Consider the following 72,089-nt stretch of genomic DNA (forward strand, 5'->3'; position numbering starts at 1 on the left):
AACTTGAGAATATAGTATAGGTTCAGAAGTCTGAAAAGGAGGAGTAATAGATAGGAAGTGTGATTATGAATTAAATGGGCATACACTGCAAGGAAGATGATAAGACCCAATAAGAGAGCATGTGCTGCAGTAAGAGAGGAAGTAGAGGACACAGATGGAAAAGGAATATATGTGACTTTAGGTGGATTTTGAATGGGCACGATGATTTAAGAAGTGAAAGACAGGAAATGTTTTGGTGTATTGAGCGGCAGGCGGCTTTATGTGTCCATGCCAATGGAGTGAAAGGTCGACATAAATGAGAGTAAATCGTAAGACTCACGTCCGTGTACATGTGGTAAATTAATGAGGTAAATGGAGGAAAGAGTGATTTTGTTTATGACAGGTATGCCACAAAGCAGTAATTCTCAAGAAAAGGAAACAAGTATTCCGAGGGGAGTGAATGATTAAAGGATAAGCAGACTTAGAAGTATTATGCATGAATGGATTATCAGTTCAAGGGCGCACCCATATGATAGTTTGTATTGAGACCCTTTTCTAATATTTTGCAAGGCGAATGGCAACTTGTAAGTAGCCATAAAAGGTAACCCTGTTAAAAATCTGTGTAATACCGATTTTCAAATCATTTTCTTGAAAGAAAAACACCTGACTACACTTTATTTTTTTTCTTTTCCTGAGAGTTTCGTGTGGCGACAGCCCCCCTTATGCCCCCATGGATCTGCGCCCTTGGCTTAACCAAAAAGCCTGAAGTATGAATGAGGATATTTTCTTACAGGGTACATATATGGACCCTTTGGCTTTTGTTACATAAGTAGGAATAGCACTACCTACAGTGCAGAGGAAAAGAGGATCTGATGAAGAAAGAGGAAACATTTGCACTGTACCTGAGGCCGCTGATGGCCATAGTGAAACATACAGAAATCAGCTGTAATCAGTTACATAGGCAGTACAGACCACTGTCTGAAAGAGTGAATAAATTATGAAGAGAATATCCCAAAAGCCATGCCACTATAAGTAAAATCAGATAACATGATCATAATGTTATATAAACTGGTGGTGCAATGTTCAGAAGATGTTCACAGGAACAACATAGTTGCACTGGAATGATGTTGCTTAAAAGGGGATGGTGGATAGAATAGAAAAATAAGAAATGGAAGTTTAGGGCACCAAGCTTGACAGTAAAGAGCAGATTCAATCAGTTGATAGCAGTTTCGTACCACCTATCGTTATAAGAGATGATAATTAATATACACATAGAAAATTAAAGTAACTAACATGGGACATAAGAGTTTGGGATTGTATGTAAATAACAGGCAAGTGCGGCCACTGCTTGGTTTACTGGACAATAAACGAGTTACTAAAGCCTAACATGCTAATGTGAGAAATATGTGTGACAGAATAAACAGCAGTAACATTGAGTCAGGAAGTATTACTGTAAAATCTCACTATAAAGCAAAATATATGAAGAACAAACATTGTACTAGTAATGCAGTGACTAATAAAGGAAGTGAAGAGTGACAGTAAAAAATGCCTTTATTCAGTTCCAGTACATGACGTGTCGCAGCCTAGCAAGGCAGACACACCACACCCTGTTGTCCTTGGCCAGCACGGACGTATGGGCCTTAAGTTCCATATCTTCTGGCGGGACGTAGAAACGGCTGTGTCTGGGCCTTGACTCACTGCCCTCTAGCAGGAGTTAGAAGGCGCCTGGTGCTGAGGCAGTAAATCCCACTAGGAAAGCAGGGTTGGCAGCAGGCACGGGTGGCAGGTTGGTGCAACAGTGGCACCAAGTCTTGCGAGGAACTTACTGCTTATGCCAGCAGACATAGCCGATCTTGAACCCATGACTACAGCTGGCAGTGCCCCAGCAGCCCCCTGGCATTGTGGTGGTGCTGATGGACTCTGGCGATGATCAAAGGCCTCTGGTTCAAAAGTCAGACGTATTTATATCATTCCGAGATACATTTGTTTCACTAGGCCCAAGCCCTAGTGAAGTCACTCATAACTTGAGATTTACCATGGTATGGTGACATCAACTGGTCTGCTACCGTTATAACCATTGTGTAATGCAGTTTTCCATTGAGGTCCGATGGCCTTTTTTCACAATTCCCTTACGTATATACTATTCTGGCCCATATGTCGCAATTCTTGCAGTTACCAGCCAGGTGCTGTCAATGCAATGCTTCACAGTGGCTTTTTTGTTACTTCTTATTGCTTTAGGCAAAAGACTTATAGCTTTTCCTAAAAGAACTTTCATTCCTACTTACTACACAACTTTCATATTAATCGTGACTGTGACCATCTATTCTTCAACCATCGCTCATGGAATCATGCCCATGGGGACTCAGATCGTCCCTGGATCCGATCACTGAACAGCTCATCATCTTAGGAAATCTACGCCAAACCAAATCACAGTACTTTGGCGCTAGGAACAGCGATACTCAATGTCACAGTTATGTGATGTTTTGCATCATGACACTGTCTCACATGTTGCAACAACTGCTCTGCTGTAATTCGCCCCTCATTAGTGCCTATCATCACACTCAATTACAGTTCCAGGTTGGGCTCCCAGTTGTCATTAAGGAAGGTAAGGTCCTGTTTCGACTACATCTCCAGCGTTTTACCTGACCAATACAGCTGTGCCTGTGTTATATTCAACAGAATAATTCCCATCACGCAGGCTGAAAATGAAATATCGACCCCATCACATTACACTTAATCCCATAGATCAACAACCCACTACCTTGTGACTCTAAACTTCTTGCTGCTATGAGTTTTCCATGCTCATAGCAACTAGCTACTACTACTACTACTACTACACTGTCATGTACTGAATACATCCAGTGCTAAGCTACTCTCCGAAGACACGGTTTTCATTTGATCATCTCCTTCTCACATGAGTTTCCCTCTGCTCTACCTGTGAACAATTGGATGACACGCGAACTTCCACCAGTTGCATGTGCATGTCGCATGGGGTACCCATCCCACTGTGGCACTGCCGAATTTCCCCTTTGGTGTTGGGCCTTGTCTTCTGCAACTAGCAACACACCTTCTCTCACTTGCACAAACTTACCAACTGCTCCTCTCTTCACTGGATAGGTCTGCACCATGTAACATCTGAACAACGCCCCCTTGCTCGCTACTTGTATCTTCAGTGATACATAAAACTGAGCATCATCCATCGTCACACCCACTGCTGCACTATAATAGTGGAATCGCTAGTTCTGGCTACCTGGCTCTGCTACTAAATATAAAGCTAGTGGTAACTTCCCTTGTATTTTCTCAGTGCGCTAAAAAGCTGTGTACTTAATTGGCCGTGGATTGCATGTGTTGTTCAACGCATCACTCTGCGTGGAATGCCACTCTGTGGTTGCTGTATTTGCCTCTACTTAGCCTTTAAAGGCTTCCACTGTTTTATCGAATTTAGTGACGTCGCTTGTCTCTGATGTCTCAAATATAGTCCTTAGAATTCTATTTCCAGCATCTAACCATTGCCTTTCTAGCCTCCCTGAGTGCATATGGTGCGGCAACTGCTAGCACTATTCTGATTACCTGTGTCATTTGCTCATTTAAGGGTGCATATGCCCAGGCTAACTTCCTGTGCTCCTTGTAATCTTTGGAAGCACCCCATTACCGTCCACTATCTGCTGTATTTATGACAACACGTTCTGCAATTCCCAAACATTAAACACTAAACTCAATGTCCATCTGTGACTGGATAACACTACATCTTGGAGCCTCAAAAGTGTAGCTCATCCATCCAAGTGATGATCCTGTAGTGCCTCCATTCTGCCTCTGGCGAAGAGGTATAGGAATATCAAAGTAAGCATTCTTCTCCCCTGGCTCTTTGTCTGTGTGGTATCCTGAAGATTGGTACTAGTATCACCTCCTCTCCCATCGTAAGCCCACTATCTCCAACAGCATGTCTCCATATACTATACATAAATCCTAAACTAACAAAACATACAACCTTAACTAAAACAGCGTTAATAACATGTACTACAGACAAGACAACATGTATCTAAGACACAATGCATATCTATTATTTCCTTAGTGTCAATGCTTACTGAGCATGAGCTATCTGGGCCTGCGACTCCCATTGTCCATCCCCTCATCTCTTCTTCTCTGGCCCTTTCGCCATTTTTATTCCCACTTCCCATGGAACTGTTTCTCGCACACACTTGAATGACCATATACGCCCAACATACACACCTGTTGCCCTAGTTGGCAAATGTTGTTTTGCATCTGCTGGGGAAGTGGTCTTACTACGCTGCATGGGCCCAGTTCGCTCTTACAAATTTCTTTATTTTCCCGTTTGGAATAACATGGTCCATAACAACAGCCATTTTCCTATCTTGTAATGCAGCAATATTGCCATTTGCTTCACATTTTCTTGCTTCCCCAGCATATTAGTGGTCATTCACAGGACTTTCCTGGCAAATTCTCGGAGCGACTCAGCGTCTCTGCCTCTTTTCTGTCGAACATGTCGAATGGGGACAGCATCTTTTTCCTATACACCACCACAAATGGTGAAATCCCTATGCTAGTGTTTACTGTAGATTTATATGCACTCACTAGAACCGATAAATGTGTCTCCCAGTCTGAATAGTGAGCATTTAGACAACAGTCTTCCATTAGCTTGAGGATGAAGTGAACTTGTTCTTAATTTTTTTTTAATTCTTAGTAACTGACTTTTGACAACGTTAACTGGAATACTCTCTTTCAAATTCTGAAGGTGGCAGGGGTAAAATACAGGGAGCGACAGGCTATTTGCAATTTGTACAGAAACCAGATGGCCGTTATAAGCGTCGAGGGGCATGAAAGGGAAGCAGTGGTTGGGAAAGGAGTGAGACAGGGTTGTAGCCTCTCCCCGATGTTATTCAATCTGTATATTGAGCAAGCAGTAAAGGAAACAAAAGAAAAATTCGGAGTAGGTATTAAAATCCATGGGGAAGAAATAAAAACTTTGAGGTTCGCCGATGACATTGTAATTCTGTCAGAGACAGCAAAGGACTTGGAAGAGCAGTTGAACGGAATGGACAGTGTCTTGAAAGAGGGATATAAGATGAACATCAACAAAAGCAAAACGAGGATAATGGAATGTAGTAAAATTAAATCGGGTGATGCTGAGGGGATTAGATTAGGAAATGAGACACTTAAAGTAGTAAAGGAGTTTTGCTATTTAGGGAGTAAAATAACTGATGATGGTCGAAGTAGAGAGGATATAAAATGTAGACTGGCAATGGCAAGCAAATCGTTTCTGAAGAAGAGAAATTTGTTAACATCGAGTATAGATTTAAGTGTCAGGAAGTCGTTTCTGAAAGTATTTGTATGGAGTGTAGCCATGTATGGAAGTGAAACATGGACGATAACCAGTTTGGACAGGAAGAGAATAGAAGCTTTCGAAATGTAGTGCTACAGAAGAATGCTGAAGATAAGGTGGGTAGATCACGTAACTAATGAGGAGGTATTGAATAGGATTGGGGAGAAGAGAAGTTTGTGGCACAACTTGACTAGAAGAAAGGATCGGTTGGTAGGACATGTTTTGAGGCATCAAGGGATCACAAATTTAGCATTGGAGGGCAGCGTGGAGGGTAAAAATCGTAGAGGAAGAGCAAGAGATCAATACACTAAGCAGATTCAGAAGAATGTAGGTTGCAGTAGGTACTGGGAGATGAAGAAGCTTGCACAGGATAGAGTAGCATGGAGAGCTGCATCAAACCAGTCTCAGGACTGAAGACCACAACAACAACAACAACAACAGTAACTGACTTAACTCTTTAATCCGGTCTGACATTAAGTTTACACCTTGATCCATAATTATTGTCATCAGCGCCCTAGACTTCAATATCCACGCCTTCAACAATGTTACTGTGACTGCTTGTTGATCTGGTATCAGCACCATATCAATGTAACAGACAGAATTATTTATTATGGTCAACAAAACACATTTTCCTGCTTGTGTTTGGAGGAATCGTCTTGAAACTACCATCCCAATGAAACTAAACAGTTCCGTTCACTCTGGCAATATCTGGAACACTACCGGCTTTCGATTCAAATTCACAAAATGCACACACGTTATGCCCGCCTCCATGGTTCAGCGGAGGCGTTACCGCCTACCACGCTATAGGGTCCAGGTTCGATTCCTGGGAGGGGACTGGGTGTCGTGTGTCCTTCATCACCATTTTCTTCATCACTAACATGCAAGTCCCCGAACTGGCGTCATCTAAAAAGACTTGCAATACGGCGGCAGAACTCCGAAGGGGATATCCCGGCCAATAAATGCCATACGATCATTTCATATATCACACACGTTATACTGTTTCTAACATCTTCATCACTCTTCAATATATCACTGCACTCTCCATAACTTAACGACACGCGATCATACACTACTGGCCATTAAAATTGCTAGACCAGGAAGAAATGCAGATGATAAACGGGTATTCATTCGACAAATATATTATACTAGAACTGACATGTGATTACATTTTCACACAATTTGGGTACATAGATCCTGAGAAATCAGTACCCAGAACAACCACCTCTGGCCGTAATAAAGGCCTTGATACGCCTGGGCATTGAGTCAAACAGAGCTTGGATGGCGTGTACAGGTACAGCTGCCCATGCAGCTTCAACACGATACCCCAGTTCAACAAGAGTAGTGACTGGCGTATTGTGACGAGCCAGTTGCTCGGCCACCATTCACCAGACGTTTTCAATTGGTGAGAGATCTGGAGAATGTGCTGGCCAGGGCAGCAGTCGAACATTTTCTGAATCCATAAAGGATCGTACAGGACCTGCAACATGTGGTCGTGCATTATCCTGGTGAAATGTAGGGTTTCGCAGGGATCGATTGAAGGGTGGAGCCACAGGTCGTAACACATCTGAAGTGTAACGTCCACTGTTCAAAGTGCCATCAATGCGAACAAGAGGTGACCGAGACGTGTAACCTATGGCACCGCATACCATCACGCCATAGATACGCTAGTATGGCGATGACGAATACACGCTTCCAATGTGCGTTCACCGCGATGTCGCTAAACACGGAATCGACAATCATGATGCTGTACACAGAACCTGAATTCATCCGAAATAATGACGTTTTACCATTCGTGCACCCAGGTTCGTCGTTGAGTACACCATCGCAGGCGCTCCTGTCTGTGAAGCAGCGTCAAGGGTAACCGCAGCCGTGGTCTCCGAGCTGGTAGTCCATGCTGCTGCAAACGTCGTCGAACTGTTCGTGCAGATGGTTGTCGTCTTGCAAACGTCCCCATCTGTTGACTCAGGGATCGAGACGTGGCTGCACGATCCGTTACAACCATGCGGATAAGATGCCTGTAATCTCGACTGCTAGTGATACAAGGCCGTTGGGATCCAGCACGGCGTTCCGTATTACCCTTCTGAACCCACCGATTCCATATTCTGCTAACAGTCATTGGATGTCGACCAACGCGAGCACCAATGTCGTGATACGATAAACCGCAATCGCGATGGGCTACGATCCGACCTTTATCAAAGTCCGAAAGTTGATGGTAAGCATTTCTCCTCCTTACACGAGGCATGACAACAACGTTTCACCAGGCAACGCCGGTCAACTGCTGTTTGTGTGTGAGAAAACGGTTGGAAACTTTCCTCACGTCAGTACGTTGTAGGTGTCGCCACCGGCGCCAACCTTGTGTGATTGCTCTGAAAAGCTAATCATTAGCATATCATACCATCTTCTTCTTGACGGTTAAATTTCCCGTCTGTACCACGTCATCTTCGTGGTGTAGCAATTATAATGGCCAGTAGTGTATTTATACTCATGAGGTAATGAGTGCTATCGACAGGGGATATCAAATTGATTCCATATTTTTAGATTTCCAGAAGGTTTTCGACACCGTTATTCACAAGCGTCTTCTAACCAAACTGCGTGCCTATGGAATATCGTCCCATTTGCGCTACTTTAGTCGTGATTTCCTGTCTCAAAGGTCACAGTTCATAGTAATAGACCGAAAGGCATGAAGTAAAACAAAAGTAATATCCGGCGTTTCCCAAGGAAGTCTTAAAGGCCATCTATTTTTGCTTATTTGTATTAACGACGTAGGAGACAATCTGAGTTGTTCTTTTACATTATTTGCCCATGATGTCTTGTAAAGTCATCAGATAACCAAAACGAATTGCAATTTGATTTAGGTAACATACCTGTGTGGTGCGAAAAGTGGCAATCGACCCTAAATAAAGAAAAGTGTGAAGTTATTCATATGAGTACTAAAAGAAATCCGCTAAATTTCGATTACGCGATAAGTCACACAAATCTGAAGGCAATAAATTCAACTAAATACTTAGGGATCCCAATTACTAACAAACTAAATTGGAACGATCACACAGATAATGTTATGGGTAGAGCAAATCAAAGACTGCGATTCACTGCCAGAACACTTAGAAGGTGCAACAGATGTACTAAAGAGACTGTTTTCTCCACACTTGTCCATCCTATTCTGCAGTATTCCTATGCGGTGTGGGATCCGCATCGGGTGGGGCTGACGGATTACGTCGAAAAAGTTCAAAGAAGGCTGACTTTTTGTATTATCTCGAAATAGGAGAGATAGTGTCACAGACATGATGTGCGAATTGAAGTGGCAATCATTAAAACAAAGGGAATTATCGTTGCGACGGGATCTTCTCATGAAACTTCAATGACCAGTTTTCTCCTCCGATTGCGAAAACATTCTGTTCACACCCACCTACATTCGGAGAAATGACCATCACGATAAAATAAGAGAAATCAGGGTTCGGACAGAGAAATTTAAGTGCTCTTTATTGCCGTGCGCCGTTTGGGAGTTCAACGGTTGTGAGACGGCTTGAAGGTGGTTCATAGAACCCTCTGGCAGGCACTTAATTGTGACTAGCAGAGTAATCACGTACATGTTGATGTAATGGATTTTTTTTACAAAACAATAATATTAGAGAAGTACAACATAACCCTATCAGCAAGTTTGTAGCTCTGAAAAGTCATAAAAACTTTCATAGACCAAGAAAGGAAGACACACATCCATGCACCCCCACAATACATGCCCACTCCAAGACACATATCCCGCAAACCCCTCTTTGTCCAGTCATAAACTGTCTGCATAGCCCACTCTACACTTTAAGTAAGAAACAAAATAAATTTGTCATTAGCCTATATAAATACAATAAAAAATACACCATGAGAAACCCCCAAACCTTAGCCATACCATCAAGGAATTACAAATCCCAGAAACTGTGAAATTATTCTCATTCAGTATTAGAAATCTATACACAAATTGAGGAAACAATGGACATTATAAAAAAAAAAAACATTCTTCAATACAGAATGACTTCTGTCCTCCTAAAGCTTACACTCTCTCAAAATTACTTTGAACTAAGCAACAAATTTTGTACATAAGTGGATCAAGCAGCAGTGGGTTACTGTATAGCAGGAACGATTGCAGACATATTCATTAATATAAGAAAAAAACTTTATTTCCAACAGACAATTAACTGGGAAGATTATGTATTATTGTAGATACGTAGACGATAGTCACAATGATGAAAATCAAGAAAAACAATAAACATTTAACTGCTGACATCCAACATACATAAACACACTCACACACACACACACACACACACACACACACACACACACACACACACACACACATATATATATATATATATATATATATATATATATATATATATATATTCTTGACCTTACGTAAACTGAAAAACAGCCATACGTCCGAAATAAAAGCAACCACTAGAATAATATCATTAACAAATGTTTTTGTTATCTGAATGCGCAGAAATACGCATTTTCCGAAGCAATACTCAATAAAATTGTAAATTTGCCCCCATAGCAACATGCTACACTAAAAGAAATTACAATGCTGCAATACATAGCACAGCAAAAGAGTTTCCACCCAGGCGTAGCGCTCAGAATGTGTAACCACCATACAAAAACTAAAATGAAAACCGTAGATAAATATATAACACTGAAAACAGAATATATAACTAAAACAAAAATAACATATTTGCATAAAAATTCTTTTTGCCACATAACAAATAAAATGAACGAACTTTTACGTAGAAGAAAAGTAAAATTTTCGTTTTGCACAACCTGTACTCTGAAAATAACTGATCTGATAATGAAAAGGCAAAATCTCAGAATTTTAGAACCCAGGAGCCAACATTCCTTGTTAAAACGGTACAAAACTCTACACCAGACAGACGGGACCAAATATGAACATTAGATTCAAAGAACATACAAGAGAATAAAGAAGCAATCAAATTTTAACAAAATATCTAAAGAACATATTATGAACACTTTTCGGATTAGAAATATTCACATCTATTAGGACCTTCCTAATCGACTTACTAATTTAATAAAACTGACTTGAAACACAAGCCCTTCTTAGAAAATGTTATTGAAATTTTCGGCGATGTGAGAGAATAAATATACGAAGTCACAGATAACACACGCAGATGAAAACTTTAACCAAACAATATCTAGGCTACAAACCAGTGACTCCCAAAGATGAAAGATCGGTGAACATGCAGCTTCTAAGGATCCCAAATGTCAAATATCTCTCAAACCCTTACCGAAAAAAAATTTGTCTTATAGAAGCCATGTGGCTATAATAATATTTATTATCTGTCAGCTTGCAGTTTGCATCTGGGTGTCACATGATTGTCAACTCCACCTAGATGTAAGTAAAAATGAAATTTTTAGAAATGGTGCTTTTGATCATATGTACGATTTAAGTAAGTTTCACTATTCGCAACGCACAGGTGCACATGAAATGGGTATTGTAAGCCGAAACAGGGAACTTGTTATGTAGAAATCAACATAGAAGGACATGAAAATTACGTCGCAAATACGGGAATTGTCTTCTTATAAAATCTTGTACTTCATCTTACTTTTGCCACAAGACTTACTACTTTTGCTAAAAGACTGAGTAGCGGCACTACAGTGTTAGTAAGCGTGTAACACAATCATTAAAGCTGTGCTTTTCATTTTGATTAACAATCAGCATAACATGTAATTATATTTAGGAAGTGTATCTCGTACAAAGGAAAGGTTGAATAACCCCATGGGGATAAATAAGTAAAACTTCTATTATGAGTACTGTGCTGAAGAAGGATCTAGAGGAAACGTATGGAGAGTACATAACAGAATGACACTGCAGTCACTGGAACTGGAGCTCTGGTGGCCACAGCAGTTAACTTTGGGACAGCCTTTGGGACAGCTGGTGGCCTGAACACGGGGTGACTGCATGTCAGACTGGCCCAGTGAGTGGTGAAACAAAGCTTTTTGTCTGCACTATTGCCCACCCACCACTCCGAGGGCATCAGCTATGCCTGCACCATAACACGCATACAGAGCTGCCCCCTTGAGACATGAGTAAGGCATTGATAAACCAACTGAGTAAATCAGCAGACGTGCCACAACAAGAGTAGGCATGCACCAGGAGCAAAAGAACTCAACCCTATCAAGGACATATATGGTTAAGCCCTTGCCACGAGACAGTGAGAAGCCCACAAGGGAATGATGGAGACCATTCCACTTCAAAGGACGTTAAGTTGGCCAAGCTGCAACACTACTACCGACTTGCCATGACCTATGCATCCATACTTAGACTTTTCTCCTTGCGAGAACTATTCGTTTGTTTTAAATCATGCAGTGCAGCTTTCAAAAGCAACGCACTTTCAGTTTTTGGCATTCATAGATAGCAATGCCATATCTAGTAGCGGCACTCTGAATTTGTTTCATGCTGTTTGCTCTACCATGTGCCTTATGATACTTTCCTACATTTATGCATTGAAGATATCCACCCTAACTTGTCAAAGATTGGAGATGTGCTCCAAACACCAACGCACTGACACACGACTTACGTGAAGAAACATGTGCTGTGACTCTATCCTTAATGCGTCACTCATGTGCCAACAAACATCAACACTGGCGTCGTGGACTATGGGACGTAGGTCTATTCTGTCAATGTAAGAAGAGATGAACTAAGTCCAGTGTCTAGATGGGCTGTCGTCACAAAGCGAGGATGACTGCTCCCTCGTCCACATGGACAAAGTGCCTAAATTCGAGGAGCAGGGAACGATGAATGACGAGTTGCCCCACCCTATGTCTCTCAGGCCAAACACTGTGCCTACATACATTCAGGTGCTAGTGCTGAATGATCATTCTTATAAGTACAAGTGCGTATGAGAACTACTGTGTGATGAATGCTAGTGTTACTCATCATTTCGTCACCTGGTACAACCCTTTTGGGAAACCAGTAATCATCATCCACAAATACTGAAGAGAGGTCGTCCAAGGACTAGATGTACTTCACAACCAGACGACGCAATTCTTGAATTCGGTCACGAATCATCTGGGCAAACTACCCATGATAGTTCAAGGCAGTTTATCTCAAAGACTGTTTACTGTAGTGGTACATGATGAAAAACTATACCCATATCTTCACACATCAACTCACCACCAGTGGGCAGAAGACTGCATTCCATGTGTACAGTTTTTTGGATAGCTGTTGCACCAAGTGGAAGACAATGAACATTTTTTAATAACTTGATATGTCCTGACAAATCTAGCTTCACTCTTAATGGTATTTTCAGCCTCCATAAAAGCCATTATTAGTCGGAACCCAACCCAGGTATCACATGTGAACGTGACTTTGAGGCATACTTTGACATGAAACTGTGGGCTGGAATCGTGGGAGCAGTGCTTCTGGGCACTTAACATGTTGCCAGGCAAACTGAATGCGCCCCTGTATGGTACATGCCTTTGCACTAACGCATGACGCGTTACAAAACGTTTCACTTGGTGTTAGGGACAGTTGTGGTTTCAGCATGATGGTGCTTCGCCACACTTTGGAATCAATATGCATACCTATTTCATTGAAGCTCTTCCACGGAAATGGATTGGTGGTGGAAGCCCACTGTTCTGGTCTCCACCTTCTGCAGATCTTAATCCACTACATTCCTCTTTGTGGGGTAACTTAAAGGAACAAATTTATAGTACTCGACTCATGGATGCATATGATTTTATAGGTTGCACACATACAGGTGGGTTGGTTAGGGTCGAGTGAAGTATGGTGCAGCTAGTGGCGAAGTATTTGCCAATTTAAGGTGCTCGCTTTGAATATCTTCTCTAAAGTCAGTGTTTCTCGTACGTGTATGTACTTGTTCTGTGAAGATAAATCTGGATGTCAATCACATAGAATGAAATTACTGCGCATAATGGGAATAGTGTAGACTACCTATTGTGTTTTTTATATCTCACTCAATACAGACGATGTCACTGAATCCACTATTATTTTCTATTGGCTTTATTTGTGTCATGGACGAAAGACAGTGGTCGTTTACATCTGTAGAGGTTTATTATATCTTAATGTTTGAATAAAGGTAACAGTAACAGAAAGAAATACACAAGATAGCTGATTGTGGAGGTAAAAATTGGATACAATTTGATGCTTTACCTGAGTAAAATCTTTTGGTATGCACGCGACTCGAACATTGACAAGTCAGCATTTCTGTTCCCCACGGCATTCCCTCGTCTCACTGAACTAATGGAACAGGTCCAGCAGAGCGCAGAATTCATGCTACCAGTTGTTGCCCACTCTGCGCTCTGTTACAGCATTGCCAAAGACTTTTTTTTTTTAATTGCGTTTCTGTTACACCTATTGGCGGGAGTAGGTTTTGTTACACACACTTTTGGCATCAAATTGTATGAGGATATGCTTGCCAACTGCGAAGTGCAGCAATTCTTCTTAATCCTGTATACTACAACCCATTACATTTGACTCCTTTAGGAAATCCGAAGATAAGATCAGAATAGCCTTAGCATGCACAGAGGTATTTAAGCAGCTGCTTTCCCATGATCCATTCGCTACTTAATTTTGAAGACATCGTCATAAGTGGTATAATGAAAAGTACCCTCGGCCATGCACAGTGGTTTCTATATATATTGATGCAGATCTCTTGCCTGTGAAACTATCCAACAAGAACGTTACGCTAGAAGTATTAACAGATGCGCAGCATGAACATCTGCCACAGTCATTTGGCTCTACCTTGCCAATTTCCATTATTTATCGCTAGGATTTAATTAAGGAATTTCCCTAGAAATCGTTTGCATGTAGAAGATAACAACAGAGATAAGATAAGTTGCAGAATATTGTAGCACTTTATGTATAATGGCACATTACTAACCTTAAATACGTTCAGATTTGTTGTGGCGAGAACAGTGGTGGGACAATAGCACTCATTGACTGTTCATGTGTGCGTGTAGCTTTTTCACTGTTATCTGTCACATTTTGCAGAATTTTGATATCGTGTCAGTAATAGTATATGTAAGTCAGGAAAAGTATTACAGCAGCAAGTGTTTGGAGAGCAGTGTGGGAACCCCGTGCTCATTCATGGCCATCAAAATGGGTTTACACGGGACCCATGCAGAATCAGGTGTTCCTCATGCCCTGACCATAGAGTTACCTTTTAGTGTGCTTATCTAATTTTTTCCTACAAGATTATTCACTCAGTGCATGATGAGGATTGAATAGGTGGCACATATCTTTGCTTTTCTCAACATGGGATTTCTGGTTCCGTTGACTACTGGGTTGTGTTGACATTAGCTAAGACAGAAAATGTTATTTCCATTATCTGTTCCAGGTGTTCACATGTTTTTGGAAACAAAGCAGTCTGTGCAAATTATAAGACTGGGGCCTGTCCATATTGTTCTATACATTATGTGTTCAGGTGATACAGTGTGAGTCTATATGTTCACATGCTGTGAACAAAACAAATCATTAGGAAGAATGAAGAATGGCGGTATTTGAAGTAAGAGCATAAGGATGTTACATGATTGTTAGAAAGTATCCACATATATTAATGTTTTTATTATAGTAATCTGAAACTATCCCTTTGTGGAGGAGTATCATTGATATCTTTTAAGCAAACAGTGAAGGCTGCCTCCACAAGAAACAAAAAAATTAAGTGATGGGCTCATTTTCTGAAGAACTCATATCTGGAAGATACTGCTTGTGGTATTTATGTTGTGCTGAATGAGCGCCATATATTGGTTTATTGATCGATTATTTGATATAATCTGTTACATTATTTTACCCAAGAGCAGTATCACCATAGAGCTAATTTACAGGCATTTCCAGTCCTTTTACGATCCCCCTGAAACAATTTAAAGAACGCTGTTTTATTATACTAAAATTTATTTCACATTCATGCAGATAAATAATGCATTATAGACTTGAATAACTGCATCATTACCTTGAACAATAGAAAATGAAAAATATATTTGAAATATCGATGCTGTATACGAACTCATGGCTCCATCGCTTGGGGATTCCACCATACAAGAACATCACACAGCAAACGTTGTACTATGCCAAAGATCTGGTCCAGACTTGTCGACAAGGCATTACACGTTGCGCGAAGATATTAGGTGGCCTGTAAGCGGTACGTTTCTTTCGGCAAGCCATTATGCTCGACATGCCGCGAGCTCCCGTGTTGCCTCCTAAATCATTGTCACCGCCGTCGGACGGCGAAAGTCATTTACTGTCAACTGATAAAAATGGTCACCTGGTTCCACGCGATGCATCACGGCGCAAGGCGACGCCAGCGCCGCCTTCGTCGCGAGACGGACTGTGGCCGGTGACAAATGACAAGCGCCGTGCCGGAGACAGACGCTGCCCGGCCGCAACACTCGGCGCGCCGAGCCGCAGCAGCCGCACGCCGCGCCGCGGGGAACCCCCATAAATCTGCCGGCCATCACAGCGCCTTCTCCCGTCAAAGGCGCCGGTGGGAAACTCGCGTGGGACAGCGTGGAAGAGATGTTCACTAAGGATCTTGAGCTTGCGCTGCGTGCGCCACAGATGACAGCTCGCGACGTTCCTTCCTCTTTACAGGGTTATTGATGGATAAAGAAATACGTTGTAGAGAAAATCCGTTAAGATGTATTTTGTAAATCTGTCTCAAACGGAATGGTGAACTCAAAGCCAGAGTGATTTACTACGCATAGTACGTACGATTGGAGGTGGTATGTTCCTGCCTTCCTCGGACTTATATAGGGAATCTACAACTTTTCCTAATTTTTGTTTTTTGACTGACATTAAAGGCAATTAGAAATATTTTTAGTATAGATATAAAAAGAAAAACTTTTCTCTGACTGTTTTTCACTTAAAATAAAAAAGAGCTGAGAATCCCGGTAGGTATCAGTGATACCGTCATTGACAAACGTTACCTCATGAGAAATTTCTGATCAGTGGTGGGGAAAACAAAGATGATGTCCAAGACATCCTCCAAACATTCAACAAAATGCACAAGAATTTTAAATTCGTATAATAATACCATTAAAATCCTTCATTCAACCATTTGCAAACAAAATAGCATATACGTCTTTCAGTTTACACGAAACCAACCACTTCAGTTATAAACATATGAGTACAAGCTTGCTCCTGCCACCCCAACACGTACAAACTAGCAGCAAACCGTTCAATCATTCATAGAGCTCTAAAAATACCACTGGATGATGAGAACCTCCAGAATGAAATAAAAATCATAAGAAAAATGGATACCGCTGGATATAAACCAACAATAACAGAGAATTTAGTTTAAAAAAATGAAAAATGAAATAAACAAAATAACCATCAAGATACAGGAACATGTACAAACAGATATAAACCCACAATAACAAAGCATTTTGTTTAAAAAAATGAAAAATGAAATAAACAAAATAACCATCAAGATACAGGAACATATGCAAGCAACACGCGTCAGCTTCCTCCGTACTCATATCTACTGAAGGATTACCAATATGTACAAGCAATTCAAAATAAGAACGGCATTCCAAATAAACATGAAATTTTCGAAAGACTACATCTTAACCTAAAAGGTAATCAGTCTTAATTTTCATTCTCTGGAATATATAAAATCATATGTAGTAAACATCCAGCTCAGTACATACGTCGAATAGGCCATAACTAACACACCAAATTCAATGAAAACATCAACGCCTTCCGAAACAATATACTACACATATCTGCATTAGTCTCCCATAGCCGGCCGCGGTGGTCTAGTGGTTCTAGGCGCGCAGTCCGGAACCGCGGGGCTGCTACGGTCGCAGGTTCGAATCCTGCCTCGGGCATGGATGTGTGTGATGTCCTTAGGTTAGTTAGGTTTAAGTAGTTCTAAGTTCTAGGGGACTGATGACCACAGAAGTTAAGTCCCATAGTGCTCAGAGCCATTTGAACCATTTTTTAGTCTCCCATACAAAAGATGTTGTTGTTGTGGTCTTCAGTCCTGAGACTGGTTTGATGCAACTCTCCACGCTGCTCTATCCTGTGCAAACTGCTTCATCTCCCAGTATGTACTGCAGCCTACATCCTTCTGAATCTGCATAGTGTATTCTTTTCTTGGTCTCCCTCTACGATTTTTACCCTCCACGCTGCCCTCCAATACTGAATTGGTGATCCCTTGATGCCTCAGAGCGTGTCCTAACAACCGATCCCTTCTTCTAGTCAAGTTGTGCCACAAACTCCTCTTCTCCTTAATTCTATTCAATACCTCCTCATCAGTTATGTGATCAACCCATCTAATCTTCAGCATTGTTCTGTAGCGCCACATTTCGAAAGCTTCTATTCTCTTCTTGTCCAAACTAGTTGTCGTCCATGTTTCACTTCCGTACATGGCTACACTCCATACAAATACTTTCAGAAACGACTTCCTGATACTCGATGTTAACAAATTTCTCTTCTTCAAAAACGCTTTCCATCCCATTGCCAGTCTATATTTTATGTCATCTCTACTTCGACCATCATCAGTTATTTTGCTTCCCAAATAGCAAAACTGCTTTACTACTTTAAGTGTCTCATTTCCTAATCTAATTCCCTCAGCATCACCCGACTTAATTATACTACATTCCATTATCCTCGTTTTGCTTTTGTTGATGTTCACCTTATATCCTCCTTTCAAGTTACTGTCCATTCCATTCAACTGCTCTTCCTAGTCAGTCCTTTGCTGTCTCTGACAGAATTACAATGTCATCGGCGTACCTCAAAGTTTTTATTCTACATGAATTTTAATACCTACTCCGTATTTTTCTTTTGTTTCCTTTACTGCATGCTCAATATACAGATTGAATAACATCGGGGAGAGGCTACAACCCTGTCTCACTCCCTTCCCAACCACTGCTTCCCTTTCATGTCTCTCGACTCATAACTGCCATCTGATTTCTGTACAAGTTGCAAATAGCCTTTCGCTCCCTGTATTTTACCCCTGCCACCTTCAGAATTTGAAAGAAAGTATTCCAGTCAACAATGTCAAAAGCTTTCTCTATGTCTACAAATGCTAGAAACGTAGGTTCTAAGATAGCTTCTAAGATAAGCCGTAGGGTCAGTATTGCCTCACGTGTTTCAGTGTTTCTACGGAATCCAAACTGACCTTCCCTGAGGTCGGCTTCAACAACAACAAAAGATATAGGACATCCATTTGACGATGTAAAAAGCAGCCTTAAAATACTACACACAATGAACTAAAGACACAGAATATCTCTGTATGAAGAATCAAAAATCTATATCCGCAGAAAAAAAAAACCATGGGGAACATTTCCTCAAGGACAATAGTGAAACAGTCTCAACCAACTCTTTGAAAAGCTTTGACAAAGTACTTAAATTATTCTCATAATTTACAGTTTAAAAGCACAGCTATAAATGTAATCACTCCCATTCACTTGTCAAAAAGTTAAACCTACAATATATATGTGTGTGGTTTTATATATTTAAGAATTTTTCTCCAAAACGAAAGGAAATTGTTTACGTGTGTATTCAGTGGAAACAATCATATCTGTAACATGTACAACATCTTTAAGGTGACTAGTAAACATAATGTACATTAGTGAGGTCATGGAACAGGCAGCAGTATGTAGACTTCTTGCTATTCCACTTCCCCACCAGTAAGTACAATCTGCTGTCAGAAACTCGTGTTATTAACACCCAAAATGCCTTTTCTAAATGAACAAGGAAGCTATAAATACGTCGTAATCTTGAAGCTGACGACCGACGTCTTATATAGGCCAATATATCAGATTCACCGCATTTGTAACTCCATGATTCACTGCGCTGATACTTGCCCGTGGTGTCACTCTGACTTGGCCGTGCACAGTTTTGAACATTGGGGATGGCTATCTACTTTTGTGATCGTATCCCAACTAACATCTGCCGTTTTGACTGTGAGGAGACGTAACTGTTACGTCAAAAATACCAGCTTGTATCGTTTACGGGTGTACTAATCGATCCAATCACAACCTAAACTTTAAAGGAATCACATTTCATTCGTAAATGGAGCCGTTCGAGCAATATTTTCTTTCGCATACATGAATTATGAATGCCCTGTTAATCTTCTCTGTGTTTTTCATTGCCTTCCAAACCTAAACGCTCCGACATCCGAGCCACACTATTATCAACGGTCTCGTACCCGCACAACAGACGGCTATGTGACCACACTGATTGTTGGTGCAGCATTTCGTGCCCTAAGTTCCTCCCAACGATAATTATTCATTGTTCACATTTTCTCCCTCCTTAAAAAAAGATTACGACCAGAACGGCCGGAGACAGCGGTCATATAAGTGTGAGTTTTCTATGATTGTATGAATGTGTATTTGCTTTGCTTCCTTTTTGAAGAAGGCTTTGGCCGAAAATTTATGTGAACGCTCTTTTGGTTGTGTCTGTCTGCTGCTTGGCGTGTGAGTAGTCATCTCTTTGCTTCAGAGTATACTCACAATCTCATGACGTTCCTAGTAAATAACCCACTGTACTTAAACACATACAGATAAGTAAGCGCTGATGGAAAGTGCTGATTAGAAAAACGTAACGAACTGCAGCGGCAACTGTAGCATGGACTGAAACCGTTAGCTTTATAACAGTTCCAGTTGTCTACACATACAAGACGTTATATCAAATACACCACTGTAATGGTAAACCACAACGAAGGAATCTGATGAATCGCATCCATACACGTGTTTCCCAGACACAATACAGAATATTTATGAAAAAATTTCTCGTGAGCGATTTTTGAATAATTGGGTTTAAAGTGCCGGCATTATTTACGTGAATTAAGAATTTAAGGGCACGCGTATTGATATATTTAGCATAGTTAGATTATCATCAGGTTTCGAATTATCACATACAGTATGATCGATGTAGAGCTAAATACGTCTCTATTAATATTAACGTACGCTAATGGAGTTTAAAGGGCCTGAATTATTTCCATAAATTTTGAGTTTGTGGTCGATAGTACTGAAACAGTGAATGTAGTTCAATTAGAACCAGACTTTCTGTTACTGCATTGAGTCTGCTTCCTGTGCAGCTAAACAAACTTCTAAAAATGTTAAAATAGAGCGGCCACATTTTTATGTGTCTTGCTTGTTTTAATTTTGGGTTGGTTCCTTAAGGGCGTTGTTTGGTTATGTCACAACACTGTGTACTCTCAAGTAAAAATACAGCGCATTTTTGTCATATCATAGCGACTGTGGAATACGAATATATTTGGCTTCATTGTTCTCCGAGAGTTCAAACTAACTCGCTAAGATCTTCTCTTCGTTCCTATTGCGAGCAAACCGCTGCTATTCTTATAGAAACACAGTTTCTGCATGCTATATTGAAGGCTATCATTTCAAAATTTTAATACAGAAAATTTGGTCGGTAAAGGAAGGTGATACTGCTTGCAGATCGCTAAACTTTGCGTTACACTCCATACCGGAACGTTGTCACCCATGGTGTGGGTGTTAAGCAACAACGTTAATGATATTTCTTCCGATGACTGAGTGCATTAAGATTGCTAGTAATTGTGGTGTAATTTCAGAGCAGAGCCCTAATGTGCGCAATCTACAGCACTCTTTTCTCACTAAGTGGTACAACGGAAAATAAACTACAGTGAAAGATCAGAGCAAGGAAAAGGCAGCACTGCCATTAGTACTTTGCTCCCCTTTAGTTCACAGGCCTTAATAAACATGTCGCCCACAACTAAGGACTATGGCTGATTAGATACAAAAATAGTTATATGTACACTTTTTCATTCACATTAATTTGATTTGAACACCATTGCGCGTTTCCATCATCATGCTACCATCTTCAGGTGGACTAGGATACGATGACATTGTTGAATTTGATGAATGTGATGACTGTTTTGCAGACAACGCTTGCACAGGGAAGTTATATACTGTGGATTGATGGAGAAAAGTCAGCGGTGAACTGAAAGAATTTATACTCTCGTATACCTGTGTGGAAGCTGTACTCACCGCATATCAGCGTAAATATTATTGCTGTATGCTGTCACAGCAAATTCACGTGTTTGTCACTAGACGCTTCTCAATGGTACTACGTTTACGAGTTCTACAGTTCAAAGATATCAGCTACCACAAAGAACCTTGTTAAGTGGCAAGAGATGCTTCAGAGATATAGAGGTATATTAATATTGTAGCTTCTTAATTCTACGCAATAAATCAGTAGCACGAAGTTAATTGTCTTAATTTAACAATGAAAAAACCGCTGAAAAATCTGTAGAAAGGATCTGCGTCTACGGAAAGTTCATGTTATTGCATCATGTACGTAATCTACTTTCAAATGTTATTGCCTGCAAATTCAGAGTAGAAGTTGGGTATATAACTACTGCTTATACAAACATTCACAACGGAAGAAAAAGAAATTTAAAGAAGTAGAAAGAAATTGCTGCGGAATAATTAGGCTTATTTTGTAGTCGATTTCATAGTACAACATCAAGGAAACGAAACCTCCAATGGCAGGCACTATGTGAGCATATGACAGCAGCGGTTTAGATTATGCCACACACACGAAGGGGTTTCCAAGTTAGATGTAATGCTGTAACTGGAAGCTGAACGAGACTCTTTTAACTAACCGACGCCAAGAGAAAATCCCATTCCCTTCCACTAAGTAACGGAAAAAAAATTAGAAGGCCCACAAGTCAGCTTCGCTGTCGCCCAGATGTCACGGTCTAGAACGTTGACCCTGTCTCTACGGAGTGTGGATATGTCATCCTGGCCTGCTCGATCACCAGCTCTGTTTCCAATCGAGCACATAATGGGACATCAGTGGACGCCAACTCAAGGGTTATCCACAACCAATTGCAATAGATGTGGAACCCCATCCTATCAAATGACTACCAGTACCTGTACAACACAATTCATGCACGTTTTCATGATTCCAATATTCAGGATGTTACACCAGTTACTATTGTAGCAGAATTTCACATTTGCAACGGCTTATCCCGTGCTTATATTAAAGTGTATTCTTGCAGTGTTAATAACTTAAATATGTTCTCTAGACAAATATATTTGCGAAATTTAATTACTCTGTCTAAACTATCTTTAGTAAGTCTGCTGCATTTTCTCTGTTTTCTGCCAATAACTCGTAGTCTTTGATTTCTTTAACCACAACATTATCTATTTTATTGTTCCAACTTACGTTACTCGTAATTTTAATCCCTAAGTATTTGGCTGAATTAACAGCCTTTACATTTGTGTGATTTTTCGTGTAACCAAAATTTAGCGGGTTCCTTTTGGTACCCATGTGGATGGTGCTACCCTTCATTATTTAGAGTCAGTTGCCACTATTCGCACCATACAGATTTTTCAGTTTGTTTCGATCATCTGGTGACTTTATAAGACTTCAAATTGCCGCATCATCTGCAATCAATCTAAGAATGCTACTCAGATTGTCACCTAAATCGTTTATGTGGATCAGAAGCAGCAGACGGCCTATTTTTTTTTTACTTCCTTTGGGAACGCCAGATATTACTTTTGTTTTACTCGATGACTGTCCGTCAGTTAATATGAACTGTGATCTTCCTGACAAGGAATCACGAATCCAGTCGCACATCTGATACGATGGTCCATACGCATGTAATTTGGTTAGAAGTTGCTTGTGAGATACGGTGTTAAAAGCCTTCTCGACATCTAAAAAACAGAATGAATCCGACATTCCCTGTCAATATCACTCATTACTTTATGAGAATAAAGAGCTGAAATCGTGTTGTCTGTTTGTCATTAACTCATTTTTTCGAGATAGCTTATAATATTCGAACGCAGCATATGTTCCAAAAGCCTATTGCAAATCGCCGTTAGCGATATGGATCTTTACTTCAGAGGAATGTTGCTATTTCGTTTCTTGGGCATTGGTGTGACTTGTACAACTTTGCTGTCTTTAGGTACGGATCTTTCAAGTGCGATCGGTCATATAAGATTGTTAGCTATGGAGCTGTCGCATCAACATACTCTGAGAGGAACTTGACTGGTGTACAATCAGGACCTGAGAACTTGCCTTTATTCTTTTAAGCTGCTTTGCTACTTGTAAGTTACTCATATTGGCTGTAGTTATTGGTTCGAATTCTGGATTATTTACTTCGTCTTCTTTAGGAAGGGATTTCGGAAAATCGTGTTTGGCAACTCTGCTTTAGTGGCACTGTCACCAGTAACATTAAAATTGCTATCGCACAAGTAAGTCCACTAAATATAGAGAAAACAGAACCTAGGTGCGTTAGGGGAAAACGTTGTCTGGGCAACACCCATATACACTGATGCGCCAAAGAAACTGGTATAGGCATGTGTATTCAAATACAGAGATATGCAAACAGCTAGGATATGGCGCTGCGCTCTACAATGCCTGTATAAGACAACAAAAGTCTGGGGCATTCGTTAGACGAGTCACTGCTGCTACAATTGCAGGTTATCAAGATTGAAGTGAGTTTGAACGTGGTGTTATAGTCGGCGCACGAGTGATGGGACACAGCATTTCCGAGGTGGCGAAGAAGTGAGGATTTTCCCGTACGACCATTTCACGACTGTACCGTGAATATTAGGAATCCGGTAGAACACCAAATTCCCGTCATCGCTGTGGCCGAAAAAGGATCCTGCAAAAATGGAACCAACGACCACTGAAGAGAATCTTTCAATGTGGCAGAAGTGCAACCCTTCCGCAAATTTCTGCAGATTTCAATCCTGGGCGATCAACAAGTGTCAGCGTGCGAATCATTCAGCGAAACATCATCGATATGGGCTTTTCGAGACGAAGGTCCTCTCCTGTACTCTTAATGACCGCACGACACAAAGCTCTACGTCTAGTCTGGGACCGTCAACACCGACATTGGTCTGTTGATGACTGGAAACATGTTGCCTGGTCGGAAGAGTTTCGTTTCAAATAGTATCGAGCGGATGGACATGTACGGGTATGGAGACAACCTCATGAATCCGTTCGTAAGCCAGTGGAGGCTCTGTAATGGTGTACGGCGTGGGCGGTTGGAGTGATATGGGACCACTGATATGTCTAGATACGTCTCTGACCGGTGACACATGCGTAAGCAGTCTGTCTAATCACCTGCATCCATTGATGTCCATTGTGCATACCGACGAACTTGGACGTTCCAGCAGGACAATGCGACACCACATCCGTCCAGAATTGCTACACAGTGGCTCCAGGAACTCTCTTCTTCCGTTGGCCATCAAACGCCCCAGACGTCAACATTATTGAGCATATCCGGGATGCCTTTCAACGTCCTATTCAGAAGAGATCCTCACCACCTCGTACTCTTACAGATTTATGGACAACGCATAAGGATTCATGGCGTCAGTTCCCACCAGCACTACTTCAGACATTTGTCGAGTCCATGCCACGTCGTGTTGCGGAACTTATGCGTGCTCGCGGGGGACCTACATGTTATTAGGCAAGTGTTCCAGTTTCTTTGGCTCTTCACTGTATATCAAAAGATAAGATCGGTATTGATACTTTTGTATCACACTATATCTGAAACACATCCCAAGTAATTCCAAGTCATGTTATCAGGTACTAGAAAAAATCTACCAATGATTTCGTATGAATATACCATTGGGTGTCTGAGTAAAACCATCAGAAATGGGTACATGAGCAGACTGCATCGATATTCGACCTCCTATTGAACAACTCTGAACGACACCACGCCTCGTTCAACTGTATTACTCGACTCATAGCAGAAGATAGAGATGTACGTATGGCAATTAATATGAAAAGCAACAAAAATTCAGCTCTATCTCAGGTACATCTCCAACACCAAGAAGAATCACCCAGAATTGCATTTCTTATAATGATGTGATCATAATTCTTGGAGTGAAATGTGTGCTCAACTGTCTCAATTCTTCGTCGATGGTATTACAACCACTTTCCCACAGGTACGGGTAGTCAACGGTTGCAAAACAGAATGCTACTGAGCTGGGCGATTACGGATCTCCGCATGCTGCTAGCGATTTGTGTGAGTTGACCAGCGCATCATTGCCAGTTCTGTATAGCTCCACGTCCAAAAATGGTAACACCCCGCTGTTTTTACAGACTGTTCATGTGCTGAAGGAAGAGTCTCGGCACAGATTGGCCGAGTGTCGTCTACATATAGTAGCCAACAACGGAAGCGTAACGGTGCAGAAGCTAGGGCCTTTTGCTCAAAAGCTTACATGAAGAAGTGCACAGCTACTAGGGAGAAGGAGGGGGAAGCCTATTGCCACTCCATCTAATTGTTCGTAATATTTTCCCTGCAAGGTGAAGTATGTCGAGAGCCATAAACGCATCGAATCACAAATATGTATATTGATGAAAAAGTAAAACCAACCATCAAGTCCATTGACTGTATCCGCTGTCATTACCAGTTGTACAAATACCGCAGCCTATCATGTTCAAGGGCTGGCGAAAGAATAATGGACGAGCGAATGCCAAATATATGAGGCGATTGAAATTATTAAGCTGCCTGACAACGTTATTAGAGAGTATAGCTACAGCTTCCGGCATCCTGGCTGCCGGCTGTCACAGATCGAAGGGCCACGAGGGGTCGCGGAGTAGAAGTCTCACCGACCACGGACGCAACAGCGTAAACAAACGACAATAGAGGAACTGTCAGTGCATTTCCGCACACATCTGGAAGTAAACGTGCCCGCCATTAGTCAAACGCTGATCTTCAGACTGTCGCCAATCAATGACAAGCTGGATAGTCATCGACAAGCTTCCTTACCTCTCCCATTTCGTCATGGCTTGCATAATATATTCTCGGGCCCCTAAAGTTTCACAAATATAACGTACTGACACCAACTGTACGCAATAAATAGAGGCACCTTTCCTCCTGCAAAACCAGTCTGGCCCTGAGAAAGGCCTTTGTAATACGATTGAAACTTCGGTCTTGTGGTATACATGCAAAATATTTTACACAATCTCGCGGAGTAACACCCGTAAAAATTTTAATCATCAATAATGATATTACTTTGTATTTTTTTGCATAAATCGGTAGAATCTATGGAAATACAACAGCAAGAACAAGTAGATATACATGATATACTAAGTAAAGTACCTGTGAATAACCTATATGTGATATTTAGCATTCAGTAGCTTGAAAGCTAAATAGGCAGTAAAAGATGAAACACATAAAGCGACGAGTTGAACATGACATGCAAATCACGCGCTGTTGTTTCAATGAATATATTATTTCCATGTTTCTTGAGTTTATACTAACAGGTCTTAGCATTTAGTTTATGTTTTGTTGTGGTTCTCCTCGGGGTTATCTTATAACATGAAAGTGTCTTAAATTTTTATTTATTTTCTTGTATTAAACTTCTTCCTTGTTAGTGCTGGAACCTGGAATAGACGCTCAAAGACACTCCATCCCAATAAAGACAAGGCAATAAGTACCAATCAGACACAAACAATGGCTTGTAATGTCCCAGATTTTATCTGACAGTGCCTTAGAATAATATACATATTTGCCCTAGAATTTGAAACATTACTGACAGACAAAATTTCTACCGGTTTCAAAGCCCAGCCCAAACAATAAATAAATTTAAAACCCTCTTTACATAAGTCTTAAGAACCACATAACAACAAATGTTTAACCGAAGAAAACTCCCACAGAAGCAGGACATCTTTTAAGACACCACAGGTGAAACAACTCATAGTTTCTCTCTATGAACCAGACATTAAAAACCCAGTACAATGAAAGGCATCTTTCAGGTATTACAAAACTTCAGTGACTAGTAATGGCACAGCAGAGGGGAGCGGAAAACTACAGCTCAGATGGCTGAAAGGAACAATGAAGAGAGAAAGACAGACGCCTTGGTGTCACCAACAACAAATCATACAATACTCAAATTCGCCGAAGAACTGGAGTCTACTGATAAACATCGGTTACAATTCAATCTGGCCGCCGCCAAGGCGCCGTCCCCCTGTTACCAGCTACAACGCATGATGGGCACCGCTGATTATACCACTGAAACAATAACATAAAACTGGGCAGTACTCAGAGTAACAATCTGTAAAACATTAGAAAAACGTCAAGACAGGAATACGGCAACAATGGACCGACAAGCCACTTCCCACTAACATCAAATAGTGATGTACACAAATTAGTCCAACAAAATTTTTCGATCACACTCACACTAATGGGACAGAACTAAGTTATGTGCACTTCTAATCGATGCCACGGTTCTGCAGCATACTGTACATAACAGCACTTCATATAACACTGGCTGCATAACGACAAGGCTGTCGCAATTCGCTTTTATAAACTAATAATTAAAATTTTCACAGTATAATCACGTTGCTGAAAATGAGGTTTAAAATTATGTCACTTGTTCTGTCCTTCCTCTACTGACAACTTCATCATTGACGGACCAGAACTTAATCAAGAAAAAGAGTCGCTAATTAAGACACAATACAAATCCACGATTATCTTCTTCGGGTAATAGCTAACATATTGAGAGTAAACTTCTCACATTCTCTCACGTCGTTCAGCAGCACAGACGAGACCATCGCCCTCTCACTAGACGCAGCAGGCACGTCTCCTCACGCAGCCCCACTGCCCACGTAACAGGAAGAGGCAGAGCATGCGCAGAGAGCGACCACCGACAGCCAGACTAGTCACCGGAGCGCCAACCAACCGACCAAAACCAGCCCTGTCCCTACAGCGTCGTGCGTTTAAATAGCCGAAAAAGTCGAAAACCGCGGCCACGCGATATAGAGTCGATCGCAGAGATCTTAGATGAGTACAGGGAAGTGCAGGAACGGAATAGATATCTTTTGTGTATATCAAAGCTGAAGTGAGTCAGCTGCATCGGGTCTTTATGCGGAGTCAGTGGCGATGAATCTATCATTTTCAGTGCGGATGCACATTTGCGTTCGACCTCCAAGCGAGAGTCTAAGAACCATGGTAAAAAAAAAAAAAAAATGGGTATAGCTGGCGCTGGGTGGGAGTGTGGATTGTCCAGGGAGCCTGCCGAGACAGTCCGCGCATTTGCGATAAACACTGTAAACACTGCGTCCGGTTGGGACAGTGGTTAACGCAACTGGCTAGTAAGCAGGAGGATTGGATTGGATTGGACTGAATTGTTTGAGGGAAGAGACCAAACAGCGAGGTCATCGGTCTCATCGGATTAAGGAACCATTCCGGCATTTGCCTGGAATGATTTAGGGAAATCACGGAAAACCAAAATCAGGATGGCCGGACGCGGGATTGAACCGTCGTCCTCCCGAATGCGAGTCCAGTGTGCCAACCACTGTGCCACCCCACTCGGTAGAGTAAGCAGGAGGAGACAGGTTCGAATCCTGGTCCGGCACATATTTTCACTTGTCACCGCTGACCCCGTAGAAAATACCGATGCAGTTCCTCTCCTTTCCTTTGCTTTCCTTCACATCGTCCTCCTCCCTCCACCTTCAATTTGCATAATATGTATCACAGCTGCTGATTCCGTGTGGTATCTGTTCTTTAGAATATGTCCGAAAGAACACACACCACGCATTTATATAATTGGTATCCTTTAACCTTTGAAATAAAATCTTTCTTCTCCCACGTGCTTGAATTTTTTATAATTGTGGCGGTAGCAAAAGCCAAGGTCATAATTAAATTTCAGAGACTTACGTGAAGAATGACTCCGGTCTTTTATCAGATTTAACGTAGTCCATAATCTTCACTGTGACAATTAATATTGAGGACTATATACAACAATGGAATGCATACATTTAACGAGTTTAAAATTTTCGTCTTTCAAAGTACAACTTTGTGTGGCAACCGAATAATGATGGAGAATGGGACGATCTAGATAATCGTGGACCATTGTGCTGAAACAGGAAATAGTGTATCGTATGTGAAGAGTATTATTCTGCTAATTGGTATTGTTGATGTTATTTTTGTTGTTCCTGCTGCGTCTGCTGTTGATGCTGATGGGAGCACATCTACATTTGGTCAGATGAACGCGACTACCAAGAAATCTAATGAAATCCAGCATCCGTATTTAGAAATTTATTACTCGTGATGTCTGTCCTGTTGACAGCTCACGTCAGCAAAGCATTTAGTAAATTATGAAACTCATTATAGGTTCCATAATTCGTGGCCGCATGATATTGATCAATCTATTCGTTCATTTGACTCTTAACGTCGCATTTGTAAGAGAAACACGATCACCTACGTAATTTAAGATCCCGGCACTACTCCAGCAGTGGCAGTATCGAAGGCATTATTTCTTATAAACACAAAAACGAGGAAAAACATGCTGGCTTGTGACTTCGGTCGAAGTTAAACTCGTTCGGTGACCTACGAGAAGAGAATAATGAGGCTGTGCTGTGCGACAGGTTTTCCTTGTAGGACGCGTAACAGGATACCTGGCAATGAAGCGACGGAATTTACATTCCTACAACGGCTGCGTGGGATTTCTACATCCAGAGCGAGTGGCAGCAGAGGATGGTTGAAAGACGTTAAAATTTTCATGCTCTCTAAACTGTTTTCCTTGTGGACTCCCTCTGTCTACATACTATTTCAGATGTAGAAACTGCTTATGGACCTAAGATGGGAATGAAATTATTTTCCCCTGAATGGATTTTTTTCATAATGGGTGAGAAAATATCACAAAAATCTTTGTCCAAGTAGTAAGAACTAATTCGGACTAAGTTTCAGAAGGAGGGAACTGATTATTAGATCGTTGTGTAAGATATAGGGAGCGGGATAAAGATTTTTTGTTTCGCGGTTGATATCAGCGTCAAGTGACCTTTAAATCATATTTCACTATAGCGCCGTATAAGCGAACATTAGCACAGAGGAATCGCGTAAGAAAATCTCTACTCAAATGTTTTCCGACTTCTCTTATAATGAAGACCAAAATTATTAAACAATTAACACAAAAACATCTACACTTGGGTATACAAGAAGGTAATAACGGCAAGTGCATTTCCTTTTAATGTTACGTTATCGGTAGTTCAGCCTCGGAGAGATGTGTCAGGAAACAAATATAGCCCTACGCCGGTTATAACGACCACCGAAACAGTCTGGTATACGTTTGCTCAAAACCACAATTCGAAGTACATGGGATGTTAATAAAGTGTATACAAAAGAGCCAAATGGGGAGGACAAAATCGATTGAAATTCAAATTCTACGTCGTTTATATGAACAAAGCAGCACCATAGTAATTATTTCCGTTGAATGTAGTGTTCACGTAACAATATAAGCTGTTCACGCAGTCTCAAATGGTCCGGTAACTTCCTCAATCATATCAGTAACACGAGCAAGGCATAAGAAATAAGCACTCAACAAACGTACTGAAAAGTCAACCAAAGACGTTCAGGGAAACATTTGATTATTTAATATTCATACACTGATCCCTTCTATTTTAAATTTCGCTTAATACTGAATAGGGTCATAAGATTGGTTTTATAATGAAGTAGTCACAGCAGCGATCGCAAACGACTGCACTGCACACATCAGGTGCAGGGGAGCGTAACAACTTGTTTTACATGTTTCTTTCAGTAGCACTGAAGCCATTCATCAACAGACAAGTCACTGTCTATCCAGATTCTGTACCCGGCGTTTGTAAAGAGAATTTAGGGACGTCACGTCTACACATACAGCGTTGAAGAATTATTGTGAGGAAAACTGCTGACAGGACGTACATTGCATTGGTATTGGCGAGGAGGCATTGTCTGTACCTATATAGGACTGGTAAGGGGATGTTGGTGGAGGTAATTAGGGAATAGCAGGTGGATATGGGGTCACACATGGTCAAGTACTGCTGAATCGGTAGGAGGACGAGGCGTCGTTCTGGATAAACCAGAACACTAAGATTCCTTTCCTCCAATGTGTACGCGGAATATATAATGTACCACACGAGAGTGCACACTCATCACTGATCAGAGAGGACAAAATATCTTAAGGACAAAAACCACAGAAATCTTATAAGAATTATCTATTCTACATCAAAATAAACAGTCTATAAAAAATAAAGTACAAAAGATTGAAGATGAATTACAATCTCTGAACATCACAGCAGCACGCATTACAGAGTACTAAAGCAGAATCACTGAAATACAGGGTTATTACAAATGATTGAAGCGATTTCACAGCTCTACAATAACTTTATTATTTGAGATATTTTCACAATGCTTTGCACACATATACAAAAACTCAAAAAGTTGTTTTAGGCATTCACAAATGTTCGATATGTGCCCCTTTAGGGATTCGGCAGACATCAAGCCGATTATCAAGTTCCTCCCACACTTGGCGCAGCATGTCCCCATCAATGAGTTCGAAAGCATCGTTGATGCGAGCTCGCAGTTCTGGCACGTTTCTTGGTAGAGGAGGTTTAAACACTGAATCTTTCACATAACCGCACAGAAAGAAATCGCATGGGGTTAGGTCGGGAGAGCGTGGAGGCCATGACATGAATTGCTGGTCATGATCTCCACCACGACCGATCCATCGGTTTTCCAATCTCCTGTTTAAGAAATGCCGAACATCGTGATGGAAGTGCAATGGAGCACCATCCTGTTGAAAGATGAAGTCGGCGCTGTCGGTCTTCAGTTGTGGCATGAGCCAATTTTCAGCATATCCAGATACACGTGTCCTGTATCGTTTTTTTCGCAGAAGAAAAAGGGGCCGTAGACTTTAAACCGTGAGATTGCACAAAACACGTTAACTTTTGGTGAATTGCGAATTTGCTGCACGAATGCGTGAGGATTCTCTGCCGCCCAGATTCGCACACTGTGTCTTTTCACTTCACCATTAAGAAAAAATGTTGCTTCATCACTGAAAACAAGTTTCGCGCTGAACGCATCCTCCTCCATGAGCTGCTGCAACCGCGCCGAAAATTCAAAGCGTTTGACTTTGTCATCAGGTGTCAGGGCTTGTAGCAATTGTAAGCGGTAAGGCTTCTGCTTTAGCCTTTTCCGTAAGATTTTCCAAACCGTCGACTGTGGTACGTTTACCTCCCTGCTTGCTTTATTCGTCGACTTCCGCGGGCTACGCGTGAAACTTGCCCGCACGCGTTCAACCGTTTCTTCGCTCACTGCAGGCCGACCCATTGATTTCCCCTTACAGAGGCATCCAGAAGCTTTAAACTGCGCATACCATCGCCGAATGGAGTTAGCAGTTGGTGGATCTTTGTTGAACATCGTCCTGAAGTGTCGTTGCACTGTAATGACTGACTGATGTGAGTGCATTTCAAGCACGACATACTCTTTCTCGGCTCCTGTCGCCATTTTGTCTCACTGCGCTCTCGAGCACTCTGGTGGCAGAAACCTGAAGTGCGGCTTCAGCCGAACAAAACTTTATGAGTTTTTCTACGTATCTGTAGTGTGTCGTGACCATACGTCAATGAATGGAGCTACAGTGAATTTATGAAATCGCTTCAATCATTTGTAATAGCCCTGTACAGCATATAGCGTTACCGTTATATGAATGCGCAAGTTACTACTGCAGACCTGCTTAAAGGGTGGGGGTCATGTATTTATATCAGAAGTGGCACACATTTTAAAGCTAGAGAAGATGTGATACCATTTAGAGTAGATTTGTTAGCAGTTGAAGTAACAAAGTTAGATGTCCACAAAAAATCAGTCATTCAGTGCGTATACTGTCCACCTACTGATTGTGTGAATACATTCGTCAACAAATTACGTAAGGTTCTGAAAGAGTCTCAGGTCTATCAACTGATACTATAATACGCGGGGAAATGAATATAAACACGGGTATCGAGGGTAAAAATAGTAAGGACTTCCTAAATATTATGAACACTTTCGAAATGCCACATGGCCGAGAGGTTCTAGGCGCTACAGTCTGGAACCGCGTGATCGCTACGGTCGCAGGTTCGAATCCTGCCTCGGGCATGGGTGTGTGTGATGTCCTTAGGTTAGTTAGGTTTAAGTAGTTCTAAGTTGTAGGGGACTGATGACCTCAGAAATTAAGTCCCATAGTGCTCAGAGCCATTTGAACCATTTTTGAAATGCCACAAATGATAAACACTGACAAATAGTGTATCAAAAGTTTCAGCAACTTCTTAGGCCGTATGTTTAGAGATATAGGGAGGAAAAAATTGTATAGTATTTATCGAAGGCCTTCGCCTATATATGGTGAAACCGATAAAACTGTGGGCCCACAAAAAGATTTTCTCGGAACGTAAATTGCATTCTTCTACATCTACACTCCTGGAAATGGAAAAAAGAAAACATTGACACCGGTGTGTCAGACCCACCATACTTGCTCCGGACACTGCGAGAGGGCTGTGCAAGCAATGATCACACGCACGGCACAGCGGACACACCAGGAACCGCGGTGTTGGCCGTCGAATGGCGCTAGCTGCGCAGCATTTGTGCACTGCCCCCGTCAGTGTCAGCCAGTTTGCCGTGGCATACGGAGCTCCATCGCAGTCTTTAACACTGGTAGCATGCAGCGACAGCGTGGACGTGAACCGTATGTGCAGTTGACGGACTCTGAGCGAGGGCGTATAGTGGGCATGCGGGAGGCCGGGTGGACGTACCGCCGAATTGCTCAACACGTGGGGCGTGAGGTCTCCACAGTACATCGATGTTGTCGCCAGTGGTCGGCGGAAGGTACACGTGCCCGTCGACCTGGGACCGGACCGCAGCGACCCACGGATGCGCGCCAAGACCGTAGGATCCTACGCAGTGCCGTAGGGGACCGCACCGCCACTTCCCAGCAAATTAGGGACACTGTTGCTCCTGGGGTATCGGCGAGGACCATTCGCAACCGTCTCCATGAAGCTGGGCTACGGTCCCGCACACCGTTAGGCCGTCTTCCGCTCACGCCCTAACATCGTGCAGCCCGCCTCCAGTGGTGTCGCGACAGGCGTGAATGGAGGGACGAATGGAGACGTGTCGTCTTCAGCGATGAGAGTCGCTTCTGCCTTGGTGCCAATGATGGTCGTATGCGTGTTTGGCGCCGTGCAGGTGAGCGCCACAATCAGGACTGCATACGACCGAGGCACACAGGGCCAACACCCGGCATCATGGTGTGGGGAGCGATCTCCTACACTGGCCGTACACCACTGGTGATCGTCGAGGGGACACTGAATAGTGCACGGTACATCCAAACCGTCATCGAACCCATCGTTCTACCATTCCTAGACCGGCAAGGGAACTTGCTGTTCCAACAGGACAATGCACGTCCGCATGTATCCCGTGCCACCCAACGTGCTCTAGAAGGTGTAAGTCAACTACCCTGACCAGCAAGATCTCCGGATCTGTCCCCCATTGAGCATGTTTGGGACTGGATGAAGCGTCGTCTCACGCGGTCTGCACGTCCAGCACGAACGCTGGTCCAACTGAGGCGCCAGGTGGAAATGGCATGGCAAGCCGTTCCACAGGACTACATCCAGCATCTCTACGATCGTCTCCATGGGAGAATAGCAGCCTGCATTGCTGCGAAAGGTGGATATACACTGTACTAGTGCCGACTTTGTGCATGCTCTGTTGCCTGTGTCTATGTGCCTGTGGTTATGTCAGTGTGATCATGTGATGTATCTGGCCCCAGGAATGTGTCAATAAAGTTTCCCCTTCCTGGGACAATGAATTCACGGTGTTCTTATTTCAATTTCCAGGAGTGTATATCTACACAGATAGTCCGCAAGCGGCCGTAGGGTACCCTGTATCACTGGTAATTGCCTCTCCTGTTCCACATGCAAAAGAGCGAGGGTAAAACGACTACCTCTATGCCTCCGTATGAGCCATAATTTCTCGTATCTTATATTCGTGGTCCTTTAGCGCAATATATGTTGCCGGTAGTAGAATCTTCTGGGAGTCAGCTTCAAATGGAGGTTCTCTAAATTTTCCCAAGAGTGTTTCTCGAAAAGAAGGTCGCCTTCCCGCCAGGGATTCCGATTTGAGTTCCCGAAGCATCTTCGTGACAGTAATTTTTGATAATGTAGCCGACCGGTGCGGCCAAGCGGTTCTACGCGCTACAGTCTGGAACCGGGCGACCGCTACTGTCGCAGGTTCGAATCCTGCCTCGGGCATGGATGGGTGTGCTGTCTTTAGGTTAGTTAGGTTTAAGTAGTTCTAAGTTCTATTGTACTGATGACCCCCTATGTTAAGTCCCATAGTGCTCAGAGCCATTTGAGAATGTACCAACGTGTCGTATTAACCTACCTAATCTAGCAGCCCGCCTCTAAATTTCTTCCATTTCTTCCTTCAATTCGACCTCGTACGGATCCCAAACACTCGACCTGTACTCAAGAATAGGTCGCACCAGCGTCCTATTGCCGGTCCCCTGTACAGGAGAACCAATATTTCCTAAAATTCTCTCAATAAACCGATGTCGACCATCGTCTTCATTACCACAGTTCTCACACGCTCCTTACATCTCATATCGCTTTGCAACGCTACGCCCAGATATTTACAGGTTTGTTCTTTCTACTCATGCACATTAACTTACATTTTTCCGCATTTAGGACTAACTTCCATTCATCACATCAACTGGAAATTTTGTCTAGGTCATCTTGTATCTTTCAACTTCGATACCTTACCATACACCACGGCATAATCATCAAACAACTGCAGTTTATTGCCCACCCTGTCCGCCAAATCATTTATGTATATAGAGAACAACAGGGGTGTTATCACATTTGCCTGGGGCACTTCTGACGATACCCTCTTTTCCGGTGAACTGTCGCCGTCGAGGGAAACACACTGGGTTTTATTATGTAAGAAGACTACGAGCCACTCACATATCAGTGAACTTATTTTATATGCTCGTACCTTGGTCAACAGCCTATAACGGGGCACCGAGTCAAAAGCTTTCCGGGAAATCTAGAGATACGGAATCTGCCTGTTGCCCTTCATCCATAGTTCGCAGTATATCATGTGAGAAATGGGCAAGCAGAGTTTCGCACGGGCGATGCCTCCTAAAACCATGCTGATTAGTGGGCATAAGTTTCCCACTCTAAAGAAAGTTCATTATATTCGAACTGAGATAATGTTCAAGGATTCTACAGCCAATGGAAGTTAGGAACATTGGTCTGTAATTCTGGGGGTCCGTTCTTTTACTCTTCTTACATACCTGAGTCACCTGCGCCTTTTCCCAGTCACTTGAGACTTTATGTTGGGCGAGATATTTGCGATAAATCCAAGCTAGTTAAAAGGCCAATATCGATGAGTACTCTTTGCAAAATCGTACTGGGATTCCGTCCGCATCTGGTGATTTATATGCTTTCGGATCTTTACCGGGACAATCAGGAGACAAACTTTTAACAATATTTACATGGAAGATAACGTAGATGCTAAGTTCTCTTAATTAATCGAACTAATTAAAATAATTTTTGAGAAGGTTTTTCTAGACGCAGTCACTTCAGTAGCAGCAGCTAGGGTAAATACGTGGATAAGACAAGTTTTAGAAAGCTCTCCCAAACACACAATATTCTCAGCCCTACACCAATCCAAAGTTCCAGAATTATTAACACAGATACAAAAATATATAGAGCGTAGTATTACCTCCGGCCAAAAGAATCTTGCAATGAGAAAATAATATACAATGAGTACATAAGGGAAAGAGATATCACACACATGGAACAGGAAAAGATAGACGCAAATGTATTAATATACAGATGAAAGATGGGAACAGGTTGGTATAAAATCATCAGGAATATGCACTTTCTTAATGACTATTGCTTTGTTATTGGGAGGAAGTTGTGAAAACATCTTCCTAAAAGACATGTCGTACGTGCAATAATTTACGCTACAAGCACAGTGATCTTGTTTTCCAGAACATCACTTGAAGCCAGGAAGAGAGGAAAGAAAATAAAAAAATAAGAGGTCAGCAGGGATAGAAGTAGTTCCGACCCCTGTTCTGAAGATGAGTATAGACAACTTCCAAACCCTTTCAATAACATGTTTCCTTTTGTAATCCTCGTCGCCAGTTTTGTACTCGCTACTGCGGTGGAGGCCGAGTTGCCACTGTTGTTACGGTAGAATGAATTTGTGAGTTCGTGAAACGGCTTCTGGTGCAGAACACCGCTAAGACAATTTCTCCTTGCCACTATTACACAGTTGTGCCCCAGGTTCAGGTAACAGGATAGGGGAACCAAGGTTCTGCAACACTCCAACAAATTAGTAACAAAGTCAATCAAATAAGTTAAAAGGTTTACTGATATTTGTGACTAGCTGAATAAAGAAGTCTGCAACATTGCTTTTAACATAACACAAAAAATTCCCTCAATGACTACGTCCTAATCGTAGGTAAAGTTCACGGTACACAGCAAATGCAATGTTACAATAACTGTCTGCTCACTTCTAAGAGTTCACTAAACGACGTCCATGTCTAAGTCAGTCCTGGACGATGATGTATAACCAAGCAGGCGAGAGCTGATCTTCTATCTTCCGAGTAGGCTTCTGTTCGTTGTCGTCCGCTCATTGGTGGTTGTACTCCGTCGGCAATTGGCCGAGGCAAAGTCGATATCTTCATCCTCAACGCCGCCCGTGGCGCTGGTGGAACTCGCGCAAGTGGCTAGTCTCTATGGCAGTGGCATCAGCTCTCATCTTTGCGCCTGTGACGCTTTATGCCCTGGCTGTGTCTTGTTCGGACGACGCAGCAAGTTAGCATTTTTCCGGAGCACCTAAGGCACGCACAATTTATGCCCTTATAACAGAGAGACAATGGAGAGATTATGGAAAATTAAAGGATTATGTACCAGGGAATAAAATTATGTAAGGAGTTTCCCAAGGACATGAGAAAGATTATTGAAATACGTCTGTTACAAGAGATAGCCGAACCATGGTTCGTAAGTAACGCATACTACACAGTTGCATTTTGATGTGACAACGTGTTCTCCCCTTTCATTACGAACGCCTACTCTGAGTCCCCTGATTCAGAGTATGCATTCGTAATGGAAGGGGAGAACACGTTGTCACGTTACAATACATAATCACACTGCTATTACAAGCAAATGTTCGAAGGTCTTTAGTGGTGACAGTAATGTCATTCTCCTGAGCTCAACATTTCACTCATCATGGGGGATGCAGAATCAGTTCTCCAGACGAACTGAAGTGAGGATCTGGAGACTTGCATGTTTGTGGTCCCGAAGCCACCAGTGGCCGTCAGCAAAGAGCGCTGTGGTGCAGAAAATTATGTTTTCACTATACTTAGTGCAAATTATGTATTATCAAGAGAACATTGTGCAGTAGGGACCAACATAATGTGGTACTGCACTTGTTAACGCAGTGATTTCATATTCGACGCATAGTGTTTGCTCTTTCCGGCCATCCTTATTTAGGTTTACTGTGATTTCCCAGTAATTTCAGAGAAATGGCAGGACCGTTCCTTCAGCGGGACCACGGCCGACCATCTGTACCATCATCATTAATATATTTATATATTCCGTGTGTAAGAATATTGCACTAATTTATTTTCACTATATGGAGATCACAAATCCTCTAGCAGTGTGAGATTATTCCTATATGAATGAATAAATAAAATAAATAAGAAGATAGCCTTCCATCTGATTACATATTATTATAGGGATTACTTTTTTATTATTGACGGACGCTACAAACTATTTCTACTGGTTCTAGCTGTTTCTTCTAACTAAAGGTAAAGCAATTACAGCCCTGAGTCACAAAAAGACTTAAGTTTAGTGACCGAAGGCTGTAATTGCTTTAACTTTAATTTGTAATCGGTCGCTGAACTACGCAGCCATGTTTAAAACTTTCAGTTTCTTCTAATCCGATTTCATTCGTGCACATCGTTTCTCTCTATATGCTGTAGTTTTCAAACAACTCTACACTTTCTGTTGTTGCAAAACGTCTGCGTAGTGACTACTTTTCCATTCCTAGAATGTACATTAACGCATAATTACCAACTTTCTTTACCCGAATTTTAATCTTCCAAAAGGTACCTTGTCATTTATATACACCGTACGAGCTGTAAGTAGAACAAAGTCGTAACATCGTACATCTTTAAAGAGCTTCTCATTTTTATTTATTCAGTACAGGTACTCTTAGATAGGCGATAGTAAATTAAACGCTTCCTTAGGGTCCTCAGCTGGCATTATGATATTTTCAGATAGAAGTAACTGCGTAAATGTTACTGGACCTTTCTGTTATACGTTCCTATTCACTACGTTGACCAAAATGAAATATAAAATCGCTGAGAGCTGTGTGGCAGTAAATCGTAATTTGGAATTCCCCTTGGTAAACAAGACAGCTGATCGCCACTGCATAATGTGTATCGTGACTGTGGGAAAATGATCGATGACTGTGCAATAGGATGGCACGAAGTTTTCCCTCTACCGTTCTTAAGGCTTTTTGAGACCCCAAGAGTCATAGGTGTCGATAATAAAATGTCATTTCATCATCTATGACAGTGTTATTGTCTTCTATAATACGACATATACCGCTCTCTTATTAAATTCCGCTCTACATAAGGATGACGCCGTTGCCTCCCCCAATGAGACCAGTAAAGTCCAACTGGCATACGACTGCACCTACACATATACTGCATGCCATGTTTGTGACTGTTCGAAGAGGTTTCGGGATTGCAGCCGGTCGTCGTGAGCTTCATATCACGTGTAGAATGAAGTTTACGACGACCGGGTGCAATCCCGAAATCACTTCTAACATTTATTTCACCGGGAAAATTTCAAATTTCACATGTTTATGACTGTATAACGCTGTTACTTTGCACAATTTTCTCTGCACTTAGTAGGTACGTAGACAGTAATGCAATCATAGTACGGTATGAAGAAGTAAAGTCTAATCAGGTGCAAGTTAACAGCCAATAGTCGATATAACAGAACGAGTTGGCGTATCTGTTGCGGCATTTACTGGAAATGACTAAATGACCATAGACTGAAGAATCTGGGCTGGGCAGCTTCTTTCAGGTCAGGCTGGTCACGAGTGATTTACGCCACTTGACATGACGTCTGGAGGGTGGATCGCACGGGAGCAGGTAGCTAACCTCGACGTGGCAAAGTTTTGTGAGGTCACTTACCGCTATTTAACGTAGGGGAGTTATTTCGGCACGTAAGACTTAACATAATCTCTGTGATTTTTCGACAGAGTGTCACGTAAAGTAGATCCAGTAGGAAGCAAGGACGCTCTCTACTTCACAAGCAGAAAGCGAGATGCCTTACTGCAGTGGTTCAGTGGTTCCCAACCCTTCATAGACCATTACCCCTGAGTGCAGTCACACGTTAGTTCGTTAGCTAGTACCGGGTCTTTTCCTCCACCCCTGCTGTTTGTTGACTCCCCTCACCTACATTATCAGCAACTTCAGCATCTAACTAAACTACAGAATGAAAGACCTTTCTTGAAACATTTTTATTTTTAAAATTATGAAAGTATGTATTTAGTTAGGGTATGTGTGGGAGAGGGGAGAGGAAAGGTATTAGAATGAGTGACGGAGGAATATCTGGTGCATTACAATCCCTCAGAAAATTTCATTCTACCCCTCAGAGATTAATTACTCCAGAGCTGGGAACCACTGCGTTATTTTAATTGTCATGTGTAGGAGAAGTCCATTTCAGTTGGTATTGTACATGCTGTTTCTAAGCACCAGCACTTTCAATGTATTCAGAATGAATCGTTAATAGCAGAATAAATAAATAATAATAAAATGTAAGAAAATTACAGAAAACGTTGTATTGGTGGTTAAAGAAACTCATATTTAGTGATTTTCGCATTGTAACTCGCGAATTGTGCAAGTAATCGTTTTAAGGCCACCGTACTTTGAAGATTCACGAAAAACATGCCCCTTTTGTTAGAATTTGTTGTAATTAAAAGTCAGTTAATAAACTTTGGAGATTAAAGCCCTTGGAACCAACGCAACTTGCGACTCTAGTGATGTCAAGCGAGAACTCATTGGAGGAAATGCTTGTGTTTACTGATGAAAACTGGTTCTGCCTCGGTGACAGTGATGGTCGTATGTTGGTTAGCAAGAAGCCAGTTGAGGGCCTCTATTCAACCTGTCTGCTTGGTAGACGCACTGTAGCTACACCTGAAGTTACGGTCTGTGGTGCGATAGCATATAACAGCAGGAACACTCTCGTGGTTTTCCTACGCAGGATGACTGCAAACCTGTTCATCAAACTGCTGGCTCGACCCGTTGTGCCACCATTCATGAACGATATTCTAATGGGTGTTTTCCAAAAGGATAATGCTATCCCACGTACCACTGTTGTAACCCAGCATCCTCAATAAAGTGTCGACATGTTGCCTTGGTCTGCTCGATCAACAGATCTGTCTCCAGTCAAGCACATAAGGGACATCATCCACAAACAGCATTAACCATCGTTGTATTGACCGGCCAAGTGCAACAAGCATGAAACTCCATCCCAGAAACTGACATCCGGCACCTTTACAACACAATACATGCACTTTTTGCATTCTTGTATTCAACATTGTGGTGGTTACACCGGTTACTGATGTACCACCACTGCACATTTTCAATAGCGTGTATTGAGCTTGCGTTAACCTGTGATCTTGCAATGTCCGTCACTTAAATATGTTGCCTATACAAAAGTATACCCGAAATTTCGTTGTTGTGCATTAAATTTTGTGGTGCGTCAATTTTTTCCGGTATTGTAAAACGGACTGTTGATATTTATTAAAAGAAAAAGGGTTGGCTCATCAGAGAGTTGTAGTAGAGAAAAATGGTAATATTCTTAAAATTAACAGTTTAATTAATTGATTCTTAACAAATGGGTCTCAGACAATGTAAGTGACGTGATCAAACTGAAACGTAAGACAAGCGTGATCCGAGGACCACGAAGTACTGACAGCAGTGTCCCCATCAAGAGTGTGAGAAACTTTTTAATCGCTGGACATTAGCTACCTGGATGTACCTTTTTTCTTTGATGGGTGAGGTAGCAGGGTATACTGGACAAACCACAAAACCGTTAGAAAAGGCTGGAGGGTGCTTGGGCAACCGAAAGACGACGAAAATGGTCGGATGACCATTGCTCTATACCATGCCAGGTCACTGGTCATGTTTGATCGGATTTCAGTGGAAAATTTTCTCGACTTTACACCGTGGGTGCTTGGCCAATCAAAAGACAGTAACATGGCAGGATGCAGTTACTCCAAGACATGCCAGGTTACGGAAGGCGTTTGAGCATGGCTCAATGAAAAATTTCTGCGATTACACACATTAAAAGAAATAAGGTACTCTTATATCTACCGGTACAAATGTACACTCAATTTATTACACATCCACACATTATAAAGCTTATTTCGGGAAGGAAAGAGTCTGCCGATGAGAGACACAAGAAGGAAACAAATAGGCTCTACGATTTTATTCTCCCAGCACGGAATAGAAGCATGATAAAAAAATAGCAGAAACCTAAGCTTCTAGGCAGATTCCGGAGCAAACAAAGTGTAATGACATTCATATGAAACGGAGCTGTAATAGGCCGCTTTTAAGGTTACCGTAAACCTGCGCCAGGATGTACATTCTCGGTAACCTAGTGTTGCCTTTTCCTTTACATCATCATGATGAGTATGTTGTGACTCAATCATATTCCAAGACGACTACATCGGTGTTCACAAGGCTGCACACGTACGTTCCAGATTTTGAGAAAACTCAAGTATCCTATCGCATCTCGACTAGCCCGTGAAAATAACGCAATCTTAATCTTGCAGACAATATCTGTGACTTTCTGTAATATTGGGTGAGACGTATCGTTCAAAATGCTTGAAATATGGTCGTTCTACGGAATCTAATCATCAATGTGTGGCGTCAGCTGTATGTGACGCACTTGAAGAAACTTGCAGACTCTTGACCACGTCAAAATGAGCCCTTTATCGAGACTAGAGATAGTGTTAAACGGGATTAGCGTGTCATCTTCAGCGGGTAACCAATTATTTGTTTGGTGTATTTTGCTAGATACTCGATAGCTCGAGGCGAAGGCTCTAAATAAACAGCGGTCGTCGTTCTTTTATTGTCATTTCATTGTGTAGGAAGGTGGCAAGTCGGCAGTATAAAATGGCTACTCGTAAGCCGTTTTTTAAAAAAAATCACCTTACTTGAAAACATTAGAAGATCAAAACATACCATGTTAGTAGCAGTGGTAATCATAGGAGGAGGAGGAGGAGGAGGAGGAGAAGGAGTAGTAATACGGTAAGATCAACCTGAAAGAGAACCCATCTCTCAGCAGATTATACTAATAGAATATTGTTGAAACACATATGTTGCCGTGAGGTAGGTGAAATAACGTTTATGCCGTTGGTACGATTACAGCTGCAGCGTAGGGCAGTTTTTTGCCTGCACACATAACTCTCGTAAGGTGTTCGGGTCTGTTTCGACACACAAGGTTTTATGATGGTCTATAATTTTGAAAATATTTGGTTTCAATAAATTGCATTCATTGACTTTGTTTTCCCCTTAGTGAAGCATATTCTGACAGAAAAAATTATTAGTTTGGAATCCACATAGTACTTCTCAAGCGGGTCTTGTCTTTTTAGACATTGTGTATTTTAACCTTCATTATCACAGGAAAGTCTGATAATATTAAATTTGACAACAGTATGACGGATATGTGTCCAGTAATGTGGGTATAAGGAAATGAAGTCATTGTTGTTTAGATCAATGGAATGTCTATTTCTGTGGAAATGAAGGAAGGGGGAATGCGAGTTTTTGATTTTTCCTGTAAATAAATCAGTTTATAAAATGATCCACCTCTACTCAGGTTACTAGCTCTGCACCTTTAGATTTCATATATTTCATAAGCTTTGTTTCTCAAGATAATGGCCTCTTTACAAGTTGATGAAATAGCAGGTACACTGATAAAAATATCTGACAGTGATAAAGTAGTTCCGGAGGATGAAGATCATGATCAGCTATTCACCTTCATTAGAAGACGCAGATGATACTCCAGAACAGCAAACGTTAAGCAGTGCAGTTATGACGTCCAAGGATAAATTGATTAATGGGAAGGCAGAACCCCTACGTCAGCTTGGACGCCATACACTATGTAATGTTGTTTACCTGACTCCAGGACCAACAAGGGTCCATATTTTGGAATTATAAATGAATACTCAGCTTTCAGGTCGTTATTGTACTATCAACTGAAAACATTATACTCACTCATCCTAATGCTGAAGAAACGCGTTTATGTGGATATAAGTGGGAAAAAAAAAGTTCTTGACCTAGATGCTTACATAGGCCTGTTGTTCTAAGCAGACGTTTATAAGTCACAGAATGAGTCTACTGAAGCTTTGTGGAATGAGCTGCAGTACCACTAAAAATATTCAAATATCAATGGTTATTTGATTTGGCCGTGAAACAAGGCTACGAAGATGTAAACAAGGTAAATTGGCACCCACAATGGATTTGTGGGAGGAATGGGTAGAGCTACACTATTGGCCATTAAAATTGCTATACCACGAAGATGACATGCTACAGACGCGAAATTTAACCAACAGGAAGAAGATGCTGTGATATGCAAATGATTAGCTTTTCGGAGCATTCACACATGGTTGGCGCCGGTGGCGATACCTACAACGTGCTGACATGAGGAAACTTTCTCATACACAAACAGCAGTTCACCGTTGTTGCCTGGTGAAACGTTGTTGTGATGCCTCGTGTAAGGAGGAGAAATGCGTACCATCACGTTTCCGGATTCGATAAAGGTCGGACTGCAGCCTATCGCGCGTATCGCGACATTGCTGCTCGCGTTGGTCGAGATCCAATGACTGTTAGCAGAATATGGAATCGGTGGGTCCAGGAGGGTAATACGGAACGCCTTGTTGGATCCCAACGTCCTCGTATCACTAGCAGTCGAGATGACAGGCATCTTATCCGCATGGCCGTAACGGATCGAGCACCCACGTCTCGATCCCTGACTCAACAGATGGGGACGTTTGCAAGATAACAACCATCTGCACGAACAGTTCGGCGAAGTTTGCAGCAGCATTGATTATCAGTTCGGAGACCATGGTTGCGGTTAACCTTGACGCTGCATCACAGACAGGAGCGCCTGCGATGGTGTACTCAATGACAAACCTGGGTGCACGTATGGCAAAACGTCATTTTTTTCAGATAAATCCAGGTTCTGTTCACAGCACCATGATGGTGGCATCCGTGTTTGGCGACATCGCGGTGGACGCACATTGGAAGCGTGTATTCGTCATCGCCATACTGGCGTATCACTCGGCGTGATGGTATGGGGTGCCATTGGTTACACGTCTCGGTCACCTCTTGTTCGCATTGACAGCCCTTTGAACAGTGGACGTTACATTTCAGATGTGTTCCGACCCGTGGCTCTACCCTTCATTCTATTACCGCGAAGCCGGCCGGAGTGGCCGAGCGGTTAAAGGCGCTACAGTCTGGAACCGCACGACCGCTACGGTCCCAGGTTCGAATCCTGCGTCGGGCATGGATGTGTGTGATGTCCTTAGGTTAGTTAGGTGTAAGTAGTTCTAAGCTCTAGGGGACTTATGACCACTGCAGTTGAGTCCCATAGTGCTCAGAGCCATTATTACCGCGAAACCCTACATTTCAGCAGGACAATGCACGACCGCATGTTACAGGTCCTGTACGGGCTTTTCTGGATAAACAAAATGTTGGACTGCTGCCCTGGTCAGCACTTTCTCCCAGATCTCTCATCAACTGAAAACGTCTGGTCAATGGTGGCCGAAAAACTGGCTCGTCACAAAACGCCAGTCACTACTCTTGATGAACTGTAGTATTGTGTTGAAGCTGCATGGGCAGCTGTACCTGTACACGCCATCCAAGCTCTGTTTGACTCAATGCCCAGGAGTATCAAGGCCGTTATTACGGCCAGGGGTGATTGTTCTGGGTACTGATTTCTCAGGATCTATTCACCAAAATTGCATGAAAATGTAATCACATGTCAGTTCTAGTATAATATATTTGTCCAATGAATACCCGTTTATCATGTGCATTTCTTCTTGGTGTAGCAATTTTAATGGCCATTTATGTATTATCTAAATTGTACGATACCAGCATGTTTATTACAGCAGACGAACACCTGGTTGCATTCAGGGGAAAATACACTTTCCGCCATTATATGTCTAGCAAACCGGCAAAGTAAGACATTAATTTTTGGGTACTTTGCGACAATGAAACAAGTTTCGTATCGAACATGTCACACATAGGGGAACCAATGTGTAAGGATTGAAACTGCCATGTCTTATGGCTCGAGAGTGTACATCATTAACTGCAACAATTTTTTCATCTCCAACGAGCTAGGACAAATGCTGATAAAGAGAAATATCATAATGATTGGAACTGTGTGGTAAAACAAGCCTTCCATCTCACCAAAACTATTCGACAGCAGGGGAATCCTAGTTACATATCAACATTTGTTTTCCCAAAGGATACAACTCTTGTATCATACATCCCAAAGAAAAACAAATATGATATTGTGATGCAAAATTCAGTGATGGCACCAAGTGAATCCCTGATTATTTTCGACTACAACGGGACGAAAGGAGCTGTGGACGCACTAGACAAGATAGACGTGAATTACACACTAAAGAGGAAGGCTGATGGCCTATTGCTGCTGTGCCAAATGTCATCGACATGTCTGCATGTAACTATTATGAGCTATACAAGGCAACTTATCCTCTAGGAGTCGATAAGACTATTCCTAGAAACTCTTGGTGAGCAGCTAATTGATGCTGATATGAAAAGACGAGGACATCTTCCAAGAGGAAATGCTTCAAAGGAAGCTGTAGAGAGGAGAACATCTTTTGAATCTGCACGCTCCACATCGGAAGAAAATGACCCCAAGATTAAAAAGAGAGGCAGATGTCACCTAACTGCAAACACTAAAAACAAAATTTTAGTGAAATCCGTTACGTGTAAGAAAGAAATTCACTCCCAAGAAACATCGTACATGCACATGCAAAAACTGTTAATAAAATTTAAGCATAGTCTAGTAAAATCAACAAACACACTATTATAATATTGATTATTGTATTGCTGTACTATTCTATTGTGTAGTTTGAATGAGTAATACGGTGCACTGTCAAAATTACAGCAAAAGAGTATCAAATACCTACAGGAAACCAAAAAACGGATTTTTTTACCCGAACATCTTAAATCTATGTGCATGATAAACACCATCGTAGTGTTAAGTTGTGCCCGTTACCGTTGAGCACTGGCTTTTGAAGAAGATTACGTAATCGTGACTTGTTCTACATCTACATGGATGCTCTGCAAATCACATTTAAGTGCCTGGCAGAGGCACTTGTTTGTTAAAGTGTGGTGAAGTGTTGAAAAGTGTCTATTTATGTTGCGATGAAATCTCATAATGAGTGTTGAAGAAAGTTCAGGAGGGAACTTGCAAAGCTGGCACCAGTGAAATGTATTGTTCGGAAGATAGTTAAATAGATTTCGTGAAACTGGTTCAGTGTTAAACAAGAAGCCTGCCTGACAATACTTTTAACGTCGCAGGTCACTCATTATATTAAAGAAACTGGTACAACATCCATCCACAAATCTTTGCGTAGATTGAGCCAGGAAGAGAACATTTCATTTGGTTCAGCCCACACTGCAGTGAGAAGAACACTGAAATGTTATCCTTACCACATGGAAGTTTGCCATATACTGAATAATTCTGATCTTGTAAGAAGGGTCCACTACTGTCATGGTTCAAGACCCTACTTAGAGGCAAGATTGGCATTTCAGATCAAGTGTTTTTCACAGATGAAGCTTGATTTCATTTTGGTGGGTATTGACAACCCGCACCCTCTCATTTAGTTTCTCCTAGACACGCAAATAAGTGACGTATTGTGTGACATTTGAAGGCGACGGGTAATAGTACCTTTGTTTTTTGAAATAACTGTGGATGCTGCCTTGTACCTAGACATTATCCAAAAGGATGAACGTGACTGCTGGATGCAAAAGGACGGCGCCACTGCCCATACAGCTCGCTCTACTGTGAAGATGCTACAGGAATTTTTTTGGTGAAAGAATCATTTCTACAGGATTATGACCACCCCGATCCCCTGATCTTAGTAGCTGACACTTCTCTCTGTGGGGCAACATAAAAGTTATTGTTCACAAGAGCAATGCACGTCACCTTCAGAAACTGAAGACAAACAGTACGAAAGCCATCAACGAAACATACAATGCAAAAGCTAAGAGGAGTAGTCACGAACGTTATCAAGCGTGTCGAAAAATGCGTGGAAATGGATGGACAACATTTCCAGCACTGATGTGTTTAATGACGTATGATGTGAATTCGCTAATAAAATATTACTTATACGGTAAACAAATTGACAGGGCCTCTTTTAAACTGAACAGCCTGTAGTAGTACCATTAGTAGCAATAGTAGAAGTTCACTCATCTATATATCACTTTTAAGCCGGCCGTTGTGGTCGAGCGGTTCTAGGCGCTTCAGTCCGGAACCGCGCTGCTGCTACGGTCATAGGTTCAAATCCTGCCTCCGGCTGCTGTCCTTAGGTTAGTTAGGTTTAAGTACTTCTAAGTCTAGAGAACTGATGACCTCAGATGTTAAGTCCCATAGTGCTCAGAGCCACTTGAACCACTTGAACTTTATCGCTTTTACAACGTTGTCACAAGTTAAGAAAAAAATAACGTAAGTTATATATACTGGGATCTATATACTTACGGGTCTATATTGACAATGATGGGACAGGCATCATGTAGCAGGAAAGATTGGGGCGTTTGCCTGAAGTGATTTAGGAAAACCGTGGAAAACCTATATCAGGATAGCCGTAAGAAGACTGGATCCTCCGCCCTCCCGAAAACAAGGCCAGTCTGTTTAGAATAGTACTACCTCATACGATTTACCGATAGCGACCGATACTGCTTTACAGAGATATTATTTTATAATGTAAAAGGATAGTGCTGCACTGGCCTTTCATTTCTCACTCCCAGTCACTGCACACACTACACACACGACATACACCTTTTTTCATGGTGTAACACTACACATCAGCTGACGCAAGAACTATAGTGACGATGTTTGGTTTCGGGTTCGTGTGCCACAACTTCCAATTAGTTGGTCTGAAAAACTGAGTCAGCATTCCTCTATAATGTGTGATATATTCAGCTCAGAAAAGAGATGTGCTTTAACAGAAGAGGAATAAGAAATTTTGTGTGAAATGGTAGTTGTTTTATTATCGTTATTATTATTTATTTGTGTCACTTTTTTCTATCATACTCCAAATTTGAATTACATAAGTAATTGTTTACTGTAGATAATGTGTTGATGAATAGCTACTTTCTCCTTGGAAAATTTATTGTACTGTTTTGTTCGTTGGAAGCAATTATTGTCTTGGGTTTGATAGTTTTTTTTTCTTGGTATATGTAAGTCGAGAGTACATCTGTTCCATGGCAGTAGACAGAGTTGTTTACGCATTAATTATATTGTTATGTATGATGTGTACAACAAATTGCTAAATGTACTTGCATGATGTAGCTAAAAACCCCAGTGTTTTGAACAGATTGCAGTGAGCTCGACTATTATTTTTGGTTATTAGTTCTATGATACTTTTATATACAGTGACAACTGCGTTCATATTTTGTGTTTTTGTTCCCCAGAAAAGAATTCAACAGCTAAAAACTGAGTTTACGATCGCGTAGTACGTAACGAAAAGAAATTGGCTGTTACATACTATGACGGGACTCCAAGGGCACACGTCGGTTCCAGTCCACGTCCCGCTATCCAGATTTAGATTTTCAGTGTTTTCCTCAAATCACTCCAGACAAATGCGGGGATGATTCCTTTGAAAAGGGCACGACCGATTTCCTAACCCATCTTTCTGTAATCCAACATTGTGCTCCATCTCTAAAGACCTTTGTCTAAGCGTCGTTGAACTCTAATCTTTCTTTTTTCTTTTTCTAAGGGCGTAACATGCCGATGGTATCCAGTTTACAAGTTTTCTGTTTGTTTAGACTGTTTCAACTGAGAGTCAGTATTCATTCCCAGAAATCTTTTGTTTGTTCCCGAGTCTACAGAGGTGCCATCTACATTTAATATAACAGGGTCATTTTCCCTGAAATTCATGGCGTTTGTTCTCTTTATGTTGAATGGCACTTTATTGCATATTGACCAATTGAAAACTTCTTTAAGGATTTCGTTTGCGTTTTCTACAAGGAGTTCCCCTTCCTTTCTCCGTGACGATAATATTGCTGTCATCAGCAAAGTGTATTTTTTCCGGATGACAAAATTGGGAATGTTGCTGTTGTGTATCAGGAAGCGGATTGGACCTAGTATGATACCAAAAGGAGCTTCTATGTTAACGCGTGTTCGTCCTGATAAATGTTTGACCAAATATTGTAAGATACGATTTGGATTTTTGGAACAAGATATACGCCAGAATTTAGTACCGCTTTCAGTTACACAGTTAATTGGTACATTAGTTTTATACAAAAATTACTACTAGTGATTGCTGTTGTCACTGATGATCCACATTGTTTGGCAATTACAATAAGGCAGGAAATAATTATTCAGTGATTTCTGAGAAAACTGTGAGCCTTAAATTTCGTAGGTAAGTTACATTCTACTCCTTGCTTCCAGGAAACTCCTTTATTAGCCACATCTGGGAAGAACAGGCGAATTAATTATATAAAGCATTATAATCTTCAGATGCGCAGCCCTTCCCGTCTGCAATTTAACAAATTCATTGTTAGGACGCATCCATTAAATCCAGATTAATCACACGACGACGATTTCATAGAGGAACAGAGTAATGATAGACCGAGGGCGCTCGGGAATGATGAGCAAACAATCTGTCATCGACCGACAGCGCCGACTGACTTACCGATTGTCAGGTTACATTAAGCTTCACAAAATCTCGTTACCATACAAAACGTATTATTCACGCTCCTTGACCCCTGTGCTTATAAGCTACTTCATCAAATTCGGAGCGCTCAAGAATGCGGTATTAAAGCGTATAAAAATCATCTTATGGCTGCCGGGTGAGGGTGCTTGCCGACACTTGCGCGGCCTCCTGGAAGCGGGGGCCAATCTGCAGTAATTACGGGGCAGGCCAATCCCGGGGCCCATACGTCTTGCAGCTGTCTGGAGCTCGTCGCCACGCCGGCCCCGTACTGCGCGTTACCCTCGCGGCCGTTCTCATTAGCCGGCGATGGCTTCGCTTCACCTTTCCCGGACGAAACCCTTCCGGCCACGACCACATGCAGCCCTAATGGTGAGCGGCCCGAGTGGGCCCCTCTGAAGCTGATAGCGACTTCTCACAGCCTCCAAAGCTCAAATCGCGTCACATAATTTTCGGAACCTTAAACATCTATATCGTGACGCTCTAACTGCGGTCAGCTCACGAATCCTATGGCACTTAATACGTACGGTAAAGCTTTAATTCCATCCTCGAAAAAACACAAGCTAAGTTAATTCTTTTTTTTCTGCAGGAAACCTCTGTGCCACCCGCTCTGTATGTCACTTGACTGTGAATGGCTGTCGTGAACTTCCAGAAATCCAGCACAGATGATGGTAGTATTTATCTCCCCAAGATGCAGGAAACGAATTACTGCGCGATATTCCACTTTATCAATAAGCAGTACTGTTTGGTTTTGGCTCCTGTAACGCAGCGCCACGGTACTTGAGTACAGATACTCGGAACTGCTGTCATGTACGTCCAAACATACAAAACATTAATTTCTTAACATTATTTCCGAAGTAATAATTAAAACTTATCAGTTTCATTCACAGCTTAAAGTACTGTATTACTTCGGGTTTTCTCAAACCTCAGGCACACTGCACAGTCATATACGTACTGTTGATCTTATAAAAGCATAAATATTCCCGACACGTTTATTAGTATAGCAGGCAGTAAACTCTTTGTTGTTCCTGTACCTGCGAGCCAATGAAACCTGAACGTGGCATGAGGCCGTGATTGAACACGCGATGGAATCGGTCTTGTGATGCCGAGGGGTGTTGTGGTCTGGACGAGCGGGTATGGCAAGATGCTTTGTCAAATAAAAAACAGTCCCCTTCAGTCACACTGGTGATTTTTATTTCATTGCACGATGCACTTCGAGGCCCGCGGCCCATCTTCAGGTGCTTTGAAAGGCTACATCAGTTTTTTTTTCTTTTTTTCGGATTTAGGTTAATTCTGGCCATGATAAGATTACGATAGTGTATTAAAAAGTGGACATTGTTAACATAAGTTTACAGAAATAAGACAACTCGAAAAATAACTATTTCGAGTAGTGGACACGTGGTTTTGAAGCACATTATGACTAAACAAGTTTATGTACATATATAAACTTTCCGTTCTGCAGCACATTTGTAAACACAAGTTAAAACACGATGTTCAAACATGTATGAATTCCTAAGGGACCAAAATGCTGAAGTTACAGGTCCGTAGACTTACAAACTAACTGAAACTAACTGATGCTAAGAAAAGCCCACACACCCATGCTCGAGGGAGGACTCTGACCTCCGGCGGGAGCGGCCGCGCAATACGTGACATGGCGCCTCAAACCGCGCGGCCACTCCGCACGGCTAAAATACGTCAGAGAATTTCAAATGTAAGGATTCTGAAATAAATGTCGTGTGGCGCAACGGCGTAGTGCAAGTCTTTCAATTGGACGCCACTTCTGCGACTTGCGTGTTCTCAAAACCAACGGAATGGAGTTTTCGGCGAACAGCCACCCTTCCAAGTACTATCCAGGCCCAACATCGCTGACCTTCGACGATCGCGTGGGTACCTGTGCTTCCAACGTTCCAAGGCCGTTGGCGATAAACGGCCTGCATTTCTACAAACACACAAGTGTTGTTATTTCAAAGAAGGTACAAAGATATTACATTATTAATTATACGGAGATATCATATACAAAAAAACAGTTTTTGTGAATATGTCAAATATGGCTGTATGTTATGAAATGGTGGCACTATTAATCACTTGTTTGTTTAGGGGAAAACAAAAACATTTAAAATAAATGAGAAAATTGTGGCTGCTAAATCCATTTGTTCATTCAAACTGTTTCGTGAACATTATCCTTTGTCTAACATTATTCCTAGTTGCCCTTGTTAATCAAGTTTCTACCACTGTTTTCTGTGCGGAGTATAGTTAGACTGTTTTGCGTGTCATTCTGTATCTGTTAAGATACATATGGCTAGGTATAGCGAATTTGTCACAGTGGTTAAGCATAAATGCATCAGTGTGTACTTTGCTACGAGTATGACAAGTTCGTCCAGTTTTGCCTATGTGATTGTAATTACATTGTAATTTATGCAATATTCCTCTATGTTCTGTTATTGAGGTGTTTGTGTTTACTGAGTCAAGTAAGTGGTTTGGAGATGATATTTTAATATTGAGGTTTCTAAACAGGTTAGCGATTTTTTTGTGATGCTGTGCCTAAATAGGGAATGCTTGTTAAGGTTGTGAAGATAAGTACTGTGGCAGTTGCTATTCTCGTATTGCTTCTATTACCAGCGTTGACCTGTATTATTGGATAGTTTTTAAGTTGATTTCTCTGGATATCTATTACTTATTGCTACTGTTTTTATCGTTATCATTTTTTGTGTTAGGGCATTGGGTTTCAAAGTTATAGTGTGTGCCCTGTTCACCATGTATCTGAATGCAGCACACTTGTGTGTGTTTCGATGGTGTTACGATTCGTGTATTACGATATCAGTGTAGGTTGGTTTCCTGTAAACGTAAAACTTACGTTCCGCTGTTCGTTATTGTAAAGTCTAAGAAATGTGCGAACTGATTTGTTCCAGATTCAGTTGTGCACATTATTTTATTGTCCAGTCAGAGCAATAATTTAATAAGTTCCATCAAATTCATCTTTTGTGCCTTTAATTAGGAGTTATCCCCACTTCTTCTGTGGCACAAAATTGTTCAGCAAATTTATTTTTCTCTTCCAAACGTTTATTTTGTAAGTGGTTGATGAATATGGCAGCCAGAAGGCTTGACTTGTTGTTGCCTATAGCTACCCTTATTTCTTTTGGTAGAATTTATCATTAAATGAGAAGTAGTTATGGAATTGTACTAGTTCAAGCAGATCGATAAGTTCTGGAATTTTTGGTATGGTAAGTTTTTTGTGTTTGATATGGTTTCTTCTGATAATTTCGACTGTCTCTTTCACAGATAGCGTTGTGAAATAATAACAGATGTGCATTTATACAAACGCAGCATCGATACACTTGAAATTCTTCGACCTATTTTACCTTTTCTTTACAAACAGTAGGTTACCTTTCGATTTGTCTTTGTTCTTTAAACTTATACTTATAACGTCCACTTTGTAATACACCACCGTAATCTTACCAAGTCCACAATTAACCTAGACATGATTGAAAAAAAGCTATGTAACCTGTCAAAGTACCTGAAGATGAGTCCCTAGGGTTCGAAATGCATCGTGCACTGAAATAAAATGACGGTTGTTACCGATAGCGGTTTTTTTTTTATTTCACGAAAGTGATACAGTCATGGAAGGAACACTTACAACAATGTATCAAGTTAAGACGTTTTATTCTCGTGTAATATTTGAGCATAGAAGTCAGAGTTTATTGTTCACTCGCAGACATTGTGCGACATTGTACCTATTTTCTGAATAGTATTACAGGGTTTGGAGTGGTGTTTTTATGGGTATTTTTAGAACTTTGTAACGTAGGTTTTTTATTAACCCAGCCGAATATTAAGGTACATAAAGTCATCACATTTCCATTTCATATGCTTCTTTCAGCGCTTTCAGTGACAGTTAGACTTTTTTTTATTAGAATCTTTCCTGTATTGTGGCTTTACGTCCAAATACTGTGTGTGCTGTACTGGTTTAACCATATAGTGGAAGCAGTTATAGATTTTTCTCTTCATTCTGAACGTGATATAAATTTCCTAGCCATTTTTTTCTGTTATGACGTTTTTAGGCTTCAGTTGCCCTTTACAACTAATATAAAATCATTCCAAATAATGTGATACTGCCTTCGGCCAAGTTACTTCCTTTCCTGATTTACGTGTGAAAGCAACATTAAGTTACTCGGCAAATATTTAGATCAATATGCTCCGTCTTTCTGTGTTATGCTTTTTCAGAACAGAAATTATTTCAGTTGCTGGCTTTGCTGGAGGTGATGGAATTCATCGCTTACATAAAGCATTATTGCTTTAAACCTCTCATATGTAGCTTATGCTAGCAAACTGGTCCCAACATGTTCCCAATAGGCAGCTGTGTCTCAAGCACAATTACTTACACATTACTTACTTTCGGAAATTTGGAAATTTGTGCTAAGCTGCAATGGGACCAAACTGCTGGGGTCCCTAGGTGTACACACTACTTAACCTAACTTAAACTGACTTACGCTAAGGACAATATACACACCCATGCCCGAGGGAGGGCTCAAACCCCCGACGGGGAGAGCTGCGTGAACTGTGCCAAGGTGCCTGAGACCGCGTGGCTAACCCGCGCGACATTACATATGTGAATGCAGATATTTACTACAACTAGCCAGGTTCACGTAAATTAGTTAACTATTTACAGGGTGTTTCACAATGTTTTGACGATTTAACAACTTAATAACTTATTTCCCACAGTTTCTGAACAAATCTTCTATAAATGATGTAGGATTTCTCGAAATTTCATCATTATTTCGATCTTTTAACTGCTGAAAGCTACACAGCCGGTCTTCCTATACTCCCGCCCTCAAATAATCCCATAGGCAAAAGTCTGGTTCCGTTTAATCAGGCGAGCTTGGCCTGTTTTCGGGAGTTCGGACGGTTTACCGAGGGCCGCTTGACTTCCAGTTTCGGTGCACTGTCTATTGCACGGACGTTTCTTACCCAGTTTAATATTTTCCACAAGCAGGAATTAGATGTCGTGGCTGAATTTTGAAACGCTAACGAAATGCACGTTGCATGTGCAAGGAGATACGCAGTAGCGAAAATAGCACTCTACCGCGAACTTATGATTTTGCTTAGGCCCCTACGACATGATTACTTACCTGAATATGGGAAATTACTTGACACTCAGCACTACTAATAGACGATGCCGCCATCACTGTATCTCGTTTTTAGCAAACTTTATTCAAAATTGAAATCATCAAAATACTGTGAAACAACCTGTATTTATGCCCATTATGTATACACTGTAGAAAGTAAATTACATCTGTTCTTTGATATTTTTCCTTTATGGCGCATTCAAATCGCGTTATTATACGATTTCATGGGTCTAAAGTATATCGATGTGAGGCATTTCAATTCAGGGCTCATTTCAAGTTGCAAACTGTTTGACTACACCTCTCGGGGCGTGATATGGTATTGTGGCAAGTAGTTTTCAATGTGTGCCGGGATTGTGGAAATGCAGCTGCAAACGAACGAACAAATTTAATTGTGTACATTTAATTTATGGAGGTGATAAAACATGTTTGCTACAGTATGTAATCAGGGGGCATATAATTTATGGCACAAATAGTGGACGTACTGATAATCTCGCGACTCTCTACAACATACGAAGTATTCAGTATGCAACTCAAGCAAGAAATCTATTTTTTAGCTGATAACTGAATTCCGTCATACGACGAAAGCCAGAGACGCTGATTATAGATGCTTCAGGGTAAATCGAAAGCCAGAACGTTACGAATGATACAGACAGTTGCGAAACAATGTAATGGGATAATGCAATACGTTCGCAATGCTAAAATCGAGCACTGTCATTGCGTTGTGTGCAGCGATACAACATCCGCTACTCCGTTGAGAATACTCCATAGCGTTGATATCAGAAAGGCGAAAGCGGAAGCTATAATTTGAGTCACAACAGACAAACTGAATGAAGATTGTCAATATCAATTAAATTCGCCATCAGCCGTGTAACTCAGATATTATTTTATTTTATTTTGTCCACCAGTTTTGGCATTCCACTATGCCAGCTAAAGACACACTAAGCACTTCCCTGGATATGCATATATCCATGGAAGTCGTGAATTTGGTTTGAATTCACGAAATTCAGGGATTTATGGCAAAGTCGTTTATTTTGAGAGATGCATATGGGGCCTGAAGAATGCCGAAAGGGGTTGTCAAAATAAAATAGAATGGCATCTCTGTTACACGGCTGTTGGCGAATTTCAGTGGTAATGAGAGTTTCTTAACCAGCCGGTGTCGCCTGTCCATGATGGATCAACAGAGATCGAATGAAGACGTTCCAGTGAAAGTCAGTCCCTCAAACTGCAAAAACTTTCCACTCACAAGATCCTCCACACTACATTATTAATCGTAGCACTTTCACGTGGAAAACATTACCATAAATACAACACGACACTAAATAATGGCCGGCCGGGGTTCTAGGCGCTACAGTCTGGAACGGCGCGACCGCTACGGTCGCAGGTTCGAATCCTGTCTCGGGCATGGATGTGTGTGATGTCCTTAGGTTACATGACAGTTATATAAATACCATGGACTTCATCGACGACATGGTACTTAATGGAGCTATACATTATAACATAGCCAAACAACTTAAAAAACAGATGCAATACTGGGTCAGCTACCAGCAATCACTGCAGGCGAGAATTGACGAGCTGGAATTTGAAGTGCTATACAATGCACACAGTAACACCGATCGAATACAAAACAATAGCACACAAACAAACACGAACAGAGACAAGTCTGTAAACCTAAACAAACACACGGAAAACGAACAAATGGACAATACACAGAAATCTCAAGCAACACCTGACTATGCCAAAGCTAGCAGCGAAGAAAGAATAAATGACAACACACCAAAAAGGTATAATACAAAAAGATGTATAGGACATATAAAACCAGTGAATTTTGTATCTGGAGGGATAATTAACCCTGCAGATCATACACAACAACGCATAACACCTCAACAACATAATGAAACACAACAGATGACCGGATGTAACGAGACATATAAGAAAAAGGTAGTAGTCCTTGACACAAACCTACTTACGGGTGATCACGATAGTGACGATGAGTGTACAGATAGTGATAGCAAAAAGAAAGGTGACGACAGTGCAATAGGTAGTGTAAACATAAGAAAAAGTAAAGGTGAAAGAAGAAGAGCCGCAGGTAACAGCTCATCAGCCTCACCACCATTGAAGACGGAACAAGACACCACACCGGTGACATCTGCACTTCGAGATAAATATAGCGGAATCATCCCATATGTAGAAAAAGAGCAGAAGAGAAAAGTCGGCCAAACACCATGGCATGCTGACTACAACAATGTAGAACTAAACTTAAGACTAAGTAGGCTAGAATATAAGGATACTTTCATCACAGCACAAAGACTGCTAACCAGACTACTTCACCCACTAGGCAGCTATGTATGCTTCCCAACCACTGAACAATCTGACAGAATGACTTTAAAGACCGCAAACATACCTACAGACCCAGCAGAGCTAGAAAAATTAGTCATACTAGCGTGTAGTCGGAGGGGGGAAACATATAACCCACACCAAGTGTACAAGGACCAAGTGAGGGCACATGGCAGAACTGACTTTGACTACTCGCAAACAGGACACAAATTCTACCTTCATGTGAAACACCCATGAAAATAATACAACTTAATGCTAATAGAAGCACACTCGTTAGTGCAGAACTGCCGCGAGTAGCTCTGGACTTGCAGGCGGATATTCTTTGCCTGCAAGAACCTTATGTGACAACCCAGGGAAACTTAACTAACCTACCCTGGGACGCTGTCACAATCTCAGACAGACGAAACTACAAGGCTGCCATAGTTGTCCTCAACAAAACTTTAAATATCACTAAGATTACGCAGCTATGTAACAGTCATCTGGCCACAGCAGAAATAACTAAGGGTCGGGACACATGGGTGGTCTCATCACTATACGCACAGTACAGTGACGACATAGAGCCATACCTACATATGATACAAGACATTGCTGAGTACTCTAGAAATAAGAACCTAATTATATGTGCAGATATCAACGCTAAATCCACACTATGGCACTCGGACAGAACGGACGACAGAGGACGGAAAGTCAACGACGTCATACAGGGGACACAACTACATATTATAAATGAAGACGGACCTACACTTACATACAGAGGTCCAGGCGGATCTGCCACCAAAATCGATATTACTCTGGCGAATGACAGAACATTAGGACGACTGCAAAGATGGACCATACACGACTCTCTGGCCACAAGTGATCACAACATAATAGAAATAAGTCTCACAACAAACAATTATCGCACCACACATAATACCACACACTTCAACTTTAAAAGAGCGAATTGGGACAGACTACAACAAATTGTTCAAAATGAGAATATATACAACATACAGGGAAGCGTGGACTACAGAGCACACAAACTGACACAAATCATCCAAACAGCACAAGAAACAGCAATACCTACGCACACACACAGCAAACAACGGGAAAAACCATGGTCAGACGAATTAACCAGACTCAAACGTGACATGACAAGGAAACGAAAACTATACCAGAGGACATGGATACAAAGAGACAAACTACTATGACTAGCTGCATATAGGGAAGCCAAAGAACTCTTCAAAAAGACATTATTTCAGACCAGGAAACAACATTGGGAGTGCTACTTGACCACACACACACAACAGAATATATGGGGGGAACAATACAAGATCCTGACAGAAAAAATAAAGACCCCATTGGCATTAAGCACGCTACGGCAGGAAGACGGCACAATGACAGTGGGATGGAGAAACACAGCACAATATCTGCTGAACAAACTCCTCCCGGAAGATGCCACAGACTCAGACACACAGGAACAGATCACACTCAGACAAGAACTTCATGAACAGTATAACACCGACCCCGTCACCTGTCCCTTTGCGCACGAGGAAGTTGCGGTAGCGATAAGAGAGCTAAAGAATAAAAAAGCACCTGGACCCGACAGGATCCATACAGAAGTGCTTAAGAGGCTAGCACCACAGATCATCCCATACTTAACAGAACTACTAAACGACGCCTTAAGGCTAGGCCGTGTACCGACAGTCTGGAAAACCTCAAATGCAGTCATCATACGAAAATCAACAGACAGAGACCAATCAGATCCGAAATCCTACAGACCAATATGCCTCATAAACACCATGGCAAAAATCCAAGAGAGGCTACTGTGTGACCGCTTGCAGGCCCACAGAACCCTACTTGGAATGAATCCCCACCAGTTTGGATTTCGGCAAGGGAAAAGCATCGATGATGCAATAAACAGAGCTTTAGAAATTACACAAAACACAGATAAAACATACTCCTTGGCAATCATGATAGACATCGCAGGAGCATTTGACAACCTGTGGTGGCCAGCACTGTTTCTGAGGTTACGCCAGATGGAAGTACCCGCAGCCCTATACAACAGTCTCTAAGAGAACTGCAGAGACAGAATAGTGGAATGGCGCGTGGGCAACCGGAAGGTAATAAGGAAAATTACCAAGGGATGTCCGCAGGGATCGATCTGTGGACCCATCTTCTGGGACATAATTTTTGAACCTCTCCCGCAACTGCTGGAGGAGGATATGAGGACAGACGGTGCTGTCGCCTATGCAGATGACCTACTGGTGGTCATCTCAGCAAATACAAGAGCCCAGCTAGAGGAGAAGGCGAGTGGCACACTGCAGACAATAACACAATGGTGCAACACAAACAAGCTCAAGATAGCGGGCAACAAAACAACATACACACTGCTCAAAGGGCAACTCAGACGCAATCCATCTATTAAAATACAGAACAACAACATAAAGAGAATGACGGTAACCCGCTACTTGGGCGTATACATAGATGAGAAGCTGAACTTCCATGAACATATCAGAATAACAACAAACAAGGCAGAAAAATTACTACATAAACTGGCAAGGATTAATTCAGGACAATACAGACTTCCTCTGTCAGTCACACGAACTTACCACTGCGCACTCTTCGAATCAGTGCTAAGCTTTGCGGCCAGTACATGGGCGCACAGACTCAACGTCGTCACAAACAGAACAGCGGTTAGGCGAGGGCAGAGAAGCGTCCTTCTGCGAATATCGGGAGCCTTCGGCACTACATCAGTTGAAGCACTGTGTGTCGTGCTAGGAATCTTCCCGATAGATATCACAATCAAATATCGGGCCGCTCTGTACTGGTTAAAGATGGGTAGACTAGACCAGGTCAACATATTGACTGGTTCCCCGCTGAACAATAAGCGGGACCTCAAAAAATGGAAAATCGACACATGGCAACAGGAATGGGGCACAAGTGATAAGGGACGGAGAGTCTATACATTTTTTCCGAACATAACGGAAAGATTAAGAATGAAACATGCCGATCCTAGCCGCGGCATGGTGCATTTCTTGACTGGCCACGGACCTTATCCCACGCACTTAAATCGCGTGAGTCTTAGAGACACATCAACGTGTACATGTGGAGGTATGGGAACCCCCGAACACACAATCCTATTCTGCGGGAAATACAGACAGCACAGGAACACACCTGGGATACAACACTTACAGACAGAGGAACACACATACGACGCGATCAGAACACCTGAACTTTGGGACATACTGAACGCACTAACAGACAAAATTTCTGACGAATGCCACAAAGAGTACAGGAACAGAAGACCACACAGACAATAAACCTATATGCAGCACCCAGACAGACACCATAGTGTGGAAGAACTAAACTAAGTCTCAATATAAAACAAGTGACATGCAATAGACTTACATAAGTAGACCTAAAACTGACAATAGATTAATGTATAAAATTAGACATAAACAGTGTCGGCGCACCGTCGCAATTGCCATCAGCTACCACGGCACTCTAAACCTGTATACAAGTAACCAGATAGAACATCAATAGAGATATCAAACGCCACAAATAGAATAGAATAGAACTTCCTAGGCTAAGGTTAGGGGACTGAGGATCAGAGGCTTGAAGATAAATCCCAAGACGCTCATCCTCAGTTCCCTACGGTGGTGGGACTATCATCTCTTCCTTTCCTATCGTCTTTTCTCCTCTTCAGACTAAACTATTCCTTGTATTTCCTTCTTCCAATTCAAAATTAATTTTTGTAAAATTTTTGTTAAATCGGTTTTGGGAAAGCTGCCAAAGTAAAAAAAAAAAAAAAAAAAAAAAAAAAAAAAAAAAAAAAAAAAAAAAAAAGCACAGACCCGCCTCCACGTGGCCAACGGTGCGACCGGATGCGGGAACTGGTGTGAGTTTCATCAACTACATCAGTGTCTGCACACCGGTCGTAGCGGCCAAGTGGTCAAAATAGACCCACCTTAAGCACTTAGGTGGTGGGTCGTAAAATCAGGGCGGCAAGAGAGAAAAAAAAAAAAAAAAGTGTCCTTAGGTTAGTTAGGTTTAAGTAGTTCTAAGTTCTAGGGGACTGATGACCTCAGAAGTTTAGTGCTCAGAACCATTTGAACTAAATAATGATAATCTCTTCAGAAGCGATATGCATCGACGGTATCAGCATAACCAAGATTAAGTTTATCACAGGTAACATTGTAGCACATTTTATGAAAAAGAAGCATAGTCCAACGCATTCCTAAAAACGAAAATCTAGGCACGTTTTGATTACTCGCCAATCGGTATCTTACCGGCTGTATGCATAAGTAGTAGGGTAAGGGCGATAGGAAGACAGTTTTCATCTGAAATTGATGTGCAAATTAATTAAATTAATCAATTAATTACCTCCCCAAATTACACCCATCCCTACACCTCAAATTCCCCCAACGACACCAACCCCCACCCCTACTCCCAAAAAACATCATGCGTTTTCCTCAGGCGGCACACGGGTTCCCTGACACCTACCTCCCCCTCCAACCACCCTTCCCCAACCAACCGTATTGGGAGGAATTTCGAATTTTGACGGGAATTTTGAATTTTGACTGGAATTTCAAAAATTTTGGACATTTCTTTGTGCCAGAGCTGTACTGACGTCTCTCTCTTCCCATATATCGAAGAACAAATACCATCAGCATATTACATATACACGTCTCACCTCATTGGTGCAGCCATTCCTTTGTACATTGTTTGTATAATGTGACGTAATGTCATTGTTCCCACTTTGTTTCGTTGCTTACAAAAGGTCTCGTTAACAGAGTCGCAATAAATGACTACCGTTCTATCACACAACGGACGCATGAGAGTCCAACTCACTTTCTTACTCAGTTATTCCCGTGCAATAGAAGTAGATAGTTGCCCAGTAAGTGCTCCTATTGATAGGATTATCCACGCCGTGCCCTTTGCGCGCCCTACGATTTAATGAGGAAATCTCAAAATCACTCTTCATAAACGAAGGCCGTACTGTAATGCGTTTGTGTGGCGCTGGAAACGCAGCCCTGTCAACGAACAGCGGGTAACCGCTAGAGGTAGTAAGGGAAGCGATATACACGCGGGCAATGTAAAACAATAGTCTGGTAGACCTTCCGCGGAGCTCTCGGGGAGGCATAATTAGGAGAAACCTCTGGAGGAACAAGTAATTGAAAACTGAAGCCATTATTTACGCTCACGCGGCCATCATTAGGACGCGGCGTTTACCTCTGGGAAACACACGAAAGCACTCAGAGCGGCGGGCAGTGCGCCGCGAGCAGGTGAGGCAGTAGGCAGTCGGCAGTCGGCACCGACCCGCCCTACCCCAGCTGAGGCTGCGTCTAATATATTTAGTGCAGCCGGCAGCGAGAAACGCAGCGCTCGCTTCGCCCTGCCTTGCCTCAGATTACCTGCCGCCGCCGCCGCTGCCGCTGTGTGGAATGCCGCCCCGCTGCGCCGGCGCCACCACGGAAGCGTATGCTAAGCGCGCCCTCAGCCCTCGGACGCTGCCGCCCCCGTCGTGAACAGCGAACTCCGCCCCTCGGAAGAACGCAGGTCATACTACTGCGTCCCTTATGAAAACTGGTCCTCCGCCAGAAATTCTTTCAAAATAAAAAGACTGCTCTTGTAGATAGGATGGACACTGTGTCGGCTGTACCCGTACTATTTGATTAGCATGCGCTAGCCGGCAAGTCTGGTAGTCTGGAACCTTCGGTACTGGAAGAGTTTTTACGGCCATATGTTTGAGCGAAGTGAAAGAAATATTGCCAATAAATTACACTATAGGTTTTTGTCTGAATTTTCAAAGCCAAACGAAGAGTTGGAAATGTACAAGAGGTATACGAGCTTAACGAGCGAGAGATATTATTTTGGAAGAAAGATTTTATTAGCTTCCAGTAAATAAGGTAAAGAAAAAGTTAATTACTGATTTGAGGCAAAATTTTTGTCCATATCTTCATGGCTAAGCGATGAGTGGGAAATGGATATATGGAGTTAAAAAAAACTTAGTTGCTTGAAAGTAGAACGGAAATTAAAGACAGTTAACTAGTGATTTGAGGAAAAATTGGAATAGTTCGCAAACAGCTGTTACCAGCAATGTAAAGGAAATGTCAAGAGCTTCATCTCTTTAAGGCTTAGGTTTTTTTTAGTATAAAAAGTCACACTGGTGTGACATTTAACTGTCAAACTGATTTCCTTCAAATCAAGTACTAACTTCAGGGCATTTCGAGAACAGAAGACGTAACATTTATGTTGAGTAACAGGTATCTGGGACTGCATAAGACAATGCTATGGCACATAATGATAGTTGTCGGAACAGGACAACAGGGCGTCGGAGTGACACGAAGTATCCACAGTTTCGCCTGGGTGACGTGACCTGGCGTCTCGGCTTCACCAACGGCAGACAGTTTTGGTTTATAGGAAGACCAAATTTCCGTGGCTGGGACTGGCTGATTAGAGTGACGTGTAACTTCCACTGTTTCTTCAGGCCTGAGGGTCGCTGTAATCGCGCGGGCCGATGGTGGCTCTCCATAGTTATTAAAAAAATGATCACATGTACATCGATCAGTCTGTAGCTAGATAGTGGTAGTGGGACACGATCTTTGGTGGTTCTCCGCGCGAGGAATTTGACCGGCATGATGATGGACAGTTAGAATTTACGGACCGTACTGGCAAGAGCATTTGCGAAGCGCGAGGCCGATTTACCTCCGCTGTCTGGGGCCGATGGTAAACGGCTTTTGAAGAACACAGACCTCATCCCCCTCGACACGCAGATCGCCGAAGTGGCGTCAACTCAAAAGACTTGCACGAGGCGAACGGTCTACCCGCCGGGAGACCCTAGCCACACGGCATTTCCATTTAAGATTTAAAAGCCATTTCAAAAAATTTTAATGTGAAGGTTTTGATTATTAATGTGCAGCTTGGCTAACCTCAAATGCCCGTTAATATTAGACAAATTAGCTGGCCGGGGTGGCCGAGCCGTTCTAGGCGCTACAGTCTGGAACCGCATGACCGCTACGATCGCAGGTTCGAATCCTGCCTCGGGCATGGATGTGTGTGATATCCTTAGTTTAGTTAGGTTTAAGTAGTTCTAAGTTCTAGGGGACTGATGACCTTAGAAGTTAAGTCCCATAGCGCATTTGAACCATTAGACATACTGCTTAGTTTCTGTATTATTTAAAAGATCTTTTGTTGACAATTGCTAAACTCATTTCCTCGTTAATATATGTCAAATTGTGTAATTTATTGCTTGTTTTTAAAAGCTATTTTACTGTCTCAATGGGGTAGCTGACTTTTCAACTCTGAACGCTGCTTTTTTGCCTTCTGGCTGAGCCCTACCGCTCGACAGCGTATTAAGCTGCTTTAGGGCAACTACACCCAGTTCACGGTCTAGTAAAGTGTATAGGATGCAATTAAAGAGACTTGTAATGTGATCTATTTGTGAGTAACAAATGCTGTTCACGTATTAAGTGTACAATGAATATGATTTGAAACCCACAGGATTCATTAAATTGCATCACATGTAAAATGTTGAACTATGTGCTCTTTACAACAATTCATATAGTTACGGATTTTCTCGATTGCTCGAAACGCCACTTCTGAACAAGCCTGATACCAACGCTTTCACTGCAGAAGGCGCCAGGCTAGTGTTATTGAAAAAAACTGCGAGTTTCTGACGCATTTGGTCACTCTATCGCAGGTAGAAGCTGGGGCACGTCTTGGAAATGTATGGAGAGCGCTTTAAGACCCTAGAAGAGCAAATGGGGTGTCAATAAGATGATGATTTCTGAATAATACGTCAAAATAAAAATAAAAATGCGTAAAAGTAAGAAATAAAATAGAATCGTAACATTTGCCCTGTCTTCAATGGCGGTACAAATCATGAACAACAATTGAGATCTGTCAAATGCATCTCTATTTCATTTCATTTATTATTTTTTTATTTCATGAAAAATTTACACATTGTCTTCAATTTTTTTCTCGACTTTTGTCAAGTTTCAACCGATTTTTCCAGTAGTAACGAGCGGAAGCGGTAGCAGTTCTGTGTCTGGTAGTAGGATTGTTGGTCCCATCGTTAAGGTAAAATCAATATCAGTTAGCGGATGACTTTCCCGGAATCACAAATTGTCGTTGCGGACTGCAAAAGTAGGGGTGTCGGAGACATGGTCTGTGGTGAATCACCTCTATGGAGGCGACTGAGCTAGACTGTTAGTGTTCAGGAAAGCCTTCTGTTCACCAGTCAAGGCGAGAGACACGGTAATTGATATGGACTAGGTGGTTATTACGGTCCGTTCATACGAAAGCAGTTTCATAGACTAGATAATTCTCCGTCAAAATACAATAACGTAGACCCCGCGGTCGGTGGTCATAGTTGCACGTTGACCCCGGTGAGCGTTGCAGTTGGTGGTCTCAGCAAGTAGCCACGGCGGCATGATGACTCTGGCGTAAGCAGGCCGAAGCGACAGCATTCGCCATGAAGAGTCCAACTGGTAGCGCATGGCAGCGTAAGTGCATTGCAGCATTGAAATGTGCCCACACAAGCGATTGCGAGAAGAAACAAGGTTTGCCTGCACAGGCGATGGCGGATGGCGACAACGTTTGCTTTCGAAGGGCGATGAATAGCAACAGAGTTCGCTCTCACAGGCGATGATGCCAGGTAAGAAACATGGCCCACGAGGTGAAGGTGGCCATCTGTCTGGAGAGACCCAAGTCAGCAGCGTTCGGACGTTGTTCAGGCAAGAGACCTGCAGCTAGTGGAGACAGCGTCTGGCGGTGACAGCTTGTTAGCACATTTCTTCGCGATGTCTCGCGTCTTCTTCCTCTCGTACCAGGCTTCTGGTGCTGACTGAATACTGCCTGCCCAAAATAAGTAGTACGAGTTAGACAACCGCGGCCCGCTATTGTTTCTGAAATGGCAGCAATTCTGTTGCCTAAGCAGTAACAGGCGCGCTTGCTGGGCAACCATTACATCACTGTTCCACTCCTTTAGATGTGTCAACAATTTCACAACTCTGGCTGTGCTGCAATGGCGTAGTAATTACTTCTGCAGTGTCAGCATAACGTGAGTACGGTTTCATTTCCATTACGTGCTCATCCCTTGGTGCTGAGGTTACTTGCGTCACATTTTCTATGAAGTAGCCTATTAAGTCGGTCGTAAGGTTTGGTTCCTCTCCCAGGCGATGTCATGGCTCAACACAAGGAACATTAGTTGGTGGGAACAAATGAACTAAATTCATATACACCGTGTTGTCATTTATAACTGGTTCTGATCATGTTTGATTACCAAGGCGACTGCCATTAATCACAGGCACGTCACGAACCGTAGATAGGCGGTTTGTTTCTGTGCCGGACCAGTTCCGTTATTAGTCGCCTCCCTTAAAACTGCAATCGCCAATAACTAAATAAACATTAGTACGTCCAAAATTAAAAAGGGAGAGCCTACTTATTATTGTGCTATAATGGAGTTTTCCATGAAACACAGCAATGTGAAACTGCTAAACTTACTGTTAGCCTACTCTTTAAGTACCCTTTTCTTTTCTGTTTTCTACTCTGTATGTAAAGCATCTGCCTAGAATACCTGAAGACGGTATAATTGCTTTCGTTTGAAATGTTTTATTTAAATAATTATTCAGTTTCAGTTACATGAACCATACACGCTTCAGAATTCTAACACACGAATAACTGTTTTATCATTGCACTAAACCTACTGAAATTAAAAGCTCTTATTGTTCTTTCACAAACAAATGTTTTGCTTCTTTCAAACGCTTACTATTTCAAAATTTACACCTATTCAGAAATATCCTTTTTTATAAGATTGGAATCTTAATATAGGCCTATAAGCCTTTCCAAAATCCCGTGATGTAGTCTTGTAGCCCTAATTTTTCTGGTTTCAAGCATCTATAAGTTCCCAAGAATAACAATTTTAATTTATGTAATATTTAAATTACAAAATTTAAGCTTGCAAATTATTTTGGCAGGCTTCAGAAATCCAAATGAACATTAAAACTTCAACCTCATCAAACAACACCTATAACTTTTGCCATTTTCAGATCATACGGATTGTAGTTAAGAGTTGAACAAAATTACGTCATTGTCTAATGTGATTAACTATAACTCATTTTTCCTGTTTTTATGGTACTATTGAAGACGACATTACTGCGTGAAAAAAGTGAAATGAGTGTGTGGTATCACTAGCCGGGAGTCAGCATGGTAGGTTACTTCGCCACCCTGTGCATGTTTTTCTAATAGCCGCCACTTTGACGATTTTCTTGTCTTTGTGCTGATTATGTTGTATGGGAGCGAAAGCTGGGTAGGTTCCTGTTACCTTATCAATAAGGTTGAGGTTACGGATATGAAAGTAGCTAGGATGACTGCAGGTACAAGTAGATGGGAACAATGGCAGGAGGGTTTCCACAATGAGGAAATCAAAGAAAAACTGGGAATGAACTCTATAGATGTAGCAGTCAGGGCGAACAGGCTTAGATGGTGGAGTCATGTTACACGCATGAGAGAACCAAGGTTACCCAAGAGACTCATGGGTTCAGCAGTAGAGGGTAGGAGGAGTCGGGGTAGACCAAGGAGAAGGTACCTGGATTCGGTTAAGAATGATTCTGGAATAATAGGCTTAACATCACAAGAGGCACCAATGTTGGCACTGAATATGGGATCATGGAGGAATTTTATAAGGGAGACTATGCTTCAGACTGAACGCTGAAAGGCATAATCAGTCTTAAATGATGATGATGATGATGTGCTGATTATGAGACGAAATTATTAGGGCTACACGCCCAGTCTCAGAGTGAAGAAAATTTCCTATCTATCTGGAATTCGAATCCTGGACCGACAATTTAGAGCGACGGTAACCGCTAGACCATCATATGTAGACGGTTAACTTTATTTTACAATTCTGTAAAAACAGTGTTACGCTAGTCTTTAATGTGGTGTCGTGCAAAAAAGCTAGAATGAGTTGGCAACTAGCATTCAAAGATCGAAGGTAGTGTGCCAGTCAGTCCGAGTAATAAAGTTTTGTTTGCATCAAGTTATGGCCTCGTGTACTTAATTATCTGTCAATTATTTGTGTAAATATGAATACTTATAAATTTTTGCTACTCTATTCACAGACCATGGAGCATACAGATTTGTGTTGTTAAATCTACATAATTCACAGCAAGCGAACTGATTGTCGTGAGAATGTTAACTAACGATAAATATGAAGGAAATGAAATTAAACTAGACCTTTTTGTATTGAATTATTTAATAACTGTGAAAGAATCTAGTAGTCATCAGGAAGTTAGAGGTAGAAGGAAACATAGACATTAGAAGCATCGAAACAAGTCGGTAAAGTCCCAACCTGCTTACCATATCTACTGCAATAAATATGTATATACTCCCTGGTAAATGCAGCGGTATAAGAGAGACATGAAGTCACACCTAATGCACTGGCAATAAGAACAGCGTGAATCCAACTTCACATCGATGCATTAAAGTTATGAATGGTGGTCAGTACTATTTCACACCATTTCTGATTCAAGCACTTAGCATAATTACATAAGGACACTAGACAAAATATTAGTAATATCGTGTCAATTAAATAATATTTAAAATTCTATGATACAAGGAAAGATCAATTACGCCACTGATCTAGTTCTATAAGCTATCTACATCAGAGTCCCGACACAAACAATATATCTCTGCCAACATATATGGTTGTGCTCTCTGCATTCTATTTCAGAGAGCAATTTCTCAGAAAAACGCAAATAACTCTTCCGCGCAATTAAGTTACCATTTTATACTTGTAGACTGAAGACAATTTTGTTTTCTGGTGAGCATTCCAGAAAGCACTGATATTCTTTGTTTTGCTTGACATTTTAAATGAATTATTTGTGGAGATGAATGGGACGGAGTTATACTTATTATTGGTTTCACTGAGGACAAGGAAACTTCATTTCAGTATGCTATCATCTTCTACATATATCCTAATGACGAGTAACACATTTTCAATAATTTTCAATTTTGTTAGTGTTAAGATCTATTTTGCACTGATTTACATTGTCAACGATAAAATATTATGATTCCAATTCACTACATATTCACGCAATAGCCTCCAAGGGAAACAGTCAGCAGTATTAAAAATTACTCTTGAAGTCTTGAACGGTTAATAGAAAAAGGCATTATTTTTTCAATATGATTGCAAGAATTCACGGTTTTTCCTAATTACAAATGTTGTCTACTCCTTGTTTCACGAGCAAAAATATAAGCTGAGGATAAAAATTGATATAAATGATTGTTTGGCAGCTATCTGGTACAAGACCAAGAAAAAATTTAAAATGTGAGGAGCGTCGGTGGAGCGAAAGAAAGCAAGCTCGAGAATATTTTTTATTCGTTGTCTGTCTTCTGCTTGTATCGGAGTTTTGTCTAATGTTTTCAATATTCAGCTGATATCATTGGCTTTTTCATAAGCAATGTAGATTTAGTTACAATCATCTTAATGAGACGGCTGTTCCGGCTGTAGAATGTGCGAACCGTCATTACGTCTGTATATTTGCAAATTAGAATTATAGTAGTTGTGATATTTAATTTTAGTTTACTAAAACATAATATTTAAATCCATTATGGATGAGCATGGTAAGGGTTGTCAAAGAGCGGAAGATTGACACCACCGAAATAAATAGTGCTGAACATGTCGTGAAAGCAGAAGAATCATCAGTTCAAATAACGGAACCAGTCGATCACATGACGGTAACGTTAAATGAAATAGATCTTTTGACCACAACAATGACTACAGTCCTAACACGTGTAGGAGAAATTTCATTAGTGCATACTGCGATATCAGGTGAAGTTTCTGAAATTATCGAAGCACAGACTGGGTTCTCTGAAACCGTCCGCTAATTATCAGGTCAAGATTCTGAAATTACTCGAGCCAGACAGGGGTAATAAATCCTGCCGCCAACCATCAGGCCAAGTAAATAATATTTCAGCTGAAAAGGAAATAATTTAAACGGAGCAGTTTGAAGAAATTCGCGTCAATTGCCCGAGGAATTGTCTAGAGAAGACCGAACAAATTTGCAAAATAACTGACACAAAATCTAATAAATGAGAAGGAAAGGCTAACGAAAAGCCTAAGTCATGCGAAGTAAAAAATGAAGTTAAAATTAAAGAATCAGTGTGTTTAACAAAACTCAGTCTTAACAAAGGGCCTATAGAGGTTCATTGCAGAAGGATTTTAAAGATGAAAGCTGCCAGTACCAATGAACCTAGCCCACTGCAATGGCATATTTCTGCATTGAACAGTACTATGCAAGTATTAGTTTAGCACTCAGTGGCAGGATATCACAGGTCTCTGACCTGTATGCCTCTCTTCTGGCTGTGAAGTCTGGCATGTGGCTTATCACACAACACATATGAAGAAGAGAAGTAAAAATTGAGCTGCTTGGGGGAACACAATGGTAAGCGCCATCGCCACGTATTTTTCGGTAGATGGCTAATGACACCTTCCTGTGGGATGCACAATGCAGTAAACTTACTAGTAGTTCCAAATTCACGCAACAGATGTCAGGGAGGAGCTTAATG

This window comes from Schistocerca serialis, chromosome 5, assembly GCF_023864345.2.
Source record: "Schistocerca serialis cubense isolate TAMUIC-IGC-003099 chromosome 5, iqSchSeri2.2, whole genome shotgun sequence".
NCBI lineage: Eukaryota > Metazoa > Arthropoda > Insecta > Orthoptera > Acrididae > Schistocerca > Schistocerca serialis.